This window comes from Gymnodraco acuticeps, unplaced genomic scaffold (genome assembly GCF_902827175.1).
Source record: "Gymnodraco acuticeps unplaced genomic scaffold, fGymAcu1.1, whole genome shotgun sequence".
In the NCBI taxonomy this organism is placed as follows: domain Eukaryota; kingdom Metazoa; phylum Chordata; class Actinopteri; order Perciformes; family Bathydraconidae; genus Gymnodraco; species Gymnodraco acuticeps.
Genome location: NW_022989810.1, coordinates 3,549,674 through 3,621,762, shown reverse-complemented (window position 1 = coordinate 3,621,762; position 72,089 = coordinate 3,549,674). Strand labels below are relative to the sequence as shown.

The 72,089-nt window shown below is 40.3% G+C and overlaps 2 protein-coding genes across 2 annotated transcripts; one reads left to right on the top strand and one right to left on the bottom strand.

Annotated features, from left to right (window-relative positions):
* Positions 1–17,250: 17,250 nt before the first annotated feature.
* On the bottom strand, positions 17,251–55,682 carry ibtk (inhibitor of Bruton agammaglobulinemia tyrosine kinase). The gene is given in 30 exon segments (XM_034229445.1): positions 17,251–18,278; positions 19,355–19,453; positions 19,455–19,488; positions 23,740–23,952; positions 26,060–26,218; positions 26,703–26,801; positions 26,900–27,012; positions 27,280–27,425; positions 27,500–27,612; positions 28,460–28,587; positions 29,375–29,435; positions 29,956–30,073; positions 31,080–31,181; positions 31,295–31,391; positions 34,230–34,267; positions 34,480–34,562; positions 34,664–34,750; positions 34,840–35,087; positions 35,872–36,256; positions 37,214–37,367; positions 37,570–37,747; positions 38,394–38,517; positions 39,131–39,311; positions 41,174–41,291; positions 43,837–44,007; positions 48,391–48,501; positions 51,677–51,801; positions 53,447–53,543; positions 53,745–54,649; positions 55,483–55,682. Coding segments are annotated over 29 exon segments (4,032 nt in total). The 5' UTR covers positions 54,069–54,649; positions 55,483–55,682; the 3' UTR covers positions 17,251–18,152.
* Positions 55,683–58,590: 2,908 nt separating this feature from the next.
* Positions 58,591–61,206, top strand: tpbgb (trophoblast glycoprotein b). Its single transcript, XM_034227884.1, has one exon. It carries the CDS (start codon positions 59,023–59,025, stop codon positions 60,160–60,162), a length of 1,140 nt encoding a protein of 379 aa, XP_034083775.1. The 5' UTR covers positions 58,591–59,022; the 3' UTR covers positions 60,163–61,206.
* The last annotated feature ends 10,883 nt before the right edge of the window (positions 61,207–72,089 follow it).

Sequence of the window (72,089 nt, the reverse complement as noted above, 5' to 3'; positions counted from 1 at the left end):
GAATGACTTGTTTCTACCTGTCATACTACACCGTTTCTGAGTAAAGGATATGTGCATTTCTTTGTGGATTGAGGAATTGGATTAAGTTACAGTATTACAAATTCAAGTAAAAACGAATCTTGCTTTTTACCATATATTACCCATTTCAGGGGTCGTTAAGGTTATTTGATTGATTGATGTTATACAAATCAGTTAGAGCTTTTTTATCAACCAAGGTTTGTCAGAATAAAAATTTAACTTTAATTGACTGAATCTATTTGAAAATTAGGATTATTAACACTGACAAAACAACAACAATGAATATTGTGTAATATATTTGTACATATATATTTAAGAAGTACAATATAAGACAAGCACTATCTTCATGTGTTGGCCATACCCCATTATACTTTTAGAATTTTCTGCAGGCCAATTAAAAATGGACCACGGGCCGCAGTTGGCCCCTGGGCCGTAGTTTGGACACCCCTGCTATACACTATTAAAATACGCTTTTTTTTGTTTAGGATCAGTTTTTCTTTTTTCTTATTTGAATTTCTTTTTTAAATGCAGGATATTTAATGTTTGCTAACATATGACGTTGTTCACATTTAGTGCATAGTAATTTGACAATGTTTGTACATTTAAAAGGGAACACAAATAGTAAAAGAAAGATATAAAGAAAATAATAATACAAATATGGAAAGCATTGAGAATCAAACAACTTTAAGTAGACCAGAGTGGTGAAGCACCTACTGATAAATGTACCACATAAATACACACACACACACACACACACACGCGCACACACACACACACACACACACACACACACACACACACACACACACACACACACACACACACATTTGCACATATCCACACACCAGAATGCTTTTAAATAATGTGCAGTAAACTGACACTGTGAATGATTATGCAACCTGTGTTAAATGAGGCCTGTTTCAATACCTTAAATTGGTTGTTTTTCTTTATTGCATTTGTTTTATTATATTGAATCTTGTTCAGTTCTTCTTAGGTAAATATATTTATAAAATACACTCCTATTATTTACAGCTCACATTTTCTGGAGCATTTTCTAAGGGCCGGATGAAAGTGGCGGCCCAGGGTCAGTAAGGTTAAGGGACAGGCAGTGGCAATGTGAGGGCGGAGCCTCTGTCACAGGTGCTCCATTTGGCAGCGCAAAGCCCTGCGTCACCACGGCCACCAAGACCTGTAAACCCTGATTATCCCATTTACTCTATTGCACTTTCTCTTAAGCCACGGCCCACACAGGAGCTCTGCCTCTGCGCAGTGTCACTCCCACACAGGCAGTTTAATTCAAGCTTACAATCACATTGTGCAGATTTTCATTGCAAACAGCTCAAACATAAGCTCATATATCACCAAAATGACATGAAGAGCTGAGAAGGAAAATGTAAGGATGGTTTTTGGATTAGTAGTCTTGAAGATTGGATCACCGGTTTATTTGCTAAACATATATTTTGTTTTATTTTCATGCTTTGTTTTCGCACATGTCAGACAGGTTTATCGCAGGTCTCTGAAATTGAATCCCACATCTGGAAATGTATGTGGAACTGCAATGGACAATGTGTTTCCCAGGTGTAGAGGGATGGTTGCTATGGACCGGGCCCGGTCTCTTTTGCCCGTACACGGTGCGAAGCTAAATCAAAGGCGCTGTCAGAGGCTAACAGCAGCCTATACGCTTCCAAACCAGAGCCCTTTGTGTTAATGCAACCTGGCATGTCAATACTCAATTTAAATGGATGATTCACGGGGTGGAGGTTATTGAAAGGCATGAATGACATTATGCTGTCAGAAAATTCAAAGGCAGCAAGTATTCAAAAACACAACCTTTAAGTAGTTTTCCATGTCTCTTCCTGTCTCCTCGTCTTTTTAAAAACATTCAGCAACTAACAGTAAAATATGGATTGTAAAAATAAAATAAAACTCAAAACAGAATGTTGTTTCCTTCTTTTGCTATTCCCCGTAAATCAATGTTTAACAAGCGCAGTGTTTTTCTCTGGACGTCTATGAACACATTTCTGCCAAATTCAGCGCAATAAAAGAAAAAAATAGAGATTTTGTTGTTTTCCTGAGCCATATTTCTGCCTGCATGAGTTGGATTTATTTACCATTAATGTTACATCCCAGTGGCCTTTGAGCATCTTCCTTCAGATCAGGAATGTTAGCAGATCCAAAATGTAACATCAAGCACTCTTGTTACATAATGGCTAGATCTTCTCAACTAAGAATTGTGCTCACATTAGTAGGGTACAGATATTAAACATCTACATATCATTTTATTCCTCTAAAGGTATGGAGCCCCAAAGTCTTTAATATTTAAAAACATAAAAGTTAAATAATAGAAAATGTGAAATTATAAAAACCTTTTTTGAACAAGCTTTTCTGTAAAATAGACTGTATACAGAAGCATACTTAAGATCAAAGCGAAAAGGTGCAGCCACCTACTTGTTTGATATAGCATAGTGACAATATGTAACACTTGCACTTATATTAGCTAGCTCCAACACATTGTATGTGCTAGGCTTAGGGCCATACATCTCTAAGCGGTTGACCAATCACAACAGAGCTGGGACTGGGCTCTGGTTTCAGACAGAGGGTGAAAAGACGCGCTGCAGCACAGGCAGTATGAGACAAATAAAGAGCTTTTTGAACATTAAAGCATAAAAACATGTCACAGGAGAGACACTACATACAAATATGAAACCTGAACATTAGCATAATTTGTCACCTTTATTATGAGTTTCTTTGCTGTTTAAAATGTGTGGGGGAAATTCTAGGGACTGTCCAAGTATTTCTTCCATAAGATGAACATTGAGAAGGAAATACTAAATTCCGGCAACAGTGTGACAAATTAAATAAGAATTATTCTACCAATAGCCTAAAAACATAAAACGATTTAGGGGCCTATTGGTAGAACCCTAAATTCTAAGGATTATATTATGGTCCTGCAACAAGGGCTATTTAAATCTCCTCGCACTTTCATGTCATACCTATATTCTAATTACAATAATTCTAAAGGAAAGATTTTTGTGGAATTTAGTTTGTTTCCAAAATCAGCAAAAAGAGATGCTGACGTTCAGGTCCCTGCACTGTAATTATTAGAATGCTGTCTCATTTGGAGCAATCCAGAAAAACGTGACCTTTTTCAAACCAACCTCACATTCAGCAGAGGAAAAACAGGCTAATGAGCCGCGACGAGCGATGAGACAATGCATGCAAGGTGCAAGCTGTAGTGATGACAGCAAGGGTTTTAAATCCAATGTTAAATTAGATATTTTCTTTCTTGAACTCCAACAGAACTCTTTTTTTTTTCTGTTGGTGTCACGCAAGAGGAATAAAAAAGATGGAATAACAGTGTCAAATTCAATCCGAAACACTTGACCTCAGAAACTATGCGGCGTGACAATGGCTTCACATATGGGCGAGCACTTTGCAAGTTCCTTGAGAAAACGTGAGCGATGACATAACGTAGAAAACAAAGTCCCAGTCATTTGGCAAATCCCCTCTGTGTCTCCTCGCCCATCTTTCAAAGGGATAACTGGATTTCCAGCAGGGGCTCATTAGTTTGTCATCACAGAGATATTCCCAGAGCTGACGGCAGACTTAGCTTTGGTTGTGGATCAGAGGCACGAGGACAGAAAGTGGGATTTCCAATCCTTTTCAATCCAAATGCTTCTGACCTCTAGTGACAAAAAAAAGCTGGAGAATCGCTCCGCGGTCAAGAGAAAATAGCGTGGGTTATTCAGGTTCTGTACAGAGGATTATTTTATTTCTTTTTGATCCCAAAGAGCTGGCGTGTGTGGTGAGCCTCCTTTCAAATGATCCTGGCAGATTAATGCTGAAGGTTACAAAAGGGGGTCTTGTTTCACGGGGAGATAAAGCAACCCATCTCTATAATCTGCTCTATTATATGTCTTCGAGATCTAACAGCTTAAAAGAAGCTGAATGCTGCTGCTGAAGCACTTGAGAGAGATGCTACAGACACGCTGTGATCTCTGTGCTGTATGTGCTCTCTCTGGTGGCTTTCAGTAAATTCACCTTAATGGTATGACAGCCTACTGGATGCTGAAAGTACGCTGGAAAACATCCACATCAAACAGCTACACCTTTAACGAAAGCATGGTTTTCTAATCTTTGTCATTTTAGCAGCACGCTTAAGATCACTCTACTTCTTTCACACGTGTGTACACTTCAAAAAGCATTTTTGGCAATGAAACAAAAGACAGGACGATCAGCAAACATGCTCATCTTTGTTCAGTGGAGGGATAGTTTGACATTCTGAGGAAATAACAACCGTCAAACTCAGAATTTAGAAATTGAGACGAATGCGTAAAAGCCTTAAACGTGAATGCTTTCCAATGAGCCGCAAGGGACGACAGCCCGAGTTGTATAGAAGTCTATGGAAATAATTGTTTTCAGTCTTACTTGATGTGTTACTACCTCAGTAAACATTTTTCTAATGAATCAATTGCTAGTTTCAAGATTCAAGGTTTGTATTGTCATTTGTGCATAGCTACAGTGTAGTTATAACAATCTGAGGTCACAGCAACTCAAGTCGCACTTTGGCACTATCCTCCCTCCGTCGATATCAACCCCTCTCAGGAATCTTGTGGATTTTCTTACGCACATTTCTCCTCTTCTTCTTGACAATAAATAATCCCGTTAAAGCAGTTTGCAACACAATAAAACTGATAAAGTAGTGCAAGTAAATCAAATAAAAAAGAATATAGTAGAAATAGTGCAGAATAGTCTAAGTAATTGGAATATTGATATTTCTAAGTAGCAGCCAGATGAATGTTATGGATGTCGATTCAAAGTTCAGGTGTTTAATAGTCTTCTGGCCTGTGGGATGAAACTGTCCCTGAGTCTGGTGGTTTTAGTCCTGATGCTGCGGCACCGCCTGCCAGACGGCAGCAGACAGAACAGTTTGTGGCTGGGGTGATGGGGGTCTTTGATAATCCTGAGGGCTTTCTTCCTGAGCCGCTGGGAGTGGAGATCCTCCATGGATGGCAGCTCCGTCCTGGTTCAATACTGTTCATTTTGTAAACTAATGTCCTATTTCGAGAATACACAGAAAAGCAAGGTATGCTTTAGGGCAGCGGTTCCCAACCTTTTTCAACTCAGGGCCCACTTAAGAATCTAAAAAATGGTCGAGGCCTACATTCAACCATAAACATTACGGATGCTAAATAAAGTTCTGATTGGTCAATTCAGTGACAGGTTGTTAATCCAGTAGTACAGGCCGCTGTCAAGGACTGTAATGACCGTTGCTAAAGAGAATCAAGAAAGAGAAAGGAAAGGAGGTTCAAATATAATGTTTTGCAAATTATTTGGCAGCCCACTTGCAATGCCTTCACGTCCTACTAGGGGTCCGCGGCCCACAGGTTGGAAACCGCTGCTTTAGGGCATGGCTAGCTTGTGATTGACAGGGCTACCACAGTGTAGTAATTATCCTAAATAACGCAAAACATCACTATGTTTTCTGTTCATGGAAGTTAATATTTCTATTTTGATTGCCACAAATTGCCTTTAAGACTTGTAAGTACAATCAAACTTCTGGATCGCATACATTTGGCAACGACCAAGAACCATAGCCCACAAACCAATGGGTTACTGTGACTATGTCCACTTCTTAAATATTCTCTGAGATATAGGATCACCTTCTACAGAGTGAGTAAAAACAATTGATACCATCTCATGCAGCAGATATGAAGCTACAGCTAGCAGGCAGTGTAGTAGCAATTTCTTATATTACTTTATATGGTATAAACCAAATGCAGCGCTTATATGATGAAAAGTGAACTCAGTAAAGTTTTCATTGCTCGACTTGTTGTTCACCCAGATGCTCCCTGCCAAGGTCACACTCGAACAATACAGTTCTTGTTTCTCAAAAGAGCATTGCAAGATGACAGTCAGCAAAAAGTGTTATCTCTCTTTGTCTGCACAGCAACAGTTACAGCAGAACCGCCAAGGTCCACACACACACACACACACACACACACACACACACACACACACACACACACACACACACACACACACACACACACACACACACACACACACACACACACACACACACACACACACACACACACACACACACACACACACACACACACACACACACACACACACACACACACACACACACACACACACACACACACACACACACACACACACACACACACACACACACACACACACACACACACACACACACACACACACACACACACACACACACACAACACACACAACACACCTCTGTGTGCACTCCTGCAGACTACTGTATGACATGTACCTTTGAAGCACTTTAAATAAAGAACCAACAAGTAAACTCTGTTTGCATCGGACCAGTTTTATTATTATTATTATTACTACTAGTACATCTCCAGATTGTTGACGAGTGAAAGTTTCCACAACAGCAGTTAGCTAAAATTAGCATATGGACTTCAACACAATACAGCAGTTAGTCTGGCTCTTTCTAAAGGTTATATGGGGGCAATGTCCTGGTATATATCTTGGTGCAGGATTAGGAAGTTGTTAACGTTGTGTCTCCATTGTGCAGTAAGCAGCAGCAATGCTTCGACAACCACTGATATTTTTACACTTCAGACTTTGTAAAAAAGATAAATATGACTAAGCATTGAGACTTTTTCAACCTGTTTCCCGTCTGTATGCCTACTAAAGTGGCTGCTAGCTGTAGCTTCACTGTGCAGACATGAGAGTAGTATGAAGTCCTGGACAACCACCAAGGCAGCAGGTGGTTGGTCACGTTCTGGTCACACTGAGAGTGAAACACTTCCTGAGGCCCTGATGATCTCTGTAAAGCTGCCAGCAGAGTGACGGCTGTGGAGAGGACAGGTAATCCAGGGCTAACTGGCTCCATGTCAACTAAATAGGATTGAAAGGGCTAGTCAAACCCCCTCTCTGAGCCACAGCTCAGCATTCAAGCCAAAAGAGGAATATGAATAACTCTTAAGTAACTCTGAAGGTATTAAAGGGCACAGGCAGTACGGTTCCTTAATGACCTACTATTCCAGATCTGAACTTCCTCTTCCATATCTTATTTTAGGTGCCATCTAAGCATCTTTAAAAAGTATTGATTTTAAACTATAAGAAGTGCAAGTATTTCATGCTAATTCCTCTCAAGCATCTGACGAAATAAATTGTCATGTTTCCCCACAAATGGCTGCATGTGGTGCTTTTGTATTTAGTGGGGGAACAAATCATTTCTCAACTTAATGGGGAATCAAAGTTTTCAATTGCAAATGAGGGTTTCCATTATGGGACTCTCAATCAAAACAATAACAAAATATTTTAGGATTACGGGAGTAATTGTCTTCACCACCATGGCCAAGCTGCAGTCAGCTTTTTCTAATTAGGGCTCCTTTAGTTTTCATTACATTACATTACATTGCATTTAGCTGACGCTTTTATCCAAAGCGACTTACAATAAGTGCGTTCGACCAACAAAATACAACTTGAAGAAAACAGAATCATATAAGTACATCAGGCTTCATAGAGCAAAAACATTTCAAGTGCTACTCAACTGGCTTTAGATAAGCCAGCCCTTTATTAGTATATAAGTGCTTCGTTAATAGTTCTATCGCTCGAAGTGGAGTCGAAAGAGATGAGTTTTCAGTCTGCGCCGGAAGGTGTGTAAGCTATCTGCTGTCCTGATGTCAATGGGGAGCTCATTCCACTATTTTGGAGCCAGGATAGCAAACCCACGTGTTTTTGCTGATGGGAACTTGGGTCCCCCTCGCAGCGAGGGTGCAGCGAGTCGTTTGGTTGATGCAGAGCGGAGTGCTGGGGTGTACGGTTTAACCATGTCCTGGATGTAGGAAGGGCCAGATCCATTCACAGCATGGTACGCAAGTACCATTGTCTTGAAGTGGATTGTAGCAGTTATCGGAAGCCAGTGAAGGGAGCGGAGGAGCGGCGTGGTGTGGGAGAATTTAGGAAGGTTGAAGAACAGGCGAGCAGCTGCATTCTGGATGAGCTGCAGAGGTCGGATGGCACATGCAGGTAGACCAGCCAGGAGGGAGTTGCAGTAGTCTAGGCGTGAGATGACGAGAGCCTGGACCAGAACCTGAGTCGCTTTCTGGGTCAGCTGGGGACGCATCCTCCTGATGTTGTAAAGCGTGTATCTGCAGCAGCGGGTTGTAGCAGCGATGTTTGCAGTGAAGGACAGGTTGTTATCTAGGGTCACACCCAGATTCCTTGCAGTCTGAGTCGGGGAAACAACAGAGGTGCCGATGTTGATTGCTAGGTCAAGAGTGGGACAATCTTTTCCCGGAAGGAAAAGCAGTTCAGTCTTGTCAAGGTTGAGCTTGAGGTGATGATCAGACATCCACTGAGAGATGTCAGCTAGACAAGCAGAGATGCGTGCGACGACCTGGGTCTCTGAGCGGGGAAAGGACAGAATTAATTGGGTGTCGTCAGCGTAGCAGTGGTATGAAAAACCATGCGGGCTAATGACTGATCCGAGCGAGTTTGTGTACAAGGAGAAGAGGAGGGGACCAAGAACAGAGCCCTGAGGGACCCCTGTAGTTAATTGACAAGGGTCGGACTCGGACCCTCTCCAAGTAACCCTGTAGGTGCGGTCTTTGAGGTATGAGGTGAGGAGGGAAAGTGCAGAGCCTGAAACTCCAAGTTCTTGGAGAGTGCGAAGGAGGATCTGATGATTCACCGTGTCGAATGCAGCAGACAGGTCCAAAAGGATGATGACAGAGGAGAGGGAGGCTGCTTTAGCAGTGTGCAGTTCCTCAGTGACAGCAAGGAGGGCAGTTTCTGTGGAGTGACCTGCCTTGAAACCAGACTGGTGCGGATCCAGAAGGTTGTTCTGATGGAGATAGCAGGAGAGTTGTTTAAAGACAGCGCGTTCAAGTGTTTTAGACAGGAACGGGAGGAGAGAGACAGGCCTGTAGTTTATAACATCAGACGGGTTGAGAGTGGGTTTCTTTAGGAGAGGGTTTACTCTTGCCTCCTTGAGACTGTTTGGAAAGTGACCAGAAGTTAGAGAAGTGTTGATGAAATGGGTGAGAAACGGTAGAATATCAGGAGCGATAGTCTGAAGGAGGTTTGAAGGGATAGGGTCCAGAGGACAGGTGGTAGGGCGGGCAGAGGTAATGAGGGTAAGAACCTCACTTGGAGAGAGAGGGGAAAAGGAGGTCAGTGTGTGGGTGAAAGGAGGGTCTGGTGACCCAGCGGTGAGTAGAGGTGAGTCAGAAAAAGAAGAGCGAATATCATCAACCTTTTTTTCAAAGTGGTTAACAAAGTCGCTTGACAGAAGGGAGGAGGGGGAAGGGGCTTTGGGGGGTCCAGGAGGGAGGAGAAGATGGAAAATTGTTTTTTGGGATTGGAATAGGAAGATTGGATCTTATCTTGAAAGAAAGTGCTTTTTGCCTGAGAGATCGAAGCAGAGAAAGAGGAGAGGAGAGCCTGATAGGTTAGGAGGTCGTCACGGTGTTTGGATTTCCACCATTTCCGCTCTGCTGCCCGAAGGACGGTTCTATTAGCACGCAGTGCATCATTTAGCCAGGGAGCAGGAGGGGACTGACGAGCCTGCCGAGATGTGAGAGGACAGAGAGAGTCCAGAGAGGATGAGAGAGTAGAGAGGAGAGTTTCTGCAGCAGAGTTTGGAGGTAGTAGTTGGAACGAGTCCGAGGAAGGGAGGGCTGAGAGCACCGATGAGGCAAAGGTAGAGGGGGAGAGGGAACAGAGGTTACGGCGGACAGGTGCAGGATGAGAAGAGATTAGTTTGTTATGTTTGGAAAGGGGTAGAGAGAATGAAATGAAGAAGTGATCGGATGTGTGGAGCGGGTTTCCAGAGAGGTTAGAAGCAGTGTTGGGACTAACGCGTTACAAAGTAACGCGTTACTGTAACGCCGTTATTATTGGCAGTAACTAGTACTCTAACGCATTACTTTTTAAATTCAGTAACTCCGTTACCGTTACTACATGGTGCGTTACTCCGTTAGTTTTTTTTATATAGTCAACAGCCAGGCGAACAGAGATGAGAACTGTACTTAAGTACAGTACTGAGTAAATGTACTTAGATACTTCCTGTGTCACATGCGGAGACGGGCTGTGGGCGTGTTTGTGTTGTTTACTAACAAGACTATCATGGCGGCGGCGGAGCTCAAGTCTAGTTTCTCCACCTGGAGATATTCTCACTATTTCACTTTTGTCGAGCACAAAGAAATCAAGTTGATCAACAGATTGTATTATTCTCCAATGCAATAACAGTACTGAAATGAAGGCTATAAGGGCATTAATGGGAGCCCTTTTTTGTAAGTAACGGAAACGTTACTTTTCACAGTAACGCATTACTTTTTTGTGTAAGTAACTAGTAAAGTAACTGAGTTACTTTTGAAATGAAGTAACTAGTAATGGTAACTAGTTACTGGTTTTCAGTAACTAGCACAACACTGGTTAGAAGTAGTACAGTTCCTTGAGAATATGAGATCAAGGACATTGCCAGCTTTATGAGTTGGTGGGGACGGAGACAGTGAGAAAGCAAAGGCGGTTAACAGAGATGTTAGTTCGTCTATCTTCCCTGTCTGGAGGTTGAAGTCTCCGAGAAGTACAGCGGGAGGGCCAGTTTCAGGGATGTGTGAGAGGAGATTATCTTATTCCTCCAAGAAGTCCCCCAAGGCGCCTGGTGGACGGTAGAGAACAACAATGGTTAATTGTATAGGATGGGTTACTGTGACGGCATGGAATTCAAAGGGTGAAGGAGTGAAGTTAGGTAGCTTGAAGAGGGAAAAGCTCAATTTGGGAGAGAGCAGGAGGCCAGTGCCACCTCCTCTGCCAGTGGGTCTGGGTGTATGGGAGAAGGAATATGCTGTGGAGAGAGCTGCTGGGGTGGATGTGTTGGATGGAGTAATCCAGGTCTCAGTGAGAGCAAGGAAATCCAGGGTCTGCAGGGAAGCGTAGCCAGAGATGAATTCAGCCTTAGGAACAGCTGACTGGCAGTTCCACAGGCCACCTGAAACTAGATGTTGGATCTCAGTGGAGCATGTGGGATAGACGAGAGCAGGCCGGTTATATCGATTACGAGATACACGGGGCCAGTGATAATTGCGAGAAGACACATGAACAGGAATGGAGAAAATACACATGATTATAGCATGAGGGGCTAAACAACCAAATAAAATAAAACACCAGCGATACTTTAGCTCAATCAAAGTAGGATTTGCCTCCTCTTTGCCTCCCTCGTGACTCCCGCAGGACTCCAATGTCTTTGTCCGTCTTAGCCTGTCTGACGCTCCAGGAAAGTGCTACCTAAAATGGACACCTGATTGCTGAGTTCTCACAGATGTGGGGCCACGTCCCTTTAATTAGTTAACTCTCTGCAGCTGGTGGCCCTCAAAAGGAAATCTAGACTGGCTCCCTCCTGACTTGTTATTGTATTTTAAGTGGCCCAATGGTTTTACAATTACATTAAACCCTAAGTTATAAAGTTATGAGTTTAACCCTTAATACAGTTACACCTACTCAATAAAGCTCTTAGTATTCTACAAATGTTTAAATCAAAGTTAACCCTAGCAGTCAATTAGTTCAGTTTTAAGGTTTCAGTCAAATGACTTGTCCCAAGTTTCTGCCTAACAGATACTGTAGCGGTTTTGAGATTTAAAATCACAATTTCAGTCAGATCAACTACAGAGCATTGATACAGAGTACACACACTGAAACAGAGAAGTCTAAAAACAGAATGTTACTCACACAATTCTAGAAGTCTCCAGTAGCTTTCCTGTCAAAATCGAGTTTTCATCCTTCAGATTTATTTTTATACCAGGCGCTGAATATCTACTCTGCAAAATGTACCCGCTAAATGAAATTGCTAAAAACAACTATGTTCAAGTCATTACCTATAGTGATCCCTAAATCTATTTTTAAATTACAGGACAAAATAATATCAAAATTCCTGTGGCAAAATAAAAAACCGAGAATTAAATATAAGACACTTCTATGTACAAAAGAGAATGGAGGGTTGAATCTACCTAATTAAAATAATTACTATTGAGCAGCACAAATTAGAGCAATAATCATGTGGATAACTGAAGACACGGAAACTATTTGGGATGATATGGAACAAAAATCATGTAATAATGTACATGTGGGAGCACTTCCATGTTTGACAGAAAAGGCAAAGAAAGGGTTGGGGACTTTCTGGATCAGGGCTACGATGAAAATATGGTCAGAGGTACGAAAGGAATCAAAACTGTAAAACTCTATTAGCAGGGCCACTAAAATAGCTACAAACCCAGACTTTTTACCATCTACACTGAACAAAAATATAAATGCAACACTTTTGTTTTTGCTCCCATTTTTCATGAGATGAACTCAAAGATCTAAAACGTTTTCTATATACACAAAATAACCATTTCTCTCAAATATTGTTCACAAATCTGAAAAAATCTGTGATAGTGAGCACTTCTCCTTTGCCGAGATAATCCATCCCACCTCACAGGTGTGGCATATCAAGATGCTGATTAGACAGCATGATTATTGCACAGGTGTGCCTTAGGCTGGCCACAATAAAAGGCCACTCTAAAATGTTCAGTTTTATCACACAGCACAATGCCACAGATGTCGCAAGTTTTGAGGGAGCGTGCAATTGGCATGCTGACTGCAGGAATGTCCACCAGAGCTGTTGCCCGTGAATTGAATGTTCATTTCTCTACCATAAGCCGTCTCCAAAGGCGTTTCAGAGAATTTGACAGTACATCCAACCGGCCTCACAACCACAGACCACGTGTAACCACACCAGCCCAGGACCTCCACATCCAGCATGTTCACCTCCAAGATCGTCTGAGACCAGCCACTCGGACAGCTGCTGCAACAATCGGTTTGCATAACCAAAGAACTTCTGCACAAACTGTCAGAAACCGTCTCAGGGAAGCTCATCTGCATGCTCGTCGTCCTCATCGGGGTCTCGACCTGACTCCGGTTCGTCGTCGTAACCGACTTGAGTGGGCAAATGCTCACATTCGATGGCGTCTGGCACGTTGGAGAGGTGTTCTCTTCACGGATGAATCCCGATTTTCACTGTTCAGGGCAGATGGCAGACAGCGTGTGTGGCGTTGTGTGGGTGAGCGGTTTTCTGATGTCAATGTTGTGAATCGAGTGGCCCATGGTGGTGGTGGGGTTATGGTATGGGCAGGCGTATGGTATGGACGACGAACACAGGTGCATTTTATTGATGGCATTGTGAATGCACAGAGATACCGTGACGAGATCCTGAGGCCCATTGTTGTGCCATTCATCCACGACCATCACCTCATGTTGCAGCATGATAATGCACGGCCCCATGTTGCAAGGATCTGTACACAATTCCTGGAGGCTGAAAACATCCCAGTTCTTGCATGGCCAGCATACTCACCGGACATGTCACCCATTGAGCATGTTTGGGATGCTCTGGATCGGCGTATACGACAGCGTGTTCCAGTTCCTGCCAATATCCAGCAACTTGGCACAGCCATTGAAGAGGAGTGGACCAACATTCCACAGGCCACAATCAACAACCTGATCAACTCTATGTGAAGGAGATGTGTTGCACTGCGTGAGGCAAATGGTGGTCACACCAGATACTGACTGGTTTTCGGAAGCAAAAGGAATGGGAAAACATTCGCAAAGCCCCATCTAAACTAGAGGAACTGTTAATGACATATACAGGGGACGAGACAAAAAAAGGGGCTATATCAATACTTTACAAGGTACTACATTATGAATGTAACAGCAACAATAAGGATGTCAAAGAAAAATGGGAGTTAGAAGCGAATATTATAATATGTGACGAGGATTGGGAAGAAACATTCAAGGTGGGACATACAGTACAATAATAAACAGTCCAATACGGAGGGAATTTGATTGGAAGGTGAAAATGAGATATTTGAACACCCCATCTATCACTTCAAAATATAGCAATACCTCTGATTTGTGCAGGAGGGGCTGTGGACGGGTGGGAGACTTCACACATATATTTTGGGACTGTCCAAACATTCAGGGCTTCTGGAAGGATGTTCAAAAGGAGATTAAACGGGTGCTGGGCATTACCTTTACTTTGGACCCAGCCCTTTATATACTGAGTATACTGCTGCCCAGTGATATGGACAGAAATGTAGTTTTCTTACTAAGAATTCTTCTAATTGCGAAAAAAAATGATAACGGTCTCGTGGCTGAAGCCGCAGCCCCCCAGCATAGTCCATTGGAGAAACAGGGTAAAACATGTTTATTTAATGGAGAAAATCACAGCAAGACTACAGCTGAAAACACATTAAAAAAAAAAACAACAACAAAAAAACAATTTTCTGAGGGATTCAAACATCTGATTATAATAAAGGTGCGTAATGTAAAATGCAGGCATACAACTGGATATAACAAGGACTATTTATGAAAGACCTTGTGTATTTGTCTTGATTAAAATTACAGATTTCTGTTGGTTAGAAAAACGTTGGAAACATTTGGGGAAATGTCAACAAAATACTATACTATATATATATATACTATAAAGGTATAGTTTTTATAATGTTACATCATATTATATTATTCAACATACAGTATTTGACATTGAGAGTTTAATTGCTTCTTGCATCTTTAAAATACAATTGTGTTTTATCATTTATTCATGCTTTTGTGAATTATACAAATAATTTGGACTTTTTACATTTATTTTTAGAGTCACAGTTTTAATGATTTCATTCTTACAGAACCTGAGAGGTTTCATAGAGGGAGACAATTAAGTTGCTAATTTATTAATTTGTATAGAATGAACTTTAAATTGTGCAAAACAATATGTGTTCTTCTCTATGACATCTCCCACACTCCATAGCCTACAATCAACTCTTTGAATATTTAGTACAGATACAGTTACATTCATATAATGTTGTTCAAGCACATCCTTGAAGATGTTTAACTTAGGACAATATTTAAACCAAATTCATTTTTGTTTTCTTCTTTGTATGGTGCCAGTGCATCAAAAGGAAAAACGTGTTGTGCATCATTTTCAAAACGTTTAACCGACAGCCTGTGTGGTTTTAAATCAAGTGTGGCTGCACAGCATGAGAGAAAGACTCATTTTCATATATTTATGTGTCCTTGAAAACACTAACACACAAATTGCATTTACTGATCTGTCATTGGTTATTTCGCATTTTACTACAGGGCAGGGAAGGTCACACTCATGTTGCTGAAAGATGTGTGTTGTTACTTTCGTCAACTTCCTCTTTTTTTATCTTGACTTTATACTTACTTCCTATTAAGATATACAAAAGTGATTGTGCAGTGTTTTCTGTTTCCTAAAAAAAGTTACCTTAAAGAAAATCCCTTGCAAAGCAAATGTCAACTAACGTACAAGAAGTTGGAAAACTACTTATGAGTCATTCTCAACCCAAACTGATGACGTTGACATAGATACATGTGGATTTGTATCTCACTCGCTTCACTTAGATCTGGCATTATCCAGGCAAAGCAGGTTGGGAATGTAGGAAGTATTCCATGGAGTGTCTAACCTAGCTTTCCTCTATAAACAAATTAATCCTGAAGGTATCCTCGCTGTCTGGAGTGCGGCCCTATGGCTTTCCCATCTGCCTGGCAGGAAGACTCTTGGCTAGGGCCTATCCTCCTCCAGCGCTCCACATGAAGAGTGAACCGGCCCAAACACTATGCTACAATATATGATCTGACACGGGTTCTCTGCAAAATGATATGCTTTGCAATAGTGAAAAAAAGGTGAATTACAATAACTATTTCCTTTTAAAGTCCACATAGGCTACTGAGTTAGCTAACACCTATATGTGTCCTAATAAAAACTAGCAAGCTGTTAAAGGTCCCATGTCATGCTTTTCCGGTTATTACCCGTCCCCTTGTGTGTTATGAAGGTTTTTATGCATGTAAACGGTCTGCAGAGTCACAAACCCTCAAAGTAGTACACCCTGCAGCGAGTAAAGCACAGAAAATACCTGTTTATGCTGCCCCAAAATGCCTCGTTGGAGATGACTCTTTTTCCATTGTTTTCTTCCTGTGTATGATGACGTGCCCATACCCGAATGGACCAATCCGTGGAGCTACACACACACACACACACACACACACACACACACACACACACACACACACACACACACACACACACACACACACACACACACACACACACACACACACACACACACACACACACACACACACACACACACACACACACACACACACACACACACACACACACACACACACACACACACACACACACACACACACACACACACACACACACACACACACACACACACACACACACACACACACACACCACACACACCACACACACACACACACCACACACACACACTTTTAGCGGCGAAAATGTGACGCGCTGTGGGGGTGCGGGTGCTAGTGGAGCCTCGCAGATGGGGCTGCCCCATTTAACGGACAGTGCACATTAATTAACATTGCTGTAAATGTGCCAGAGTTAGCCAGGAGGCTATTTTTCGTCTGTAGTCCCTGGAATTGAGGAATGGTTGAAATAAGTAGCTCTAAAAAGTGGATACAGGGGTGAAATAGCTAATAGCTAAATTGTTGTAGCTAACAGTTAGCTAATGGCTAAATGGTTATAACTAAATGGGTAGGTCTATGTTTAACAGATTAGTGGTTAAATAGCTAAAATACATAATTATAGCCTACAGATATATGTTTGAAATAATTATTTTAAAAAAGAATAAATGGAAAAGAAGCTAAGAAATGGTTATCTCTCATTGTATCAACCCAGCTCATTTCGGAGTGATGTAAAGCGGCAGTCTTTTCCTCCAAGGTTTTGATACACGAGTCATCTCTGCCCCGACTAATAGATCCTAATGTGTAATTACTATTTCTCCCATGAGCCGTCTCTCTCTGACTTCCGATGTGATGCTCTACCTGTAATTACAGCCAATAACACGCCTAAATCTCCACACTTGCTGTTCAGATCAGGGTCATCACAGTTAATCACAGGCTGAGACTTGATAATGTTCGGTTGCTCATGCAGGGCAGCTAAAGTGTCAGGCACATTACATCTTTATTAGATGCAGTAAGAGCCATATTTATGAGTTAAGGATCGAGTTTCTGATATATTAGAAGACAGGAAAAGGCAAAGAAAATAATCAAGAAAATGTAATCTTGCCCATCATTCTGTCCGCTGCAATTTATAAATTAAAATAGAGACTGGAGACGGTATAATTGCACAGTTGAGTTATTTTATTACATGCCATTTTCTCTTTGCGTCCGTATGTCTCACAAACACAAATGGCATCTGAAGACGAGATAACATGGTGCAGATCAGATGCACCTACCCAGCTGGAGAAAAAAAACTGCTGAATTATTGAAGCAGGAAAACAATGAGGTGTTTTAGCTGCTGTATTATTATCTTTTATTTGATAAAAAGGCACACCATCTTCTCTAGAGAAAACTAGTGATAACTTCAAAGGCTAGAAAGACAGTTTCAGACGATCACCATTCACTAACTGCATCAGATCATGTATTTTACCAGGTCCAGCAAGATTAGCATGTCACTGCAATATAGCTGAAGTCAAAGAAATAAGAACTATTTAAACAGACTAAACATACTGCCTTGGTAAATAGCTCCCTTGACCTCCTCTTTAGTACAAATGATGCTCTGCCATGGCTGATAATTGGCACTCTCAAACTCATTGAGAGCTTTTAATGAAACACTCAACACTCTCAAGCTTGGTCCCATTTCGTGGCTTGAGCATCTCCATTTTCTTTTCTTTGGCAACTTTGACTTCACATATTTATTTTGGGAAGTCGTTTACTTATTTTATCATTGGTTGCCGGTAAAGAACCTCAAAAAAGAAAGAAAAAACAACATGCATGAGGTCTAAAGACATCTTCGGGACGACATTCAGTTATGAAAAACATTCTCTCTCATTCATGCAAAATAAACGTTGAGCAGCAAAACTGTCTAACTGCGGAGACAAGCAGACATTTGCATCACACCCATCACCACACTGGGCTGGAGTCCTAGGTACAACACGGAGCGATGGATCTGAGGAGGAATCGGTGAAAACTGCATGGGATGTTCTCACTTCCTCGGTATGTAGCGGCTGTGCTGTTAAACATTAGTGTTTGTTCCAGGTCGGGATTGCCATGGGACCTCTGGAAGACCTCTCCACCACTATCAGCTCATCGGGGTTGTCACTGGCTTTATAGTGGAACAGAAGGTCTTGGATTGCCCGCTCTTCAATCTAAAATTACAGAAAGAGACAAGAAAAGAGGGTAGTTTCCGAGATTTTGAAAGGGAACAAAACCACACTTGATTTGAGGCTTAAAGAGAAAAGGCTGACACTGGGAGCTTAGTAATAATAATGGGGGTTTTAGATAATGGCAACCAGAAAGCCATAGGGGGGAAAAATGAATTGTTGGAGGCGCTGACAGAAGGCTGGCAGATAAATAAAAGCAGGGAGGGTTGTCGAAAAATACAGTAAAACTGGAGGCACCTCATTTCTAACCAGCACTGATCACAAGGTGGAGTTCATTAGATAGACTGCCAGATATGGTCAGAAAGGAAACGCATGCTTTGGTCATACCACCCTGAAACACCACCACAATGTTTTCCTCTTGGATGCCTAGAGTCCATGTTATAATTCAAATCTTATTCACGACTGAAGTCCAACCTAACGTCTTTGCCATCATGCAACAAAAAAAGAAATTAAGAAAACAATAGTCCTTTCCCACCCCCTTTTAGAATAGTCTTTTTCTTCAATATCATATAAAATATTAGAGAGCCCAAAATAAGGTAATTGTTCAAACATTCTGCGTGGGGCCATCTGTATACAGTATAGCTCAGTTCGTAGAGCTGTCGGCCCATGAACTGTTGCCTGGTCCCCAAGCGGTTGACCAGGGTTCGAATCCGACCTGGGACAATGTGCTTTTCAAATAAAAAAGGAAAATAAAACACTGCGTTTTTCTTTACATTTTTGTTCGTGTTTGGGAAATTGGCGAGCCTCATCAGTGGAAGAGAAATAAAAATGCACTGTACGTAAGTATTAATCTTTTACTTGAATTTGTGATCAGCGTCTGATAGCATAATGGTTACATAATGAGGGAGGGAATGATGATGCTGTAAATGCACCTTAATATTGTTCACAAGTCCTAGATCTCACGTCGAGTCCCACCTCACCTTCTGTGCTATTTACGTGCGTCTTGAGTCCCCATCTCTGCTACACACACAAGCTTCACCTTCAATCGTGAGAGAGTGTGTACTACCTGTGTGTGTGTGTGTGGGTGTGAGCACTAATGCACAACGACATGACCTAGTTACCTGGATGAGCGCCAGCGGCTTCTCCCGGCTGCGGATCAGCGCGGCTTCCTGCTCCTTCTCCTCCTCCACGATGGTGGCAAAGGTCACCAGGGAGGAGAGGGGGGGGGCTGCCCACTGCTCCGAGCACCCAAGGTCTGAAGGGAGAGACGGGTGACACAGATAAAGAGAGAGCAACAGGAGTTTAGAGCACGGACACGGGTGGAGTTGACCACTGTTGACAAGCTCCAGTGTGTGAAAGGCCAGCTGTCCACCTGGCTCTCACTGAGCGCCAGTAGGACGGTGGAACGGGACTGAAGTAAAAAAACATCTGTCACATACAGTCGGCTCGGTAAGAATCACAGAACTGAGGCTAAGTCTAAAATGACTTTTGCATGAGCCCTTTATTCTTCTTCTTCTATTATACCTTGTGTTGCATTTGATACAGTCCAGCATCAGTCTAGACTGGTTCTGGTAAACAACAAATGTATTATTTTTGTATTATATATATATATATGTTATAAATCACATCATTATTATTGTTATTATTATTTTTAATATTGTTTTGTCAAAAATATAATATTGGTTTATTATATTTGTGTTATTTATTTATTTTTTATTTAATCGTTTATTTAGCAGGGACAATGCACAGTAATGAACACTTGAAACATTCAAATGTGTCAAGCGTCACAGTGCCAGATTTAGCTTTGAGCTCATTTCCATCCGCAGTCCCTATCCCTTATACCACAGATAGGGCTGCAAATGATTTTACATCTCTATTAGTTACTTGATCATTTTGTAGATGATTAAATAGGTCGATACAATGTACATGCCAGTTTCTCTACATCCACGGTTTATGTTTTTTCTAATTTTGTCAGACAAAAGATACTCCTTTTTTAAAATCGGTTTATTTGGGCGACCAGGAGGGGACAACAGGCGGTAAAGGGTCAGGCCGGTTAGAATCCAGGTCGTCAGCCCCTGGGCTGTATAGCTCCACCAACTGAGCTATACAGCCCATACAGCGGCCCATAAAAGAGGGGACAGTAATCCAATATCTACATTTTTGATGATTATTGTCTTTCCATAGAACAGCCGACTTTGCGTTGCAGCTCTCCACTAAACATCTTAGCCCTGTCATTTATTTCTGACCTGCAATATGAAGCAGCCTCTCAGATCCTCTGCAAAACATTTGCTTGTTTGCATAGAACAAAAATCGGAGCAGTGCAAAGCATGTGGAACAAATCAAAAATGTTCTGCTGCCTTAAGTTGTGTTTAAAGCTTTTGTTTGGTTTTATAACCACAGGTTTGTGTTGGAGATGGTATAATCACTCATGTTTTTATAATCCTATACCTTAAATGTTGTTGCCATTTCCTTCAAAGCTGAAAGGCAATTTGAATCTACCAATAAGTTTGCGTTCGCAGAATATACTATTCAGGGTTCATACAGTTTTTCACCAATGATTTTCAATGGCCTAAGTTTCCATGACCAAAGAAATGACTCTTTCTCAGCGGTACCACTGAAATGGTTTATTTGAACATGGAACAGGAAAATAAGGTCTGCATATGAAACATGTTGTGCCTATCTAAAACAAATCAAATAGGCTTACTAGCTTCTAGAGGCTAAAGCAACTAAAATCTCTCACCAGCAAAACACCTCGACAGTTAAATGCCATTTTACGTTTCATTACTACACGATAAAGTATGTATTATCATTATAGTATTACTATTTCGGCGATAAGCTAAAATATAAATTATATTTGATGCAACTTTAGTTAACTTTCCATGACTTTTCCAAAACTTTGGGAAGTATTTTTTGGGGAAAATATTGTTTTCAAAAACCTTTCCATGGCCTGGAATTAGCATTTTGAATTTCCATGACTTTTCCAGGTTTTTAATGACCGTAAGAACCCTGATTATTTATTGTCTTATCTATATTCTTGAGAGTACAACACCGGGCTTATTTTTCCCTGTGACACGTCACAGAAGACAGTATCTCTGATTGGTGTGCGCTTTATATGATTTCTTACTCCATATCCACCTTGCGTTGCTTTGAAACCGACTGCATTCATACTTTGTCATGAATGTGGCCAAACATTCCTTATCACTCAATATGATACATGCACACTCTATGGAAAGTCTGTGTGCTTATTAATCTGGCCTAGAGACACCGCTGGAAATATTCATAGAAAGAAGAAGCATCTCTAATCCTTCTGACTGGTAATATGGAAAAAGTGTCCCAGAAGGCAGTGAGGAGAGTTTACGAGGTTGCTTCCTGATCCTTGAAGCCTTCAGTCTCTCGTCTGGTCCAATTAGAGAGCTGCTCCCTGTTCTGTATGATGCGATGTGATATGAGGGGCTGCCCTTATCAAAAATGATTAACATCAGTTGTTTCCCCAGAGTGACTCGCACAGCTGTTCAATATCTGCAAGTCTGCTTTAAAGATTCCCCACGCTGCATGCTGCTAAGATTAAGCAAAGGAAGTATGATATCAGATGAAGAGAGACGCGCTTATGAAAGGTAGGGAAGTTCACTTTTAAAGAGGCCCCTATTATGCTCTGCAAAGGCTCAAACCCTGAGTCATTATCAGTAATATCTTGCACTATAATCACTGTTTCCTTATGATTTCTGTTGTTCTTTTGCTTTATGTCACTTAGAGGCGTTAAACAATGGGACGGAGATTGGGGGGAATGGTTTTAGTTGAGTTTGTTTAGTCGTTTGTTCAAAAAAGTACATTGTTTTCCTTTTAAAGAAGAACACGTTAATTCTGCTTTTGTTCAAAATGCATAAAAAACAAATATATTTTCCAAATGTATATACCGGTACATAGATGTGTGTTGTGAGAGGGCAACACTGCATGTCATTACGGTCAAGCCAGTAAAGCTATTTGAATATGATCTGCACCCTGTGTGTGTGTGTGTGTGTGTGTGTGTGTGTGTGTGTGTGTGTGTGTGTGTGTGTGTGTGTGTGTCCAGCTGTTGCAAAGGTCAGGGTGACTGGGTGTGTGCAGGCAGGTCAGCCCAGCCGTACCGGGTCATTCAGAGCAGTTCACCTCGCTCAGACCAGAGCATCACGCCGCTCTCTCAGTCGGTCCAGCTAGAGGGCATCCTGTCAGTCAGCACGATCCTTCAACAAGTTCTCCATTCACACTCACATCCTGTCCCCCCCCCCCCCCCCACCCCCGGGCATTAAGTCTTAGAAAAACACTCATCGTCACTTCCCCTTTTCATTTCTTTCAGTCAAAGCTGGGGTTTTTGTGTCATCTCGATCGTCCGCAACCCTATGGCACAATATAAACAGCTAGAGCGGAGATTTTTGAAATGTTTATTTTACTGTAAAAAAAATAATATATATGTGACCTGCTCCATTGAAATCAGTCACATTGACCCAAAGACACATTTTGAGTTAAACTGTTGGAAAGAGGATATTCCTAGCTTTCTAATGATATCAGGATTGTTTTTGTACTATATTAAGCAAAATAGGTCACATTATATAATGACTGTCACCGAGTCATCATTTTGAGAAAAAGGCCTTCAAAGTGTTCTCTTCTCTGGAATCCATCGATCTGATTGATCATTTGCTCCGCTAATAATCAAAGTAGTACAGAGTGAAGATATTTTCATTTGGATTACTGGTCTGGGGGAAGCTCGCGAGTGTGTGTGCGTATGTGTGTATATACGTGTTTGTGTATTTTTGCGTTTGTGTGTATTGTGTTTGTTTCCCGGGGAAAACCCTCACGAGAAACACCGGCTGTTGTTATGCCTGCTGTGACGTCAAGTTACTCCGTTCTCCGCTTGTAATTATGCCGTCACAAGCTTCAAAGCTGTATTTATCATCTGAATTTGCCGAAACAAGTTTCATATTCTGAAAGCCAAGACTTTGTTTATTTGAAATCAAACAAAACACCCGAACAACTATTTTTTTACGCAAAACCACATTTATTTTTGAAATGAGCCGTTGCGACTTCCAACTGATTTCGATAGAGCGGGTCACATATATAAATACAATACATCAAATAATAACAATTATTATTAATATATTTGTATTTGAAATATTATGATTATTTAATTGATTTCTTCATATGTTTTAAATTGGTTCATAGTGATATAAAACACTTAAATAAAAAATGATACTTATGAGAAAAGAATCTGAATGGATATCGTTTGAATATCACTTTTGTTTTGTTTTATTAAAGCTTAGATTAGGTTTTATTAAAAGGTTTGTAAGTATTAAAGTACTAGGGTATCCTGTGTCTTGAGTTTCAGGGCTTTTCCCTTGAAAAAAAGAAACAAACTAATATCAGTTTTCTGCAGACACTTCAACAGTGCCATCAAGTGGACACTGCCGAACATAACAGAAACACATTTCTCTCCTGTGTGTTTACTCTCTAGTGTTAATGTATGGATGCTCACCGCGTGGGGCGCTCCGGCTCGCTGCTGTCGGCACATTTGAACGTGACTCTCCTGGTGGCAGGCGGAGCAGTGGTGACGGGGGAGATGGGGGAGACGGGGGCCCCTTGGCCTCCCTTTGCTCCCGTTTGACCCACTCTGACCAAGCGGTTCTGCTCTTCCTCCAGCAACGCTCGAAATGAGCACGAGGAGGGAGGAGACTGGGCTGCTGTTGCCCTGCAGATGGGAATAAATGAAACACATGAATTCAGGATTGTTGAGGCTTGAATTTGCCAAACGCTGTACCTCTACAAATCATTAACAATGTTCTTAAAACATGATGCATCAAGATCTCCGTTTTGAATTCCTAAATCAGAATCAATATCAGAAACAGGTTTATTACGAGGTAGGTTTACACGTACGAGGAATTTGACTTGGTATCGTGGTGCATAAAAACAAGAATTAAAAACACAGGAAGAGAACTAGAAAAATATTTTAAAATATATAGTAAAATATAACAGTATTTACATTGCAATGGAATTAAATAGAGGAATGAAATATGGAATAGAAATCAGCTGTAATAAGCAGGTATGTGGGTAGGGAAGATTATCCGTCATCAAAAAGTAATATTTTGTAGCCAGGACTGACTTTTTAAGAGGGGTTTGATGTTTTATAACTCTATAGGGTGCAGCTTTTTACACCAACATTGACAGTATCGGACAACAACATTATAAATGGTACACCTTGGCTCTAATAGAAACATTATATATGGACTTAGGAATCCTGAGGAAATCCAACCCTTACTGGTTTTGCAGATCAGATGACATCCTGGTTGCAGTGTTTGCTCTGAGTAAACAATCTAAAAACAGTTTGCTGTTTGTGTGATGTCAAATAATGTTGATGTGACATCAAGGCTCAAATCACTTAAAAACACAACACATGTACATTTTAGCTCATGCCCTGCTTCTTCTTCCTATTTGTAAGTAATTGAGTTATGTTTAATGTCTTCCTTAGACCCTCCAGAAAAACGCGATTCTGCGATCGCAGAATTTACCGCATAATCAGCAAAATGGCACAGATTTTTTAAAAGGCCGCATATTTATCAAAAGGCCGCATAATCCCCGCATTTTTCCACACAAAATTGAGAAAAAAAAAAGTTAACTCGTCTTGACGCGAAGTAGTGATGATGATGATGATGATGATGATGATGATGATGATGATGATGATGATGATGATGATGATGATGATGATGATGATGATGATGATGATGATGATGATGATGATAACGCGACGTCATCAGCTCGCGCATCACAGAAGGTAAACAACACCGTAGAGTGAACGTGTGGAGCTCACACGAGAGAGAAAACACCAAGATGAACAAATCAAATCCATCTCATTTACCGACGAACATTTCTGCTAAAGACCGGGCAAAGCAGTACCCCGATGTCTTGCACGGAAGTGGGGGGAAACTATTCTGCACCCCGTGCAACTGTGTGTTGGAGCATAAGAGAACATCGACGGTGACGACCCACTTTGATTCATTCAAACATTCGAAAATGCTTTCTGCTGCTGCGGACAAGAAAGCCAAACAACTCACGTTCACCGAGGCATCAACCTCCAAAACCCTTTCGAGGGTTACAAGAAACGAGGTGAGAAGCCTACAAGATTGAAGCTGGTCAGATAACGAACAAGTAAATGAAAACAGAATGAGGCGGAGAAGTGTGTGTGTGTGTGTGTGTGTGTGTGTGTGTGTGTGTGTGTGTGTGTGTGTGTGTGTGTGTGTGTGTGTGTGTGTGTGTGTGTGTGTGTGTGTGTGTGTGTGTGTGTGTGTGTGTGTGTGTGTGTGTGTGTGTGTGTGTGTGTGTGTGTGTGTGTGTGTGTGTGTGTGTGAGAGAGAGAGAGAGTGTGATTAAAATAGCCCAATTGCTTTTACAATAAATAAACATTGAATGTGTTTAATTGAATAGTAAAGGGGTTTAACGTTAGTGGCAGGTTGTGTGTGAGAGAGATAAAATAAGACAGCCCAATATTTAAAAAAAAATATTTAGCATATTTCGCAACTTTCCGCATATTTCGCAACTTCACCACATAGAATCACATAAAAACCCCGCATGTTTAATCGCATAATCAAGGGTTTTTGCCCGCGTTTTTCTGGAGGGTCTACTTACTGTTCGTTCAGTGTGTTCTCACATGGTGATTACTAAGAATAAAAACAATGCTTTGAAAGACTCTAAAACCCTTGGGATAACTGCATTTAGGTTATAAAAGATAAATCACACCAGTACAGGTTTACAAACTAATCAAAAGTAACCAGGAAGTGGTGTTCATGTTTAGGCTCACTCACCAGGCCTTCACACTGCTCTTGGGGGGGGTGACTGTGGGGGTGGGTTGGGATGTGGTGGGCTCCACACTGGCCTCCTTGTTGGCCATGGCTAACATCTTCCTCTGCTTCTGGGACAGTTTAGCAGGAACAGGAGAGTGCTTAAGGCTGGAGCTGACACTGCTGTGGGAAGGGAAAATATGTGTCAGCTGAAGTGAATAACAGTCATGAAATAATGTTTACTCTTGTGGTGGTCCGCAATGACGGATGAGAAGATAAATGGCGCCCAATCCTCCGACTTAACAACAAGAGCTACAAATTCAAAGAGAATATTGTTGTCCCTTAGCAGCTTACGTTCCGTCTCCTCATTTCTCTTTTTTGTGTCTCCGTTTAGTCTTTATACAGTGTATACAAACTAAACGGAGACAGTAGTTGGTAGTTTTGAATCTTTTTGTGGATGTTTTGCGTATCTTTGTGGACATATTCTGTACCTTTTTTGATTTTTGTATCTCCTTGTTCTTGTAAAGTTTCATTCAAAATTGCTAAAAGAATATATGGATAAATCAACAGTTAACTGTACTGTACTAATGGAAATGTGTCATTATTTGTTAATATGTGCTTGTAGATAATGTCCTCAGTCAGAATAAATACAGCAGATGTCCCGAACCTTCCAGGGCTTTTCGGAGTTGCTCCTGATGGCTGCACAGAATTGGCCTGCATGTCCATGATGGTTCTCAGATCCAAGACTGGGGCTGGACGAGTGGGACTGCAGATTGTAAAAGCAGAGTCACACTTCAACACTTAGGAACGGACGAGGGATGAAAACAATTCCTCAAGAATACAGGATCATTGGATCCATCTTACCATGGAAGGCCCTTAGGGATGGTTTGTGGAGCAGAGGGTGGCGGAGTTAGGAGGCCGTCCATCAAGGAGGTAGGGGTGCTGGGTGGGGTCTTTAGCCTGAGAGCCTTATCATCCTGCAGAAAACAAATGACAATCAAGTCATCTTTTGTATTATATACACCTTTCCATGTGATGAAGCCACATTCCTTCATTTATATAAAGAATAATGTATACATAATGATTAGAAGTTAGCTATAACAATGTGTAGTGTGTTTGTGAAGCATCACAGTATGCTGCAAAATGACTAGTGGTATTAAGAGATGTACAAAAAAAACTCATCTGTTTTATTAAGTTTGCCAAAGAATGACTTATTGTGTTTGTTTTTGTGGTCGGACATTAACCTCAGTTCTGTCCCTGAAGACCGGTGAGTGAATGTCTCGGGGGCTGCCCACCCCCACGTAGCTGCCCTCCGAGTCGGATGTGAGCATCTCCTGCAGGGAATCTGTGGAGTTGGCCGTGCCTGACTTCACCGGGCACGGGGAAACCACTAAAAAGGAGAAATAGGGTGTTAGAAATGAATACTATTAACAAAGACTACCTGATGCGTTACAAAGGAGTTACCTGCAGCGGGGGGGCTGTGGATGATATTAGAGAGGGTGTAGCCTCCGGAGCTGTCAGAGCGTCTCCTTGGTTTCTTTTTAGCCTTAATCTTGGCTTTCTTTAACAGGATTTCCCTGCAGGGGGGACAAAGTAGTACAATAATTAGCTATTTGAGGCTGTGCATTTAAGATGTTTAAAGGGGATCGCAAGGGCTTACAGACTGGTTAGCTCCTGCTTCACTTAACTTTAAGTGTATACTAGGGCTGAACGATTAATCGATTTTAAATCGAAATCGCGATTTTAAATGATGCGATTATCAAATCGCAAAGCCTGCGATTTAAAAAAAAAAAAATTTTTTAATTTTTTTTTTTTTTTTTTAATTGTGTGTCAGTCATCCACACCAATCAGAAGTGCTGTGCTCCACATGTACCAGCCATTGTTAATCAATCAGAAGTAGCCCATGATAGAAGGTGATAGACAGATTGATCCAATCACCTGCCAAGTGCTTCCAATGGAGCTTTCCTAGATGGTTTCTGAGTCAGGTCAGTAATGCTCCATCACGTGTTTCTATTACAGGGTGAACCTTAAACTGAAGCTTGACTTTAAAGCAACCCAACGGAAGTTTCATTTAAGTTTAGTTTTTTCACTCGTAGCTCGGGCTGTGGGGGTGCTAGAGACGGGAGCACGTTGATACGACCTTCCTAGCCGGAGATATGGCCGCATTTTACAATAAACTTCCGTTGGGTCGCTTAAAAACAAATATCGCAATTCGAATCGCAATATTTGTCAGAAAAATCGCAATTAGATTTTTTCCTAAAATCGTGCAGCCCTAGTGTATACATTAAAGTATTCACAATGGAATGTTTTTTCTGGTAGTCAACAGCATGATGAGAGGTGATGTGTTTTTTGAACAGATGTGAAAATAAAAAAGGGACAAAGGGCATATATAGTTAAAGTAAAGATATGTTTTTGTTTGTTTACCTGCACGAGTGATCCAGTTCTGCTTCTGGTTTGGGGCTAAATGCTGAGTCCAAATCCTCAGCCTCATACACACTGAGGTCCGGGGCGTCAGGGTACGGAGTGATAACCCTTCTTTCCATGGCTGGGATCTGAAATGGAGAGAAAAATACAAACAATTGATCATTAATTACAAAGTTACATTTAGGATATTGGGAACAATTACTTTTGCACATTCTGGAAAAAAAGGGAATATACTGAAATATACACATTTTACAATACATCCCATATTGCATCGTCAAGGACATAAAAAGGTTTCAAAAGGGAAAATTCCCCCAAAGTCCGCTTGTGGTGCTTCAAATGCCATAAAAACACATTTGAAAAACTCAACAGCAATACTGTATATCCTTTCAGAATTCATGACCCAGTTACTGAAGATAATCGGCAAAACTTGTTGATTGTCGATTGTTTTTTTCGTTCTACCAGAGTGCAGCCCCAGACCAAATCACAGCACAACGAAAATGGGCTAGAGGTTCTCATGAGCTAGCTAACTTTGCAGCTCAGCAGAGGAGGATGTTAACATCTCTCGCCATCACAAGCACCTACGAGTGCAATCTCGTTAAATCATATTCGAGAAATATGAATATTTGATTTTTAGAGCGAGCCATCCCTTTACAGCACCAGAGGTTGATGCATTCAGGTGCGAGTTATACAGAAACAGTCCCGATAGTTTTGCTAATTCCCCTACAACTGAACCACTATTGGTAATTGGATTTTTTTATATGTCAAAGCAAAAAGATGACAAACATTTGACACTTGCTACTGTAAGATTCAACTCGATGTCTTAAATAAAAGGCAACAAACAAACTATAAGCACACATTGAAATAATGTAAAAGAGGATGCAGTTTGGGGTGTTTCTATGGGTGGACGTGACTCACCATCCTCCTGTAGGCTGCAGAAAGCTCCAACAGCACTTCATCACTGAGAATATCCAGAGCTCTGACACACACACACACACACACACACACACACACACACACACACACACACACACACACACACACACACACACACACACACACACACACACACACACACACACACACACACACACACACACACACACACACCACACACACACACATACACACACACACACACACACACACACACACACACACACACACACACACACACACACACACACACACACACACACACACACACACACACACACACACACACACACACACACACACACACACACACACACACACACACACACACACACACACACACACACACACACACACACACACACACACACACACACACACACACACACACACACACACACACACACACACACACACACACACACACACACACAGGGATCATCTTGTTTGCACCACTCAGATTAATTGTAGCACTGTGTTTTAATTGTTCTAAATAACATGCTGAAATGTTCATAATCTAATCATCTTCAAGTCTAATTGAGGTTCTCTCTTGTGATTCTCACCGTGCCTCCAGCAGGGCAGCCATGTTGAGCACAATGAACTGAAGACAGGAGAGTTTGAGCTGCTCTGCGTTGTACATGGTGGCAAACTCCAGCAGCTCCGCACCATTCTTCAGAGTCACTAAGAAGAGAAAAGCAAAAAGCATCAATCCGATTCATAGGAAATCACTTCAAAAACTGTGTCTGGTGATGTTTTCAAAAGCTGCCACTACAAGTCAACTTTTATATAAGTAGATACAGATAAGAGACCCTATTATGCTTTTTTTTCTCCTACCCACACTTCTATTTGCTAGCCCTCCAACACATTGTACGTGATATGATCAAGGGTCGGACATTTTTAAACAGTTGACCAATCACAACAGAGCCGGCCAGCTAACCAATCAGAGCAGACTGGGCTCTGGTTTCAGACAGAGGGTGAAAAGAGGTGCTGCAGCACACGCAGTATGAGAAGCATGGAGTCATGTCACAGGAGGGACACTAAAATAGGACCCTTTGATCAAGAAAAATGATCAGCAACTATTTTGACAAACAATAAATCATTTTTCACTCAAAGGGCAAAAAATGCCGGTCAGCCTCTTATATCTTTGGCTGTCCTATTTTCCCTGTTTTTATAATATTAAAGTACATATTGTTGGCTTTTAAACTCACCCAACTGAAAGACATTTCACATTGATTAACTGGGATGAACTTTTAACACTTTTTTTCTAACATTTTATTGACCAAACAATGATTGGTTAATCTAGCAAAACACTGCAAATTATTCTGTAATAGAATGATTGTTAGTTGCTGACCTTAATGTTTGCGTAACACACATTTGTAAACATGTGCTGCTTTTACATCATATACAACTTATTGTGAGCCCAACACAACATTGTTGACATTTAAGAGAACATGTGATCCAATATCTCCAGAAATGAATAAGATAAAAAAAGGGTCAGCAGTCAGGAAATAACCCCAAGAATGCATGATGATGAAACTAACAACTAATCGTTGCTTCTGAACTTAACATCCATCATATTTTAATTTCATAAGACTTTAAAACTGGATTATTTCAACATGATAAAAAGAAGCTGGAAAAAGCTAGAGGCAAGGGCAATGACGCTAGAAGAAAAGACAAACCGACTCACAGTTCTCGGTGATGACGACCTCGCACATCTCCTTCAGTCGTGTGATGAGCAGCTGGTCGGCCACAACCAGCACACTGCAGATAAACTCTACATTCAAACCCTCTGTCGAGCAAAGAGAGGTCCTGTTAATATGAGCGTCTTTACTGCGAATATATAGCAAAACAACATCATTAAAATTCGAAATGTGCCGTCACAATAAATGATGGTAAAGCTACCTTTGATGGTGGGAGACTCGTCTGTGTAGATATACTCCAGAATGACCTGCAGAATCTCAGAGCTGGTAGTCAACTCCAGTGCTGTGCAGGACGTGGCCTGAGGGAGGCAGGACATCATTATAGAAAGTATACAAAAGTGGACAAAGTCACTGTGATGTCATTCATCGGTTTGTTTAGCATTTTGGCCATTGTGTTATTTAAGGAAGCAGAAGTGATAAGAAGGTTAAGCTAACTATAATAGGGCATGCTTGAATTCACTTTTGTAAACTCTAAAATAACTGAGAAATGATTAAAGTTATACGTTGAAAAACGCTTTCAACATCCACACCTCAGTGGTTATGATCAGTCAATCATAAGTAGCCACATCCTAAAGCGTTCGCTGCTTTACCAACTAATTATCTATAAAAGGTGACCAACGTTTTCAAATCCTTCTGTATTTTATACGACTTAAAACAAGTGATGAGACTACGGCTGCATGACTTCTAATAAAACTATCACTTTAAATATTGTTTCCTTTGGGAATATACAGTATTGCATTATGAAGAAATACAATGCTGCATCATTTTTTCTGTAGCTAAAATATTTACATAAAATTGATGTTGGGTTTCTTTTTCAACCAAATCAGCCTGCTGTGGTTGATTGTGATTGGTGGTTGGCTATGCAAGCAGAGCTGGCATATTACTCACTATCAACACATTCTGTGTATCTAAGATCTGAATGATGTAATCAGACAGACGTCTCGTGCAGGTAAGTCATGAAAAATGACAAGCAGCTAAAAACTTGAAGCATCACGTTTGAATAAATATGCCTTAATTGACTGCAATGTCACTGCTGTGCACGGGCACATTGTGATGGTAATGGTAAACATATATATTGTGCAGGCCTGATCGAGAGCATACATTAATTAGGACACTAAGAAAATAAATAAAGGGAGAAGTGGGGACACTTTCGTATAGACTTCTATACAATCTGACTTCTTTGTAACCAGTTAAAGGTCAAATGCAAAGCTTCCAAATATGCTACATTTTTATAGAAATTTTGTTTTTAAGACTGCCTGTATTTTTTATTTAATTTAAATCGAGATAATACACCCGAAAAAAAGCTTTTTATTGATACAAAACTCGACCCAAAGCCGTCTGAATTTCTGACATGTCATTCCCAGCAGCCTCCGCGCGCGTGACGTCATTGTGGCCAAACAGTCTCTGGGCCAAATATCCCGACTCGGCAGTCTCGTGCGCTGTTCACATGTCAGCGGTGTTTTTCGCTCATGACTGGTGCAGAAAACTCTGAATTATATCCGCGAAATCACGCAAAACATGTGTTATTGTTGTGCTTTCGGATGTACGAACGGTGCGGGATCTGGGAGAATTTTTCATTCATTTCCCCAAGACAAAATCATCCGCCGAAACTGGATTATTTTAGTGAATCGTGTTGGCTGGCAGCCGACAAAATGGAGCAAGTTGTGCTCTGACCACTTCGCGTCTGATGCATACGATGTTGATCCTGCCATCGTCAAGTCTGTTGGTGGAGAAGCATTTAAAGTACATCGGAGGCTGAAACCCGGAGCCGTCCCCTCCATATTTGAGCACAAAAAACAACCGAAAGAACGAAAGAGCCGGGCAATGCAGAAATGCCAAAGAATTGAGGTAAACAAATTTTGATTTGATTTCAGAGCGCACGGAGCACAGAGCGGACAGCAGATAACGGAATTGCAGTTTTATTGCTTATAGATTATCAGAACATTTCAAAGGGGACACAGCCCCATTGGATATTAACCTATGGATTAACTACATCACCGTTTTTATCGTTTTAATGCCATTTTAGACCGGACAAAGAGGAAGGTAAGCCTAGCTCATGTTAGTACCTAGCGCCACTTGTTTTGATGTACGTTTTTGTTGATAACCTCGCGAGTTTGTATCTTTCAGTGTTGAGGTGGTCACCGTTAGATTCTGTGTCTTTACGATCATAAACAATGTGTTGGATGTGGAGCTAGGATAAGTAATAAGGGAGCTAGGAGTGATTTTCGGTGCAGTAATAGGTTAGCATTTTTCGCTCGGGGCTAATTCAGAGGCTCACTGTTAGCATTGTGTTTTTGTTTTTTTAAATAAATGAAAAAGATCAGTTAAATTAGTTTTTCCCCGTTATATGGATATAAAATATTCATAGTTTATTAAATATTAAGGTTCCTTAGACGTCGTTTCCTGCAAATGACGCGATTTCGGGTTCGTGGGGCTAAGAGGATAACAGAGTATGTTTTATTTTTTTTTCACAACAGTTGTATTTGGATGGAATGAATACCTATAGTGATAATTCAAAGTAATAAAATGATTTTTACAGTGAAAAAGTTCAAATGGAACTGATGGTTCCCAAATTACCCAGAGGTCGCCTGGACTTTATTTTTCTAAATCTCTCTAAAAAGGTCAAATTGCACTTGTTTTGCATCAATCTTGATACAGGGTACTTATTATATGTTATAGTTTGGATTCCTAAAGCTTTTAGTCTATAGTCTACTCAGAATCAGACATGATAACAAAACTAAATTGTACTATCGGCGGAAGCAGCTGTGAGCGATAAGCCAGGTGGAAATATGTTTGGCCACTCTGACGTCACGCGACGCCATCTTGCGGAGACGAGCGGCTGAGAAATAAATCGTCGGACTTGGTGTTGGGGGTTGAACAAAATAAATATTGCGCATTGCCAGACGCATATTATCTCCGATTTTAATACTGCAATATCTTAGATAGTGTTGTAGCTATATGATTTCGATTTTACTGGCAATTATAAAAAAATCTTTGCATTTGATCTTTAAGCAGATTTAAGCCACTTCTACACTGGCCTATTATTACTGGTACCAGTATGTCTTATGAAAGTGCATCGTAAGCATTAAGACCACTTGTTAATGAATGAGGCAGTATGAAATACAAGTATGGCATACCTCAATCCAGGGGTTTCCCAGCATACTGTTGAAGTACTCTGCAGAAAAGATGGACACAACAGTTAAAAGAAAATGTGCCACTCACAAATTACAGCTATAAAAAGTTATCGTCATTCTAACACAAAGGATGCTCTTATTTAAGAGGCCCCAATTTAGGACTCGTGCAAAATAACAACTGTGCGCTCCTTATCAAAACGAATGAATAAAAACGTCTGTGCATTGTGTTCCTTCTTCTGATGGTTGACCTTACCTAGTCTTGCACAGAGGACACTTTTGTGGCACGGAAACTCTTTACCATCTTCAGATTTCAGAGTGACATCACAGAGATAGGAGCTGTGCAGACACAGAAATACAGATATCAGAAAATCTACATTTCATGTCAAATTCAATACAATCTGATCTATATAGCTCAACCGTTAGATATAAATGCGTACCACTTTTTCTGGTAGAATTTAGGTTTGTTGGCAGTTTTCTTCTTTGTAATCTTGATCTTTCCACTTTCGTACTTGACTCCGTCCAGTCTGTTGAGGAATAAAGAGTTATTATTCTGAATGGACAATGACAGCACATGTGATTTAGCCTTAGGGTTAGTGCATGTTGGGTCGCTCACCGTGCAGAAAGGCTACCCAGGCCAAGCTTTTTTGCAACACCCTGTAAGGTTTTCACCGGGTTGGCCCCTCCCTCGTTGGCTCCGGCCTTGCCTCCTTTCCCCTTCTTGCCAGGCTTGGCCGACTTGCTCTTGGCCTTGTCTCCGTCTCCAATGGTTGTGGGGGGGAGGGAGCGGTACACGTCGAGAGCAGCGCGACCTCTCAGGCCCAGGTCCTGCAGGCTGCTGATAAGCCTCTCCTGCTCCGAGTCCTGCGCAGACAGGCAGCGAGAAAAAACACAGCTGAGTCAGAGGCTCAGTTATTTAAGGCTAATGCAAATGTTTTTTACAGATTCAAGTAATACACAACAAACTCAAGTAGTGAAAAGGTGACATGATATAAAACCAAAAATAAAGTAAGTTTGTAAAAACAATTTTCTGTTAATTAAATATGATAATAAACAATTTTGTTGAGTTTAAAAACAATATCTTTTTGAGAAACAAAAGCATTTTATTGCATAGTAATATATATTATAGGATGATGATTATTGATGCTTAATGACTTTATTGCTTTAATGGTACGGCTGGTAAATGCAAAGCTAGTTTTATGCATTTATTTTTTATAAATAAATATATATACTGCTGGGTAGTTTGTACATTTTTTAATTATTTGAACAAAAATCACATTGATCAAATCGTTACTTATTCATTAATAATTTTGGTTTTGTAATTGTTAATCTGCAAGGCATCTAGTTATTAAGCTGTCAAATGTATTTAGTAGGGTAAAAAGTCGAATTTTATTTGTATTAGAAGTTATAAAATAATAATGAAAAAATATATATAAATCAGAATTAGATTAAAATATTCTATTCAAAAAGGCGTTCTTGAGTAAATGTTTTTAATGAGTAACTTTTCCCCACAAGTAAAATTGAGTAACATCAGGAAGATAACTTACATTCTCCTCACTTACTCGGCACCCTCCCTCATTTAAAAAAAGAATAATCTTAGTATCTAAACAATTCACATATGTAGAGGTATTCTTTCTCTTTTCCTCACTTGGTGTTGTCCCATCAGGACCCCTGAGACCCTCGGCCGGGCCCCGTGCACCAGCAGCTCACAGGAGTCCATGTAGATAAAGTGCAGGACGTACTCCAACATGTCCGCTGGGATCTTCTCCAAAATGATTAAATCACAGCCCACAGCATCTTCGCTCTTCCTCACTTCTCCGTCAAGCACATCATCTTCATCGCAATTCTCGGACATGAACAGCTTCCGGAAGAACTCTGACCTCATGGACAGGATGTACTTGTGGGCGGCGAAGGTGCGGTCATCGGCCTGAAGCGTCACATCGTGGATGCTGTCCATTTCGTCTGCCTCATCAAGGAGGCTCCGGAAGTGTTGGGAGAAGGAGGACGGAGAGACGCTGGGAATCTCGTACAAGCTGGATAAAAGACAGAGGGGGGGCATCAGTGTACAGCAAACACTTGGAAGATAACTATTTGGAAGATAGAAATCTACATCAAAATCACAAAGGGTACACTTTTTCAGTGATAATTGTAATATCTTGCCTATTTAAATAAGAGGAATAAATGTAAATAGAGCACAAAACTTTTCAAAAACAAGATTAAACTAATAAAATCAGGCAGCAAATGCTTAAAGATATTCAAGCAATACTTTGTTGAGAGGACAGTCGTTAAGAGAAAGTATAATAAATAATTTAGTGGCATGCTGTTGTACTGGTTCCAATAAAGCAGTGTGTGCTTTAAGCATAGAAAATATCTAAAAATAAATACAATTAGCATCCACTAAATAAGATTTATAGACCCTTTTTTGCATTATGTCCAACTGGCTACATTTAGCAACATTACATTTAATGAGTGGTAAGTCATTACTTAGTCTGTGGGAAGACAATGCTTTAAAAAGCATTGCATCTATTAGTAATTATTATTATAAGTTATCTCCAAATGCTCTTTAGCCATTTACTATTATTATTATTATTATTATTACCGTTTAACTTAAAAAGGTTTTTCCCTCATTGTGGAAAATAAAAAGCATTTTTCATGTTGCAATGATATTGCACATAAGGAACCACATGGGGAATGCTAAAAGATAATCATCAATAATTATTTAATAATCAACAAGTTCAAAGAGGAGGAAGAAAAAGCACATTTTCCATGAATGACTTCACCACTTTTAGCCACTTTATAGATTTCATAACTTCAATCTTTCTTTTTTTTTTTTAATTAGTTACTAGAGTTAGAACACCATGTTTACACAAAATGTATTTAAGATTTTGCTGGAGTGGAAAACTGTCCCCAAAGTGTATTTTTTACATTTTCTACAGACATCTACAGACAGAACATGAGGACAACATTAGTATTCAAGGGACATATCCCACCTTGTTTTTGGGTCTGACTGGAGCATTCCAAAGTTGCGGCCCTTAGAGTCCATGGTGATGCTGACAGCTCTGTGGACGTACGGGAGCTTCTCCAGGCGGATTCTCTCGAACCATGTCCCGGCATCAGAGTAGCCACAGACCTCCACACTGCCCTCTGAGATCACAAGAAATGACAAATAACATTTTTAAATTAACAATACTTTAAACTAATTTTTGTTTTACGATGACCTATAACTATTCCCTTTTTTAAAGGAGTCTATACACATCTAATGAAAAACGTTATCTATTTAAAACTGACATTTGCAAAACTTTGTCCAACTTTATGATATAACGTACTTTGTTCCTAAATTCCTCACCTTTTTTCTCCTCGTACTTTTTATATTCTCCAGCCCACACGCCACTGAAGCCCTCCCCCTCCTGAGTCACAAACATCATGCCGTTCTTGCTGAGAGAAATGTCCGACATGAAGACCTGACGCCCGTACGCCCACCGGCACTGTCTCACCGAGCTGCCCGACGACCGCCAGCAGAACACCTGGGAGGGAAAGGGAATTGGAGGGATTTAAGGAAGGTACACAGACAAGTCTTACTCACAATTGAAATCTATAGAACCCTGTATGGGCCAGGCTGCTTTGAGATTGTATAACTGTCTATGATGCACCATAGGTTAGATAACAGGGGAAGGTAAAAATAACAATGTTATACATCGTGCTGCAGTTTCTAAATGTTAGCACATGGGAGAAGTAAGATTTATTTTCCCATTATAAAAGTGACCTTCAAGTTATGTAATAGGCATCTTTTACATTAATTCAAAAAGTATGTCAATAATAATAAATTAAATACAGAGAATATGTTTTATGTTTTATAACTACTGCCTGCAAACTGTATTTAGAAAAATATATATCTCTTTTTAATTTGTAGTTAATATTATTATTAAAACTACATTTCAAAAGACTAATCTGTCACCATCTCACAGTTTCATTGAGAATGCTTCTGTTGCCCCGCACCAATATTAAGTGAGGGTGTTAGCAGACAAACTCAAAATGTCACTCCAAAATAGCAGGATTTTCTGTTGTGGAATCTCAAAATGAAAGCCCTCTAAATGTCAAAGACGAACTCTGTTCCCTCTCAGTCTAGATAAGTAAATGAATCACACTCCTTTACTATTTGAATGCTCTTACCCTCCCAGCTTCATCTAAAGCCAAGATGACCACCTTCTCTCCCCCTCCCTCGTTCAGGATCTGAGGAACCACACGGTGGTCCAGACTGCCGCCGCTGACCAGAACCTTCCTGATGTTCAGCTGTCTGAAGAGACACACCGAAATCAATGATTAGAAAAAGAAGTGTCACATTTGAAGCATATGTTTAATATAGTATATATATATATTGATTTGTCTTTCTGTGGACCAAGATCTACTTTTCTTTTTGGAAGATGCCTATTTAATTATAAGGGCTGATTTCCTAAACATCTGCCTTTAGGTCAATTCAATGTTGTGTCATCATTCTTTAACAGACCTGTATGCACTTAAACAAACACTATGCAAATCAACGTTAAAGATAACATAACAGTTTCCAGTTTAGCATCTGCTGCCATTCAAACGAGATCTGATTAGAATAATGGGGGTGATGCAGAAAAGGACAGTTCCTCCGGTGGCTTACAAAGGCTGCACATATCAGATCTTTGAGCATGGAAAAAGAGAGCTGACAACAAGAGAGCTGACAACAAGGGAAACAGAATATGCACTCTTTTGTAAGTAAGGAATAAATACTGAACATCAATTAAGTATGTTTAATTTGGATCAGTTTTAACCATCTTTTGCTTGGATTCAATTTGTAAAATATTTAAAAACCTTTAAAGCAAATGCAATCTTCAAGGCCACTTGAGTCTCAGTGTAATAAAGGGTTGTTTAATGAATACCTGGAAGCCATTTTCTTGCACTGGTAGTCAGCCAACAGGTAGACATCGCCCTTCTCAGTCACAACTACTGTTGCTCCATCACTGGCTGCTGCCATCGCTATGGTGACATCCTTGTGATGCAGAGCTGATACCTGCCGGGGGGCTGTCACACACTTCTCTCCGTTAGGATCCAGCAAGTAACCTGGAGATCAACATACAAAAAATATATATATATTTGACTTTATCATTTCTTGGTGTCCTAAATGTATATGGTGTGCGTGTGTGTGTTCAAACAGGGCTTTTAACTAGGGGGACACTTAAATAGAAATGATAGCTACACATTTGGGAGAAAAAACAACTTGAATTATTCTCAAATCATAATTATTTCCCAATTGCTTAATCGGATTGCACAATATAGTATTTGATATGGTCGTCCACTGGGAGCATAACAGACGCAAGTGAAGTGTGCAGCGTGACGAGGTTAATCTGATCTGATAGTTAAGGGATGTTGTTCCTTAACAAAAAATGCTTTGTGTGTCTTTTATGTAAGAGCATTACAGAGGTTTTTTCTTACAAGTTTGTGAATTTTATCTCAAAAATATATGACTAAAATCTTAGAGAATATCAACGTTCTTTTCAACTTTAATCTGGGAAATCTGTTGTTTTTCTAAGAATATAATGTCCCTTTTTTACCTACAATGGCCATAATATAATAAGAAGAAAATCACTGAAGAGCATTTCGAGTCACCTCTGACATGATGGAGGATCTTTCTGTAAAGTAGTTATACATTTGCACAATTTTTCCCTTGTAACAATAACTATAGGGACGGGTGGCGCAGTGGTCTGTGCATTTCATCATCAGATCAAGGGGGCGTTGGGGAACTCCAGTTCGAAACCCGCTCCCGCCCCACTGCGTCAGGCCGTTGTGTCCTTGGGCAAGACACTTCACCCGAATTTGCTCCTGTGGGTATTGTCCACAGTAGATGACCATTACATATCTGTATGTGTAATGTGTATTTTGTAAAGCGCTTTGAGAGTCATTGATAAAGAACTATAATAAATATAAGGATTATTATTATTATTATTATTATAGACAAGCGTTTCTGTTCGCAGGCAACTTTACCGGACAAATGGGAAAATTACAGTTTATTATTATATTAGTTACTTATGTAGGCTTTATATAGAATGACGAACCCTGACGTCTGTTATCTCCCTTAAGGAAGGGGCTGCTTCAGCCATTTGTTGTCGTTACCAGTTTATGACCGGGCAACTCTCGGTCACAAATGGTTTATTGTTGTGGGTACACTGGAACACTTCCTTCTTGGGGTTTGTGGACTGGACTCCAAGGTGTGAAATCTTCGAGGCCATAGGCGTCAGACGCAAGTGATTCCGTGTTCCCAGCTGTTTAGTCTATCTCCCCAAATATGTTGATTACTCTCTCGGCACTAGTTAAAAGGTCTATCGAGAGAGAGGCTCTTCAGAATTGATGTGGCAACTCTACCGTGCAATCAGACCTCTGACTCTTGACTTGTTTTGTGAATCCTCCGTCCGAAGCTCCTAAAAAAAAACATTAGTGTTTGCCATCAAAGCTCCAGCTCTCCCCGTGTCTCATTTTGAGTCGGTGACTCCTCCTGCATTGCTACACAGAAGTTTCCCCCACACTCAAAATATAAAGTCCTGGAGTGCCGTTCCGGTGCGCTCGGGCCACATTATGAGCGCTGTTCTCACAGCGAGGGGGTCTCTTTGCAGGCTGTGGCATTGATGAGAGCGGCTGGTGCCTACAGAAAACATTTTTACCAGGAAATATGATTTAAAATGTGCCTTTTCTGGTCAAAGTCTGGTAAATTCCGGCTAATGGAAACACTGCTTTAGACATGATTGTATAATAAAAGATATTATCTTTTTATTTTTTTCTCTGGCAATGTTAGACTTTAGTCTGCCAGAGGATGTGGGTCTCGCCTTTATCTGCACAATTTTCCTTTTCAGTCACATTCAGTGTCTGACAGGCAGTGCCATTTTCTCTGCAAACACTGGCTTTGCTGACATTTCACTGTTGAGACTTACCCAGCTGGCCTCCATTGAGTCCCATTGTGTAGACAGCCTCCCTGGTCCACAGCACTGTGTGGAACCTTCCTGCTGCGACTCCAATCACGGTCCTGCCTCTCAGCGTCTTGGAGAACACCTACATGTACATACATAGCATATCACAGGCACATTTAAACTAGAGTATACACAATTTAGATAACTATCACGTGCTAGTTCAAAGGGTGGTGATTTATCGTAAATACTCAGTGCAAGTTATTCCACATTTCCACGTCTCAATATGTGTTATAATAACTTGAGGGAAGCCGGGAACAGAGATATTGAAGTGAGCAAAATAAGTGAAGCGGCAAAGAGTTTAATCATGGTACCAGTAATGGAAGATGCTAGCCTCATCTTGGAAAAAGACATGAAAATGTGTTGTTTTGCAGTTTGTGTCTATAGTAAGCTTTACGGTAAAAGAGAGGGTAAGCACTGACTTAAAAATAAAAGTGACTCTCTAGTGAAAGTGATTACTATTTCACATTTTAAAATAAATCACATAATAAATAAACAAAATATACAAAAATAAAACAATTAAATAACTTAAAAGACACAATCCTGCAAACTGTATTTTAGAGATAATTTGGATTACTTCTTTGCTAATAATTAGTCAAACTTAAGAAAAACAAAGACTCAATTTCAAAAGATCAAAATGAAAGAACACCATCTCCCAGTGTGATTAGAAAACGTCCCGTTTTCACACATCAATTTGACTAAGGGATGACAGCAGACAAACTAATCACTTATACAATATCAGGACATTCTCATATGGAATCTCAAAGTGAAAGCCCTCTAAGGGTCCGGACACACCAAACTGCCACCAAAGAACACGTCCCGAGCAGTGCTTGAATTGGAATAAAAAAGGTGCCAGTACTCTAAATCAGCAACTGTTTCAAGTACATTTATTTATACAGCCCAAAAACAAGAATTTGGCTCAAAGTCATATAGTAGGCTACATCCTATAATGCTGGTGGGTTTTTCTCTTTACTGTATATTTTAGAAAGGCTCACTGTACTTCAACAAAATGACTCAGGGTGCATCTGAGATTAGAGGGGGTGCAGGGGTAAAGTGCTATTTTTATAAGTGGGGAGTGGACCTGACACAAGATTTATTTTTAAATGTTGAAGTTAAAAGCATCAATCTGGTGCACTTTGAGAGCAACATTAAGAGATCTGTGGATACATCTCTCAACATCCATATGGAACAGAACTGTAAACAGATTTACTATTTCTTTATAGATATTTTACAAATCACTCTCCTTTTAAACTCTATTCTTGTTTTACTGTCATATAGTATTTCATTTTTAGTGAGTTACTCAGATGAGTACCAGGAGACAGCGTTTGGTACTCTGGTTCAATTGTGGTGAAGGCATCTGAGTTAGATGTATTTGAACCGAAATGTCTACAGGCATAGCAGAAGATGGCATCTTTTTTACAGGAATATTCCAGCCAATCTCTGTTTTTAAACCATGAGCTGCAAAATGAGCGCCTTGCCCCACTGTACAGGCGAGTTGGGAACTTGTTTGAATATACCTGGGCAGGCTCTGTTTTGCCGAGGTCCTCTGGAACTTGCGGGCCGCCGAGGGGTGGCGGTGTTTGGGGCGACGAAGACTGCTGCTCCGGGGGCGAGGCGGGCAAAGCGGCGGCGGCACCTCATGACGCATCTACTGAGTACCGCCGTACCGGCACCGTGCCGGTACTCAGTAAGAAGTAACGGTACCAGATGGGTAAAAATCAGAAGTCCTGGTACTGCGTACCGGTGAGTACCGGCCCAATTCAAGCACTGGTCCCGACGGACCCGACTGTTGTGTCGCCTCACGTCTCTTACGTCTTGGCCAAAAAGTCGCACTGGAACACACCGCAAAGACTTCAGCCGACGGCCAAGTAGCACGTACACACTGCGCATGCGTGAGTGGCAATAACTCTCCTTACCAGCAGGCGGCGGTAGTGTGTATTCGTCATTCAAAAGAGGCAACCCGAAGACAGACAGCATGATATATACAAACAACAAATAGCATGTGCGTTCCATTTTCACTCTCGTCCATCACAGACTGTTTCACATAACAACTTATAATCGAAAACATGTTTAGTGCGGTACTGGCGGTATCAGCCCTTGGACTGTTGCTTGTGGAAGCAGATAGCAAGAGGCGGAAGCTGAACAGCCAATCAGAGTGATTTCTTTTGCCGAGAGCCTCCGCTCCCGATTCAATGTTCAATCGGGAGTGGAAGGTGTCGGCACGGAAAAGACACACCAATCTGAGTAGGGCGACAGGACGCTCATCGACGGCCGAAATCGGCTTGGTGTCGGCCGGGCACAAACGAGCTGTGGTTCCCCACATTTAGATTGAGGATGCTGGTATGAGGTAAAGAAAAAAAAGTTTTTATTTTAGAGGAAATAGGTATAAGAGATAGAGATCCTTTTCAATAGGTATGTTGTGTACTGTGGCATAGCCTAAAAATATCATAATATTATTAATAAGCCATTGTGTTTTGGCCTTATCATTTCAAAAAGAAACCTGCATAATATAAAACAGAGAGCATACCGAAGAAGTTCTCATACATCAATCACAGACAATGCACGTGACATGCACACCAAAATTCCCTCCGCACCCTTCCTTACCCTCCCTGTTACCCTTAACCTCTCACCTGTTTGGGGACATGAGCTGAGGCAGGAGGGGGAGCCAGACCCAGCTGGTGGAAGGAGTTGAGGCCAAACGTGTAAACGTAGCCTTCCTCTGTCAGAACCACCGTGTGGTCTTTAGCTGCCGCCACCTGGGAGCAGTGGTGGGACATCAGACCCTCCACCATTCGAGGAATCTGTGGAAAGGATACAAGGAGAATATAATGAGAAATATAAGAAAAAAACTAAGTGTACATAAATCTAAAACAGCCCATGTTCAATGCTCCATTTGCGTTGAATAATTGAGGAGCACAGCGTTTCCTATGGAGGACGGAACATGACTTAAGTATAAATAAATAAATGTATGAAGAAATACAGGAATAAATAAATAAATACGTAAATAAATAAATAAATACAGGAATAAATAAATACAGGAATAAATAAATGACGAAATAAATACAGAAATAAATAAATGTTGAAATGAATACACAAATAAATAAATAAAAGAATAAATGCATAAATAAATGCATAAATAAATATGGAAATAAATACATCAATGTATAAATAAATAAATAAAAGTCGAAAATAAAACAGAACACACGTTATTATATATCTTTCATTTATTTCTACATTTACGCAACATACATTTATTTATTTATGTATTTATGTGTCCGTATGCTAATGAGGTGGGCGGTCCTAACCTCAGTCTGAAGCAGGATTGGTTACAGGAGTGTGTGATCATTTCTGGCAGAGGGCTCTACTACTAACGCCTGGATAACCGCGCTGATTCGAATGCAGGAGCTTTACTGTTTAGCCCTTATCTTTATACATCCATGGTTTATCCACAGTTGTAAGGTTTATTTATGGATATTGATTTAAGAGCCATTGGAGATCATTTACGATCATTAGCGGACCATTTAGAGAACGGAGAACCAAAAGACTATGTCCAGTTTCGTGTGGAACGATGTATAGAGGACTTGGCTCAGCTCGACATGATGTGACTTGCCACAAATCTATTGCTTCTGCCTGGCTCCAACAATTGGCGAATCCTGCTTCAGACTGAGGTTAGGACCGCCCACCTCATTAGCATACGGACACATAAATACATAAATAAATAAATGTATGTCGCGTAAATGTAGAAATAAATGAAAGATATATAATAATAACGTGTGTTCTGTTTTATTTTCGACATTTATTTATTTATACATTGATGTATTTATTTCCATATTTATTTATGCATTTATTCTTTTATTTATTTATTTGTGTATTCATTTCAACATTTATTTATTTCTGTATTTATTTCGTCATTTATTTATTCCTGTATTTATTTATTTATTTACGTATTTATTTATTTATTCCTGTATTTATGTACGTAATTTATTTATTCCTGTATTTCTTCATACATTTATTTATTTATACTTAAGTCATGTTCCGTCCTCCATAGTTTCCTCTACATTTACTTAAATGATCACATGCCTGACCTTTTAGCAGCAGGGAAATTCCCTGTGTATAACATTGCCTTATTAATAACAATGTGTGGCTCATTCTAACACTCCAATGGCACCCTGACAGCAGGAGCTCTGTTGTGTTCTGCTATGCTCAAGTATTTAGCTGGAAAGGCTAACATAATAGGACACGTCTGTATTTTTCTTACTGTTACAAAGTAACCAAGAATTGCCTTTGTATAAAAGCCTGGTTTATTCAATTCCTTTCTACCATAGTGCAGCTCCATTGTTATTGAAACTATAAAAATACATCAGTGAGCTCCCCTTTACACCAGGTGATATGCTCCTACATTAACATGGGCACAGTAGTTCACTTTTCACAAATTACCACATGTGCTCCATCTTAACTGATTAAGAGATTTCCACATAAATCCCAGCCACCCCTGCATGCCATGCCTGAAAAATGTCTAATACATGTAGAAACACCTTTTAGAATGTAAGTTCTAAGAGTAAATATGAATTTCACTTAATAATCATTGTTTCCTCTGCAAGACTAAGATCATTTTATTTGGTACACCTATATCAAAATCTTTTTTAGCTGTGCCACACAACTACTTGTTTATTATTGAGGTCCTTGTTAGTCATGGTGTTGTACTGAACAGCATTATATTAAGAAAGTATAATTCAAATGTTCAACCCCCTGCATCTTAAAGGTCCCAGGTCATGCTTTTCCGGTTATTACCCGTCCCCTTGTGTGTTATGTAACTTTTTCTACATGCAGGGTTTCCCACACATAGACTATACTTGGGCGGGCCGCCCAGGTATATTAACGGCCGCCCAAGTATATTTCGCAATCCATTTAGTTTTTTTTTTTTGTTTTTTTTTAGATTTTTTTTTTTTATTCGTCCGTGACCACGACGCCATCTGCGATCGATTAACTTGTCGACAATGATCCCTCGCTCTGATCTCGCCTCCTTCTGGCCTGTTAAGTGGCCTGCCTCACACAGGGTGACTGGCTGTCCACATGATGTGGCCTGCCGACATGGCCACTGTCATACAGATCATAAATCAAAGCCCTTGATTGGTCTCTGTGTGTCATTCAAGCTCGGGATAACCTCAGCTCAGGTGAGGTAAAGCACTCTGAGTGTTTAGATAGTTAACTTAGTCTAAGTTCTCAGTGGGTCTCAAACGGTGTGGTCACCATTTATGTAAACACATATTTCCATTTGAGAGGGTAGTGATTGATCTAATGAATAGTGCGGTGGGCTGAAGATCGGAAGGCTGTGAGTTCAAATCCCGCCAGGAACACCACCACTAGTGTGCCCTTGAGTAAGGCACTTAGCCCTTAGTTACTCCAGGGAGAATGTCCCTGTAATCAGTCATTATAAGTCGCTTTGGATAAAAGCGTCAGCTAAATGAAATGTAATGTGATTAGTAAAATATGCATGAATAAATAAATAAAAAGTTAACTAGGTGAAAAAAGGTAAGATACACTTTTAAAACTTGTTGAGAGAAAACTAGTCTTTGCTGCTGCCTCAAAGAGGAGGGGGGGAGAGGAGGGAGACAGGAGAGGCTGATTCAGGAGCACAGACACACTCACAACTATAAATGAACCAAAACTAAATTAATAAACAAGTTTCAGTGTTTTTTTCATATTGGAAATGGGATGTTGTTGGTTATGGCCTTGATTTTATGATTATTGAAATGTATACAGTTCTGTTTAATATAGGTGTTTCCATAGATCTAGTCTCTTTATTTTCCCCTCAAAATGCACCAGATTGATGCATTTAACTCCAAAATAAAAAATAAAATCTTACCGGGGGGGCATGCCCCCGGACCCCCCTAGAGGATTTGAGGTCGACCCCCACTAAAAATCACATGGATAGGTTCCTAAATACATTAATAAATACATTAATTTTTTTAAATAGTAACCATTTCCATATGTTCATGTGTGGGTGGTAGATTTAAACTATAGGGCTATCATTATGGGCCCTGCCTGTACCTGTTCGCTCTGCCATCGCGTGAAGGGTCTGCTAACAAGCGACCAACAGAAAGGTTAATGTTGTTGCACGTCACCTCAACCCCCCCCGCTACCACCACCCCCCAAAGTATATTTCAGATCTGTGGGAAACACTGGCAGTTAATGGACCAGCACCAGAGGCATTCCCATACACACAGGCGTTGGAGCTGTTCTTCATGAAATCCCAGAAGGATGAAGTGCTCTGACAAATAGTGCCATCTTTGCGCAAAATGATTATCCCGGAATGAAAAGTCAATAAATAATGTTGTTAAAACTTTTTTTTTCTTTTTCGCGCACCCCCCCCCCCTCTTCTCAGCCACGGTGCTCCGCACACACACACACACACACACACACACACACACACACACACTCACAGCCAGACTGAGTGAGTTCCGCGGTGTCTCTGTGTCTCGCTGTCTCGCAAACCCCACGCAGCAACCAGGAAACGACACCAGTAATCCAGCTCACACTGTCCGCTCCTCGAGCCTCAAAGGGCGGAGCAACGAGCCCCGCAACGTCCCGCCAACACGGCCCCCAGACCCCACGCAGCATTCTCATCTGTTTGTCATTACTGGTGTCATTTTCTGGTTGCTAACAAACGCCATTGTAACACATAATCACTGATGTTCCGCTGTAACGGTGGTGGACTCATCAGAACAGAGTGGGCGAGCTGACCAATCAGAGCACAGTGGGCTCACAGGGAGGGGGGGGGGGGGCAGGAGCTCCAACAAGCCGTTTAGGACAGAGAGTGAATACACATACTTTACAGAGATGCTGTATGAGAAACCAATGTGAGTTTATTCTAATCTATTCTAGTAGACCTCAACAATGGAATTATGATCAGTAGAAATGGCCATGTCATGGGACCTTTAAATGGGGTGGCCTAAATATTAGAAATATGAGAACAAGCTTGATAATAAATATAAAGCTACATTTGGTCACAATGAATGAAGAGAATCCAAGAGACAGAAAACAGGGTAAAGCAGAAATGTTCAGAGATGTCATTTGTTGAGGTTAAATATTATATATTTTAAATATGGACTAATTAACAGTATGCTAAAATACATGACAGATCTTGCTATACCAGCATAAAGCCTTGCTGCAACAGGTCTCACCAGATAAGTCTGTTCATCTCCATGTCCAAGTCGTCCTCCCAGCCCGTGGCCACAGGTGAACACCTGACCTTTCTGAGACAGGAACACTGAGTGGAACTTACACAGGACCACCTGCAGGGAGGAGAGGAGGGTAACATCAGCAAACATGTAATTTTTCCCAGTGGGGTGTTTCCTTATATATATATTTTATTTCATAGAACAAAACATTTAAGCTTCTGTTAACTAAAACACGTTCAAAAACTGTTGAATTTTAGACAAGGGAAGCAACGACTATTATTTGTTTTATTTGTTTGATTGTTAATGGGATCGAGTATTGGGTACTTTGTTCAATTAAAAGATATGTCTGTTTTCAGAGTTATTTTAATTGCACAACAGATACCTTGTATTTAAACTGCAAATCAAATATATCTACGGGAACAAATAAATAACCTGAAGGAAACCGAAAGTGGTCAAATGCTAACTAAACCCGGGTTTTAGGACTCATTCCTGCACCACTCTTTTGTATTTAATACCAATAACTCACCTATTCTAAGGGTAAAAAAAAAAAGAGTCTGAAGTTTGTGCGGTTTAAGGATCTTGTCTTCATAGTGTTGACCTGATAGTGAGCAGAGGCTGTGATGCATCTCTGTCCATGTCCTTTGGCCAAGCCCTCTTGTAACAATAGTAAAACACTATGCCAATAAAGGCCAAGTGGAAAAGCAAACATCATTATTAATACATTGCAACCCCTCAAGCTTTCAATAGGGCGCAGGGATGTTTCCCAAAGTATGACATTGATGTGGACACTCTGACTCACACACACTACGGTGTAGTTCATTTAATTAAAAACATGTCATTGTGGAATTAATATTTAACCTCTGGCACCTGCTGGGTTGGGATATGGAGACAAAGACTAAACGCAGAGCCACTGGGTCATTGTGTGGTCATGAAATCGGATCCATCTGTCCCCCACTAGGCTTTATGAAATTACACTGCAGGACAAGTCTTGAATGACATCTTCTGTAAATACCAATAATACAATGACATGAACCAAAGCTTAATCATTTCTTAACTAAATATACAAAATATATGCAAAAAACAATCTCTAAGAATGGATTAAAATTGCAACATATCTAACACAGTTGTTACTTAATCGACATTAACGAGCAGCTGGTGTTTGTGCACACTACTGGTGGGAGTCACAGCAGGTGCCATTAGCTTTATTAATCACACTAAGAGCATACAAAACGCATGTAATCGTAGCCATGCTGGCATAGCCTAGCTCGACAAAGTCACAAATGAAGACTACACATGAGACACACCAGATATGAACTCTGTTTGACTCAGGGAAAAAAAAGTAATTTAGTTTGACTGGTACTCCTAACTTTAGCAGAGCTCAAACCCATTTACCATTTCAAAACGCCATAATGTCACACACTCCGATTTCCAGAAATATCTGCTGATGATTCTGGTCATATTTCACTTTTGAGTATATATAGCTAGAAGTTTCTTATGCTAATAAAGGTTTATGTGATTAACTGTGCAGCCCTGTTTAGATCCAACTGTAAGCTTACACAGTTATGACTTGGGTCGGCTTTGGTCTCTCGTTGTGGTTGGGCCAACGTGAATCTAGGTGCTGATGATACTACAGAGTTTCTGACGTTGCATATAAATTACAATTGCTACCTTCACACAAAGTTTGCATCCAGCTCTCTTTTTCCAGTTGAACTCCTTAGCCAAACAGGCTTTATGTTTGGGTTTGTCGAGGCAGCCCTAGCATTGAACTATTGTGTCTGTTTATTCCATATTCCAACGCAAAAAATGTCTACTGTCAAAATGAATGCAAAAGATTGCTCTTGCCCACACTTTCTCAAACTGTGGTAAACGTTTTGGATGAGCTGGAAGTCTGTCCCATACGACATGAAAAACACACTGCTGGTATTTTTAGAAAGTCTGAATTTTATATTTTTTTGAAAACAGAACATGGATAGAAAAAGAGAATCAGTAATCAATCACTTTTCCATACTTTTACTTCTATACTTATCCTGATCAAGAATTACTCAATGGTAAATTGACTGCCTTATAAGAGCCGTCTCCATCTTTACTACACCTCAAAGCCCTTTTTACATATTCAAATTCACACATTTACACAGAGGCGGAGGCTGCCATACAAGGTGCCTCAGAGAGACTAATGTGCTGTTTACACGGGAACGAAAACGATTGTATCCGCTACTTTTCTCTTTCGTATAGCCCGTTCGTTCACACGAGGCCGTAACGGAAACGGACCCCTAAAACGATAACGGGTCCCAAGGTGGATAGATCTGTGGATGGAATGCTCTGGGGGACCTAACGTCTCCGTGTGTACGTCCTATACGATCATTTCCTGATAACGATGAAGCCATAGCCCCGCCTCTCCCCACCTCTGCTGCTCACTGCTGTAGATGTAACACTAACATCTGTAACATGGTCAGTAGCAGTAGCTACTGACCATGTTACAGATGTTAGTGCAAAATCTACAGCTCCTCTACCACAACCATCAGCAACAAGTGGACATGGAGAACTACATGTTGCTAAATCCACCACGGAGAATAAACAGAAGAGCAACCATAACAACCATGCTTGGGGGTCTTCTTCACTGCTTTTGGTGTATTTTGTGGCGGAAGTACAGCGCCACTTACAGGCCCGGCATATGTACTACAGCGTCTCCAGCGCTTTCGAGCGGTCTCGTGTGAACGGAAGACTTTTTTGATATCGTATTCGGTTTGTTTGCGTTCCCGTGTAAATGGGGTCTAACATCCACACACTCTCACAGACACTTGCATATGCCTTCGGGAGCAGTTTGGGTTAAGTATCTTGCCCGAGGACACGTCTAATTGTTGAATGCAGTGGCTAAAAATCCAACCACCGACCATCCGATTGGTAGACAACAACATTAACTCACAGCCACCCAATCAGATATTGTTATTTTCCATACTGCCTTATCGGTAAAAAATCCCAAGAAAGTAACCAATATTTCTACATCTGTGTTACAAATACAGATTAACCCTGAAAAGAAGGTTGTGTAATACAGGACTCTGGGGAGTGAGTATTTTGCTGGTTCACCCAGGTGGCGTGCCTTATCTCGAGCACCATGTGAGTTGGCCTTTTTTTTTTTGCAACACATGTTGGCTCAGAGTTAAAGCATGAGGCCATTACTGATGTGACACAAAGGGAGTGGGGTTCTCTGGGTAGGGAAGCCCTTGGCTGTAGGAAAACACTCTCTTACCCCCTGAGAGGGAGGACAACAACAGTGTGTTGTTAGGCCTACCTGCTTGATGTAAACCCCAGTCCGGGCAAACACATCCACCAGCTCAGGGTGCTGCCGGCTCTCCTGATTACCATGGCCCAGACTGAAGTTAGTATTGTTTCCCCATGTGTACACCTCAGTTGGATCTGTAATTAGGAAGAAAAGACACAATTACAGGCTCAGCCACAACATTGCCTCTACATGCAGCTCGATTAAACCAGTGGTCTTTTCTGCCATTAAAAAGTATGGCTATTTTGTTGACAACAAGGGAACTAAAAGTGCTCTTTATATCATACAAAAGAAAGAAATACACATATGGCATTTAAATAGGAATGTACAAAGTTAATATAAAATAGAAGGCATTAAAAACACAAAATACAATACAATTGATGAAATAGAAAGATGTCCAGTTAATCCTTAGTGGAGTGGGTACTTCATCCTTTTCTATAACGGAAAAAACCCAAATCATAGCAACTAGAAAGACTTGTGATGTAGCACAGGGAGAATCAAATCCCTTGCATTTAACAGTGACTGCCAGTTTAAATGAGCCTGGTGACTCTTGACTAACTAATAGTTTCATCAGCAATGTCTGAAAATTGAACCAAGGCAAGGCAAGTTTATTTATATAGCACTTTTCAACACAAGGCAATTCAAAGTGCTTTACAAAAAATGAAAGACATTAAGAAAATGGCATTTAAAATCAGTCATTAAAAAGAAAAGATAATAAAATAAACATTAAAAGAAAAAGTACATGGATAAAAGTTACAGTGCAGTCTAAGATATGAATAGTTCAATTAAAAGCAGCGACAAAAAGAAAAGTCTTCAGCCTGGATTTAAAAGTAGTCAGAGTTGCAGCGGACCTGCAGGTTTCTGGGAGTTTGTTCCAGATATTTGGAGCATAATAACTGAACGCTGCTTTACCGTGTTTAGTTCTGACTCTGGGGACAGAAAGCTGACCAGTCCCTGAAGACCTGAGAGATCTGGATGGTTCATCATTTAGCAGGAGGTCAGAAATGTATTTTGGGCCTAAACCATTCAAAGCTTTATAAACCAGCAGCAGTATTTTGAAATCTATTCTTTGACACACAGGAAGCCAGTGTAAAGACTTCAGAACAGGAGTGATGTGATCCACTTTCTTAGTGTTAGTGAGGACTCGAGCAGCGGCGTTCTGAACCAAAACATCTACAAACAAGCTTCTTTGATATGAGGTAAATGACTACGATAACAACCACAAGCCCAAATGTGTTGGTCTCACAACCAATGAGTTCTGTATTCAACAACTGAAACAGTGTAGTTTCCATTTCTTCACTTTATGCACCTTGGATATAGAAAAAGTTGTGCCAGATATTATTTTTCAACTTGAGTCAGCAACTTTCTGATACCCTTTAATTTACTATCCCTGTGACCTTAAAATATACAAATTGGAGGGCAGGAGAAAAAAGTATAATGAGGATTATAGGTTTATATTGAGGTTGGAAAAAATATGAATAAAACTGTGATTTTATCGGATGTGGCTTTAGGGCTCAGCACACCAACATTTGTATCTTCACCTGGGTACACTTTATTATTATTTTAATTCACTCAATATATGTTATTCAATTTTCATTCCGTGTTACTATGTGAATGTTTATTATATGCAAATGTATAATAGAAATCGGATAACCTTATGAAATGTTATCCGATTTCTTGTTGATATGTTATGCAATATTTCAGTAACTTGCAATTCAAAAAGGGGAAAAGGCAAAACAAAATTGTCACAGAAAGAAAAAATAAGTCATCAGCTTTTCTTACCGGTGTTTTTGAACACTACATGTGCTGGACGGTCCTTCATTGTAAGGTCCAGAACAGAGAGGCCCTCCTTGTCCTGTGTGGATAAAAGTCCTCCATGCTGGAGCAATGCAAAGAAAAGAAGATCATTGAAATTAAGTCGAAAATCTTAAATGAGCAAGGAATAATCTTATTTCATTTTTCATTCCATCTTTCCCATATTGTTGAGTTACATAAATGTTTACTACATGGGACTACTTAAATTGGAGCACCTTGCACAGATGAGAGCCCATTTTTTTGGTGATCCACGTTAATAACATACCTTGACCAAAGATATGAGACAGTGGATATGTCCGTAGAAGGCGCTGCGATGCACAGCTGTCCAGCCAGACTCCTTATCCTTCGCCATCGGGTCAGCACTCTTGCTCACCAGCAGCCACTCCAGCAGGATCTTCTTTCCCAGGGAGGATGCAAGGTGCAGGGCTGTGCGACCAAAGGCATCCCGCAAGGTGGCTGCATTGTAGCAGTGTGAGCTCAAGAACGCCCTCAGCTGCCCCTCAGAGCCGCCGGTCAGAGCCGCTACCACCTCTTCCGCATGCTGCTGTGAGCGGCATTTGGGGGTGCAGTCCTGCACTGCCATACTCATGATGACTGCCACCAAAATCCTCACCGTGAACCCTACTCTCTTCTGTCTAACAAAGTCCCCTTGACAGCCCACCACCCACAATTGCAAAACAACTTTAAAAACAAGACCATGCGATGTAACAAATCAAAAACACTGTCACTAAAAAAGTGAACTATAGCTGCTCTCCAAGAAGAAAAAATATATATAAGAAAAAAATACGTGTCAACAAAAGGTGGAAATGGTTTGGAGTGCTAGAATTGTGCTTGTGTTGGGGTTCCACCGCACCCTAGCGATCCCCAGAGCCCCCTTGCGACTTGTTTCAGTCGACCATCTCAACCAAGTGTTGAACACAAACTAAGGTGCTTCCTGCATTCAATGGCATCGAGAATTCAATAAATACAAAAACTCTTGTGCTTTTTATACAAAAATGTTTTCAAAAATAGTTTTTTCCTCTAAAGATACTTAATAATTTACAAAAGGCAATAATTTAAACAACCCTCTGACCTTCTCTTACAGCAGTCCATCAAACTTGAGGGGAAAGGCCTCCTTTCCCCCCAAAATTCTCACTTTCCTTTTCAAAACTCCATAATTGTAGAGTGCACCTGAAGAAGAAAATATGAGTCATCAGTGAGAAACAATGGCATACATTCACACTGCGCACAAGCAAACTGCTAAATAAGCGCAGCTTTGGGTGCAGGGCGCAAACAATAGATGATCCAAAACTGCGAGTGCAAAGGTCAAAGCTAGTTTAGCCTACAGAGTAGTATACCAAAGCACAGATCAGCTAAGTTGACATATTTTGCTAGATAGCTATTTGACAATGCTGTGCACATACGATTGGGACGAAATAGACAAAAAGGACCCATATGCAATTATTTTGCACATTGGTAATTTTATTGTGAAGAATGTGCATTAGCATTGATAAGAGGGGGCTCCTGATGTTGCCTAAAGGGCAGTATTATGTAACAGGCTACGTTATTCGAGTTAGCAATAGCTGGTTTGTTTCCATGTCGGCTGCATTCAACCCCCATGGTATCTGCGTAACACAACTGTGCTATTTAAGAAACTGTGACGCCTTTTCTCAATTAGAATAAGATCAAACGCTTATATTTCCCACTTAAATTACTTAACTGCAAGCAGGCTATGGCACGGACAGCTAAATACTTCAGCCAAGTATTAGCTCATAGTGCCCAAGCTGGATAACTATATGCATCACCTTAAAAGAGAATAGGTTGCAATACCTTTCAATATCTGACCAGTTACTACAGTTGAGATGGGCAAAAGCATCTATAAATAGGTAAAGTTAGGTTTGTCAAGTGTTGTTAGCTATCGCTAGCTGGTTATAGCTTGGCAGCTAGCTTGACTGACACATCACCGAAAGCTAGCGTCAGCGAGCTGTTTTGCTATGGAAAACTAATGTCGTATCATGTCTTACCTTCCGCTAGTTACGGAAAAAAGAGGACATGGAGAAAGTTGCATCAACGACGTCCATCCACTGTGTCATTACTAAGAATAGGAGAAGATAACGGGTTTTTTTTTCCACTGATGCTATATCTGACAGCACTGACTGCTACTAGCCTGAATCCCTGCAGGTTAGGTAAAAACCTTCTTTAATGTCGAGACTTCTGATTGGTCGGGAAGTGTGCATCCCAGTATTCTATTGGTTGATATGTTTAGGGTATTAGCTGATCAGTGTGCTGTTTCTGTAGCCATGATGTCCTGGGATATATTTATTTAGTATTTTTGTAATATAAATTGATTAATAATAAAAAGAAAAATGACAAAACATATTTGAAAAGTTATTTGTACGTATTTATTCATTTTTTGTGTGTGGGTTTCCTCAATTGTATTTTGTTGCTGAAGTTTTTCATACTTTACATTTATTGTTTGAAAAGAGAAATCAATAAAAAATATAAGAAAATACAAATAAAAGAACGTGATACAATTCTTAGAAACGAAACATGTTAATCAAAAATACTATACCTTTTCTTAAATATTAAATGGTACAAGAAGACAAGACTTCTTAGGATTAATTTACAATTTTACAATTAAATTCATTCATTAATAAACAGTCTCTTTTTTAATTAATCTTGCTTAGCTGCAAAACAGTGTAAGAGTTGTTTAATAATGTCTGCACAAGAAAGACACAATAATTGTGTGTTCCTTTTATAGAGAAAAAGATAACTTGATATTCCCCATAAAACCTATTTCATGAGCAAAAGTGGAGGTAAAACGTTTGCAGATTCTCTACAAGAGCATCACGTCAGTCATCAAAGTTCCAACAGAAAGACTTCAGGTGGAGTATCACTTACAGCCTTGATCCAGGTTTCATGGAATTACTCTAATGATTGTCTCATTCACCCTTGCTAAGAATAGGAAGGGGTCGAATGAGGGTAAAGCTAGGGTTACACTGGGATCTACACTGGGGGGCTTCCAAATATGAGATATTGATGAGCATGTCCTCCCTCACCATTCATGCATGAACATAGCCACAGTTCTTATCCAGCAGACAACTACAAGGTCACTGCCACTCAAGTAATTACCTAAAGAGATAAAGGACACTTCAAGGTTTACTAAAACAAATGTTATCATATTTAAGTAAATTTACTAAAGTAAAGTTACACATATGACAATATTGTTTTGTATTTTGTTCTGATGTCACTTTATACTACAAATACAATTCAAACTTTACAAAAATGATTTTTCAATGAATTGTTGAGTTGAGTTGAGTTAATTGTTTTTTCTGCTTTTGCATTATTGCGTAAGTAATAATCCATTGATACAACAGTCAGGAGAAATGTTCATTCTGACTTTAAATAATTAGGTCAATTTTCAGGAAGAAACCCGAAAAGATGATGTACCAAAATGGCTGTTTGCAGAAAACACATTAGACTCTTTGAGAAAGTTGTTAAAATAAGTTTAAGGGGCCCTATTATGCTTTTGGGGGGGGGGGGGTTGGGTCCATTTCCTGTAGTGTGTTATAGGTTGTTGTGCATGTAAATGGTCTGACAGGCTAAGGCTGAAATCCCGAGTTCCCAAACACTCCCCACTTCGCTGAAACGCCCCCATTGGATTATTTTGAGTACTTCTGTAACATAGCGACATCACTATGTAACACTCTCGCTTTATAGCGCTCCAACACATTATACGTATAGGGTAAGGGGCGGGACATCTCTAAGCGGTTTACAAATCACAACAGAGCCAGGCAGCTAACAGAGCATGTCACAGTAGAACTACAAAATACAAATATGAAATCTGAAAATGAGAATAAGCACCTTTATCCAAATTAGGGTTAGGGTTAGTTATTTTCCCTTTGCTGATTTTGGCCTTGCTGTCTGTGTTTCTGTGTTATATGGAGATACAAGTTGACATGTGATACATTTTTAAAAATCCTTCCCCCCTTTCATTGGGTATAGTGTGTAGATTCATATAATCCTCAAAAGGGACTCTGTCTTTCAGCAGTAAATTATGGGTCCAGCAAAGTGACATTAACAAAGGATCAGATGATAAATGTGATTCTTCTGAGTTTCTTTTTGGTTTCTTGAGTCCTTTAGGCCATGTGTTTACACAAAGTGTTGTGTACAACTAGATCCCGTATCAGATCTTATGATAGGCATAAATAATCAAACTGCAGTCCTCTCATGAATCACACAACTTTATAATCCTTTATATCAAACAACCAGTGGTTGGGAGTAGTTGGATTTAACTAAATTACACAATACATTTGATTCTGAAACAGTTACTCAAAAAGCATATACTTTTCAATTACAGTTACTATACTAATATTTATTTTCCGAAAAAGCTTCTTAAGCAGAATATGCCATAAATTATTTTTGATAGTAATCAGTGTTTAGCAATGTTGGCTGGTTTAACTCACAGACTGGATTTTACTTGATATGTTTTGGATTATCCCAAATATACAACCAAGTTTTATTTTTAACTAAACACTTGCAACCAGTAAGGTATTAAATCCAATAACGTACATTAAATTGATGAAGTGATTAAATTAGTCACTTGTTACATGTATAAAAGGCTAGTCATCTATTAAAAGTAAAAATACCCACACTGCAAACACCATTATGTAAACACATCTTATTTCCTCTGAACATTGGTATATGTTTGGTAATGATTAATATTGGATTGCAAAAAATCATGACGTTTTGTAAATGTCTAATGAGAACACATATATTTTCTTTCATTATATTATAGTCTGCACATAGTGAGGTTGAATTGTTCGTCACTGGAGCTCCCTCAGGGACCCCTAGAGGTCCCTGGTCCCCAAGACACCGGCTCACTTTCTGCAGCAGCAGAACTAATGCTACGGGTCATTTGAGGGAATTAGTTACCATGTTTACAATTATATCTTAAACTACCAAAGTAATTTACATATTTAAAAAAAACCTATGTGGCATAATCGTGAGTGGAAAATTAAATCTAAGTCAGAACGAAACTTGTAAGGGGTTCAGTTCACCCCCCTTTTCTGGAAAATGGTATGCTCCCTCCTTCCAATGGTTTGCACTGTGCTGCTGTGTGTGTTTGGTCTTTCCCTCTAGACTCCCGACGTTTAGGAGAGACGCGAGCTGGAAGTAGTAATACAAGGCACCTTTGGGAGACAAGGAGGAGGATTGTCTTTTTCAGAACCAGCTGTCCGAGTAAGTTATTTGTCGATACGATTTGTTTTTTGCCGGGACTAGAACAAATTACCTTGTCTTTAAGGTTTTGAAATACACAGGAAGAGGGAAAGCCTCGAAGTTTGCGAGCTTCGCCCACATCACCTTTATGGAAACGTAGACTTAACCCACACAAGGATGGTTTGGGGGTAGTTATATGGAGTCTGAGTTGGAACTGGGAGCCGTTTTCGAAAGGATAGAGCCGGGAGACACAGTCGAAAAACTTTCCCAGGGGGTGGCTGCGTTGGATTGTTGCAAAGTAATTTTTACGCACGGTCGGCGCACACTTATTTGTGCAATCCAATATGCGCCTGTTGAGCACGACGTATGGACGTGAGCGCGGAGAAATCCAGGGAAGCAAACACATGTCCGTGATGATGCATTTTCTCTTCCTCCTCGCAGCCGTGCTGTCCTGTCACGGCTGTCCTGACAAATGCTTGTGCTTTTCCCAAACTGTGAAGTGCCAAAACCAGGACTTGGACGCGATTCCGCATTCTTTACCGGCCAACACCAAATTCCTGTTCGTCACAGGAAACAACATTTCCCATATCGGTGTGGACTCTTTCCCAACGAGCCTCGAAATGTTAACAGATCTCTATCTCAGTGGGAATCAGATGGAGACTGTGGATGCTATGGTATTTGACAACTTGCCCAACCTTGTGCGGTTGGACCTGAGCAACAACGATATCCAGACTTTCAGTGGAAGAGCTTTCCTTCTTGAAAATAAAGTGCAGCTCTTGAACCTCAGCAGGTCTGTCCACAACCACTCCTCCATGGATGTGCTGCAAAGTGTCCTACAGAGTGGAAACCTCGTCCAGCTGACGGCGTTGGACCTGTCTAACAACGACCTCGTGATTCTTCCCGATGATATCTTCAACAGCCTCTCCAGCCTGGTGACCCTCAGCCTGCAGAACAGCTCCATCATCACCATTCAGAACGGGACGCTGAGGGCGCCCCCGCTTCTTGAACTTGACCTGAGGGACAACAGCCTGAGGGATCTTCCCGCCACCTCCATGGAGGAGTTCGACCTCAAGCCCGCTCTCCTCATCCGTCTGTCGGGGAACCCGTGGCGATGCGACTGCTTCATCGACGACATGCTGCTGTGGCTGAAGAACTCCACTCAGGTCGTTGACGTGCACAACCTGACCTGTTCCGACCCTGAGGCCCTGAGGCGCCAGCCACTCCTGCAGCTGGTTCCGGCCCGGCTGAAGTGTTTGGGCGACATGGAGGGCGTGCTGGAGACTTCTTATGTCTTCTTGGGGCTGGTGCTGGCCCTGATTGGTGTCATATTCCTGCTGGTGCTCTACCTGAACAGAAAAGGCATCAAGCGTTGGATGTACAACATCCGGGACGCTTGTAGGGACCACATGGAGGGGTACCATTACAGGTATGAGATAAACTCTGACCCTCGGTTGGCCAACCTGAGCATCAACTCGGATGTGTGAGCGAGGACGGGACACTGTCTGGGAGCCCTCAGTGAGATATTGAATGAATTTGCATGAAAGTCTTCCCCCCCTTCCCCCCTTTCCCCCCATGATGCTATTCAGATTTGACATCTGTGATAATTAACCCCAATCTCAACCTGCATTCTACCACTGCAGCATGTCCAAAACAAGTAGCTGGCAGCTGTGATGTCTACTCTTGTGTAAACATTGCATGGACAATGAATTCTGGCGAAAACATTTTTTTCAGAGTTATTTTAACTTTTTCCTAAAGGAGAAACAAATCCAGTACTTTTTTTAAGTGGAAGAAAACGCATATTGCATCCCTTTCTCATTATGCCTCTCTCGCTGCCGAGAAATGCTCTACTGCTTGTTTATGAGTTTGTTATTTTTAATACGTGACTTTGTGATATACAGTATGCCTACTTTTTGAATGATTATAGTGCACATTGCATAGTTTTTGGATTTAGTAGGTAGATATAATTGCTCTTTTTTTCTGTGAAGATATTCGGATAAATAAAATGCCTCTGGATTGCTGGCATCTGTCTCGACTAAGGACCTTCAATCAAAAAAGATAGGAGTGTTTTTCTAAGGGCTTTGACTTACTGTAGAGACACTCATTCCATCCTGAGGCAGTGCAACAGCTGACATGATCCAACCGTGGAGTCAACATCTGGGGGGACTAAAACTGACCCCCTGCTTCCCTAACCCAAGAAACATTGCCTGCCTTACAAACACCAGCGTTAATGTGACAAAAACATATTCTTACATTAAGCCCTTTTTGATCAGCCGTCTTAAGCAGGAAATTGTAAGAAACACATGGTAAATGTTTGCAATGGTAGGCAAGATCTTCAGGTAACCTCCCAATGTGGCAGACATATTTTCCTTATATTAAGAAATATAGATATAAAAAGCAATCTGTTGGTTAAAAATTGTCTCAGATTAATGGGATATTTTATATTTCTTCTGTGTTGAAGTAACCGTGTTTATTTTCACCTCCATGTCACTGCAGCATATACTGGACAAAATACACGCATTACAACTTAATAACAGAACCAGCATATTGATAACATTTTCTCCTTGTTTCATACTGCTGTTTGTGTTTGTTTTGTATCGCAGCACAGCAATTATTTCACAGTAAATCTTACTCCAGTTGTCAATGGCATTTATACTGTAGTATCCCTAATGCAACAATTAAGCAATTTGTCATTCATTACAACTTCCTGCAGCAGGAAAGTCAAATGTAAGAACTAGAATAGAGGGCATACTGTCTGCATTTAAATGAGCTTCCATCTGTTGGTCCATAGGTGATGAGGGTAGCAAACTTTTATCTCCGAACCAATTTGCTTCCTGCTGTGAGTCTGATCAAAAATCCTTGGCTCCCGGCTAATTCCCCCAAATATTGCGAGCTGCGATAAGTGGGCAGGTTTCACATTCAGCAGCTTCTACCAGTAGACTCCAGCATAGAGCAGTTTCAATGAAAACCAGCTGCAAAAAAACTTGGAGAAAAATGGTGTATGCCATTTCTTGGCACATGCAAATGAAGGCAAAGTGAACCCGTGGGGCGCGCCAGTATTATGGAAATGAGCTCAAGCAGCTTTTCATGTTACCCTGTTTTAGAGGAATTTGATTCTTTGGGGAAAAAAGTGTTTTCTATTAGCGGTTATACCAATTCAATGTCTATTTTCCAGTATAGAATGGATGAATAATGAATGTGTGGTATTTCTTTGAAGGGTATAGCATGCATGTTGCTCTCTAGCAGTCTAAATTAATGAAGATATTTGTTGTGTCTGCACAATGACCTTCCTTGGCCCTTTTGAAAAGCACCTGGAAAGATAATGATTTCCATCTCCTTTTAGTTCTCACTCTTTTGCACACAATCATCTCTAAAACTGGCCTCACATAGCCTGCAGCTTCTTGTCATTTGTGGTACGGCAGCATGTCTCCTGCAGGGTTCAAAGGCGTGCAGTAACATGGCATACCTTTGTATTTCAGTATGAGAATCCTTCATTCATCTTTCATCAGCGGATCTGTCTGATTACGTTGTTCGACGTGCGGAAGAGAAGCGCTGTGTAACACTCTGTGTCTGGTCTTCCGCTCTGGCTGGTTTTAATAATCCCACATTTCTCCCGGCAAACACAGCAGCCGCTCAACTGTCTCTGTGGGCTCTAGACGTGCCGTCACACCTTCAGCTTCACACTTCCCGCCTGGAAAATATCTTTGTCTAGAGACGTTTATTTTCAGAAACAGCATTTGCCAATCTGTGTGGATAGGAGGAGTGTGTGGTTGTCTGTTATATTCTGCAAGGTTTGTGTTTAATAGGATCATTATTTGTATTGGCAATAAAGCGAGTGCTCCCCTCTTAATCAAAAATATATACTTTTGCTTTTACCCGTAGTGCTACTTATCAATCTAGATTGTTTTGGTGAGTGTTGGGGATATGGGGTAAAGAGATGTCTGCCTTCTTTCTAATATAATGGAAATAGATTGTGGAGCTCAAAGTGACACAAATAATGTATTTGAAAAACGAAACATGAATGATGACCCGGTTACTCAAGTTAATACACAGTCCTTGTTGTGAGCAGTTTCATGAAGGAGCTATTTACTTTTCACCAAATTACATCCAGCAAGTTGGCACAAGAAGACATTTTATTGTTATAGCAGTAACACATTACTACAGACTGCTCAATTAACCCAATAATGAATGGAGGCTTCTTTTCGACACTAGCTAGTGATTCATTTATTAGTATAACTTATATTTGTTTAGTGTTGTTCTCACCGGAGCCACCGAATTTGCGGTTGGTTGTGCATTCCGATATTATGTAGCCAAGATGCCTAAGAGAGGGCTAAAAGTGTCCAGCACTCTTGAGCGCTGCATTATGCCAATTTTTTGCATTCAGAAAAAATAAAATGTAGTATTTTTGATTTTGGGATGAACTGTCCTTTCTTTAAGGTGTGTTTCTCAGACTTTTGATAGTCATACCTTAATATCTGGCTTTCATACAGCCTTGTAAGATTTAGATTTTGCAGGTAGATTTCAGCCTGTTAATCGGTTACAAGCAGTCGTTTCCTGAGTGGGGATTTTGTAATAGTTGCAGGTTCATTTTGGAAATGGATGGTCTCACTTCACACACTATTCCCCAAAGCAAGGCTTCCTTACCTCTTTGTCCCAGGAGGAGTGTACAGGTGCAGGTGGCTGCTTACAACCTAATGTATCCACAGAGACTGTCAGTGAGTCCTCCTCACACACTCTGCAGATTCATATTAAGGAATGATTTTGCCCAGCCACGCCTCGGGCCACGCTTGGCAGAGCAGGTGTAATTAGAGTGAGAAAAAAAGGGAAGCACGCAAGCTAGAGAGTGAATGGTTGAAGGGGAAGAAGAATGAGTGTTAGAGAGTGCTCTGTGTTCAAACACCTTCCCTGGATCACTCAGTGGCCTCTTTGTTCTTGTTAGTGCTCGTCTCCAAACAGCTTCGACGTCTAAATAGCCGGTCTTTGACTTGTGGTGTCAGCCAGCAAGGCAGCGGTGTGTCTCGGGCAGCTCCCTGGGATCTTTGCTGTCTATTATGGCAGAATCAAAACTGCTGTTAGTTTTGCCACAAACAGGCTTTGTCGCAGACACTGTAGTTGTCAATGTTTGTCCTCTTCAAGTTTGTTGTATGTCTTACACTGAGGCCGGACTATGATTTGATTATAGACACAAACATAGTTTTATTTCACGGTTACCCATTGTTGAACATCTTTTATGAAAGGGATAGTCAAGATGTTTTAAGTGGGGTTGTACAATACCTATTCAGTGTCAGCTATCTACCAACAGTAGATTCCGGTCAGCACACCCCTAGTTTAGATAGGAGTTATGCACTGACTGGATTTGATAAGAAATGCATATAGTATACTGATGGTCAATTGGAGGCATTAATAATCAAATGTGTGTGAATGCGCTTTATTATTTATACTCTGGGTTTAAAGACAGATTGAGAGTTTTTTAAATTCTATCTAAAACAATACTCAAATGCCTATTTACAATGAATGGCAGTGAACTGAGTGACTCCAATGAATAAGAGATGGGTCAAGAAAAGACGATACAGATCAGTTCTGTATCTTCAAGATTTAGAGCCTTTAATAAAAAATGTCCTTGTGTGACTATCTCTAAAGATATCCCTAAAAAGGGTATTTTTGTGTGGAAAAAAACCCCAGTGACCTTCTAAGATCTTCACTTTATTTCTGAAAACTCACAATTCTGAAGCCTCATTTTCCCTCTAGCTAAATACATATCACTGTCCATCTCACAGAGCAAATCTTCAGCCAATTATGTTTAAATCTTTCATGTTATCTGTGGCTCTAACTGGGACACTTTTGTCCCCCTGTCCTTGGACTTTAAAACGTTGCTTCCTTCAAGCAGTTTATGTACCACCCTGGGGAGGAGTGCTGTCTTCAGTATAAATACAAAAGGACAAAAGTATCATCCATTTGCTGCTGTTCCTTGACCCGAGGAGGCTCTTTTAGGGGTATGATATAGATGAGTATAGCTTAAGCATAAACATGATGAAACACGCAAAAGCTAATTAATAAACCTCAAGATTAAAATATATTTGGAGTTTAATCGATCAATATGACCAGAAGGAATGAACACAGCAAATAGCTATTTCAAGGTAGTGGCTAATAATATTAATTATATTAAAGTGGACCTATCATGCTATATTTGAATAATATATTGAAGGGCCATACCTATATAAAACATGTCTGTTTGGTATTTTGAAAAGAAAACTAACCGGTATCAGTATGTTGTTACTTCGGCATCATTTTGAAACGTGTATTACAATTAAATCACGGTAAAATATGTTCATTTTGTTGTAGTTGCCAGCGATTCTCTCACTAGTTTAGCATACTTGGCCCGGAAAGAACCTCAATTTTGGAGAGCCAGAAAAACTGTGAAAAAGCACCCGCTAGCTGGAACTACGCCTAGTGGAAACGCAACCAAAAACGGGCCGGGCACGGCACAGCACGCTTAAACCGCGCTGTAGTGGAAATGCGCCATTACAGAGCTAAATGCAAACAGACCATGATGCTAACAGACCAACAGAGCTACCAAAGCTAACAGACCCAGATGCTTACAAACCCAGATGCTAACAGAGCTACAGACTACAGAGTTTCAATCGACCAACACTGGCGATTTGAAACTTGGATATCGTAAAAATGTAGATGTAGATCACAAACTAAACTGCATCAATAGACCGAAAAATATTTGTTATGTGTCTGCTTACGAACACTCTCCACCTATGTAACAATGGATATTAATGACCGCCATTAAGTGTCCAAAACATTAATGCAAGATAAATCTAAATAAAATAAAGTATTACAAGAGTACTAAGTAAGATACCTAAATAATCGCACACCTGCCTTCAAAACCTGATTATCAGTGGGACCCTGTCCGACCCACACTGGCCCCATAATACTGCACACACAGCCACTGTTCCCTGCTCACAACCGTGTTTGTTGAGCCACATTTAATATGCCAGTGCACTTTCCTAGCGTGGAGAGACAGACTGGCAGGTTATCAGATTGCCAGAGTATCATAATTACATTCACCGCACCGCACTGGTCGGCTGCTCCACAAACACCTGGCGAGCTGCCCCGGCCACTGACCTTTCCCGTGGAAAAAAATCAGCCTATGTAAATGACATACGGACACGCTTTGTAGAATGGAATTATGACAACGATTTTTCTCTGAAGTGCCGTCATTGCTGCTGATCTTAGGCAGTAATGCTTATGCTTTCTGACGTTGACTACTTGTCATCAACATCACCTCTGCAGCCTCCCACCACATGAGATGCCTCTGCTTCTCTAATGTGGATTTATGATGCTGTACATGAGCCCGTTGTGGAAGCCTGCCTCCTGTTGAGCCATGTTGGACTTAATGAACATGCGCCTCCTAAACGAAGACGGATGTGAACTGACAGCGCTGCGGCCTCTCCAAGCGAGCATCTGCCACATGTACTCGAGGAACAGATGCAGGGATGGGAGGGATAAGGAGGCGAGTGCAGCATCGTGGATCAGGATAAGGTATCTGCTGGCTTTTGCTTGCTTTTTCAAAGATGGAACTCTACTTGGTACATGTAAAATGTCAAAATTCTCCAAAACTGACCTTTTATATGTAGTATTGTCGTCACTGAGGGTCAGGTAAGGCTGTTAGTTTGTTTTTTACCAACTGTTGATTAACTGCATGATAGCTAAGGATGTAAAATGTTAATAATATACTGACCTTTCCTGGGTGACCTTTACTCTCAGAAGACTTTAGAGATTTTACATCATTGTTCTTTTCTTAAAGTTCCAAGATTTCCCCTTGAAGAAAAATATGTGTCCCGGATAAAATGTAGCTAAAATATATCTCTATGGAACCCGTGAGAGGCAAAGTTAGAACAAAATAAATTGTGAAGATCAATTTTCCAAGTCAGATCTAAATGTTTTTCTCTCCTGTGTGTATGAATTAGGAAGCAGTACAAATAAATGAATACATTCCTTAAATGATCATTTCACTCTATCTGTGAAAACTGGAAAAAAGTATTTCCCCTGAGTGTTTCATGATCAGTATTTGAATACTCATTTCGGCCACAGATTAGTAAAGATTAGCACTGTCAATCGATAAAATATAGCCAACACAGATATAGATATTTGGATAATATTTCAGTTCTTCAGTTTTATGAATCCAGATGTCAGACTGTATAATAAATCTCCCACAACCTTTTATGCCCTAGAAGTCGGCCTTCACTCAGGATAGCAAATGTTAAAGTAGTAAAGATAAACTTCCTCTGAGCACTACACCCACAGATCTGGCACACATGGTAGGTTTTTGTTGATTTCATAGCAGTCTTTCCTATGCATTTTAAATCAGACACTAATAATGTGTGAACATGTATTTCTGGTGCTGGGCTCAACCATCAAGGGTTCTCTTGTGTTTTCCCTTAACAGAAGGGGAGAAGTGTTTTTTACATTCATTTGTTTCATTAACAAGCTGATGTCCTAACAGATGTGGTGAGAGGATGGCTGGCCTTTTAAAACTGGTCATGTTTTGGGTACAAACAACATCACCAATGAAAGCCAGCTTTGTGTACGTTTTTTTTGCCTTGCCTGACTGGTTTATGTACAAAATATTCAGCAACAATACAATAAAATAACAGAAAACTTGGTGTCTGGTGTTTTTTGTATCCTTGACTGATGTGCAATGAGGAGTGTTAAAGAGGCTGTGATTTTGCATGCCTAAATTATCTGTAGTTTTGCCCCTTATTCCTGAAAAGACAATATTCCTAAAATGTGATTTATGCTAAAACGCAGCTATGCATGCTGCAATTAAACAAGATGTTCTTCAAATATTTCCACCGGTGGCAGACTTTAACCTTATTGAAAAGGTTGGTGTTTTAATATTCGTGCCTTTCCAAAAACTGTTGATATCCAAGGCTTTCATGATGTTTAAGAGCATTTGTCTTCTCCTTACAGCCAGACATGTGGGCTTTCATGGCAGGCATCTCTCTACCCAATCCTTGCAAAGCTGCTGATGGTGTTGGTAAAGGCTCATTCATGCTACATTCACAAAAAGGCGAATATCTAAGCGAGAAATGCATATACCTGTATCAAATTTCGATTTCTGTTATATCAGAACTGGTGAAACAGTGTTTGTGTAAGCACAGTCACTGAGCTAGAAGACAAAGGAAGCCCAGATTAAATTATGAGACCATCTACTACTATCTGGATTTGGTAGTCTGGAAACCTAATCTGGATCAGATAACACATTCAACCCTGAGCTCATTGAAACATGGTACTCTACCGCTCAGTGACACCATCTTTATGTTTACACAGGGTCATGATCAGACCTGAGTAAACAGCTATTTACAATGTCTCAATACCTTTAATCACCTTTATACTCAATGTGTTCAGCTGAGAACTCACTATCTTTGCAAGTAATGGGTGTATAATCGATACAATAAAGGAGTCTGCATGAGTTTCTTGTCTGTTTTTTTGTATCTTAATATACGATTGAATATTTTCATGAAATGATTTAATTGAGATGTAAAATAACCTGAAATAACGTTTGATTGAAGTGATAAATGTCTCTAAGAATACAAATGATTTGACATTTACTTTTTCTGGTTTGATTTATTTGTGTACACTGTATGGTAAAGATAGAGATACTATTTATTTATTCTGAAGTGTGTATGTTGTACCTCAGAGGGAGAAATGAAACAGATAGAGAAAATAACAACTAGGAAAGTACAGTACCTTCAGATATGTACGGAAAACCAATCAATCAAACCTTAGTTGTTTTCTGTTTTTGGTGCAGGGTCATCCCTATTTTCGCAGGGTCTTATTGTAAGAGATTGGAAAGGGCTACCTTCACAGTTAATGGAATGAACAGAGATGGACACTTTAATTGCAGTTTCAGTGATTAAAAGTCAATTTCATCTAAAAATATCAGTGTCTATGGTTAAGAAAAAATGAATTGCCTATATTCCAGGGTAGATCATAAACCATAGAGATTGAAACACATTGCTTTTGAGAAACATTTATTCACTTAGGGAATAATGTGGTGGATGACAGTTGCAAATGTGCTACAACAGCCCAAAACACTTCCATTCCGAGGGATGTGCTTCACTTTCAAAAAACGTTCCAAAAATGTTCCAAAACACATGCAAATGAAGAAAAATCTACACCAACTGTCTCTGTTGGAAGAGTTAGTCCGTTTCATAATTGTAAGTGTTTTGTCCTTTTATTTGAAATGACTATATAAGCTCCATTAGCTAGCCAGCTTACAGAAGATCTGCAATAATATCGGAACAAATCATGCGATCACATTGTAAATATAAGTCAATAAAACATTGTTGGTAAGTTTCAAGTCACAGTTGGTCAACATTATAATCCCTGAAAGCCAACAAGTGCACTGTTTTTTGAGCTTCTTGCAGAGTATTGTATTTGCAGCAAAGAGTATAATGCACCGCTTATAGTAAACGCTGGGCTTGTTTCGTCAAGTTGGTAAATGTTTTCTAAATGCTGTGCATGTGTTGTCAAGTTGGTTAAATGTATGTTTCTTCATTTGCATGTGTGCCATATTTGTGTTTTTTTATTTGGATCATTTCTTTAACTGCACACGTTTTCCCAATGGAAATGTTTTGGGCTGTTGTAACGTGTTTGCACCTGTCGGCCACCGTAGAATTACATTGCTGAGAACAAAGAAGCTTTGAAAGGTCTCCTTAATGTGTCATATTAAGAAGATATTGAGTTGGGGCAAATATAACTCTTGTTCTTTGTCCAATTTCCTAGTATGAGGTGTACAGAATAATTAAAGTCTTTACTGTACCCAGCATTGTTTGTCACACAGAGCAATTTTTGCCTCAGGAGGTAAACTACAAAAAGATTTTCTCTTGCATAGTGTGTGGATTTTCTCACAGTAGTTCAGAGGAAATGATCAATAACTAATCAACCAGAATGTCAAACAAAGTTGCATAGCAAACATTACAAAGTTTTCCAAAAAGAAGTACAGCAGTGAATGGGGATTTGGTGAGGAAAGCACTTTAAACAATTATGATGCTGCGTTTCGTACAGCCTTGGTGGTTGTTTTGCAAGGCTGACGGTCAGCAGGGAACAACATTAAGCGCTGGGTAATATGATGTTGATCAGCAGAGTGTGTCACAGTGAGTAATGGTCTCAGCATCAGCAGCAAAGCACCGGGAGCGGAGACAGCCAGGAGGAGCTTGATCACGACTTCCTGCAACACTATTACAAGGTCATGTGGGGAAAACGTATTCAAATTAGAACACTCGGCAGGCCTTCAAGAAATGGTGTTACATGGTCCACACAGAAAACGAAAGCTGTGTTCCCGTCATTAATCTGTTGGTACAAGACACTGGTTAAACTCCTCCAGCTACACCACTTACAGAGAAAATAGGAAGTTGTTATTTTGCCTAAAATGAAATAATTGTTCACGGCTCTTTACACATCTCTGTTCTGGTTAAAGTTAAATGTTGGACAACTATTTATACTTCTCTCCTTGTTATAGCTGATACGGCAGAATATCTATCCTGATTTTTTCCATCCAACGTTAAGGTTTAGCTGGAGCCTGTTGAAACAACATTACTCAGCTTGTTATGGGGCCCCATTCTGAACAATTTAAGTATGTCTTGCATAATGTATTATTTTATATTTCTGACTTAATCTATGAATAAATGGAGTGTGAAGATAAATCCAATTGCTTTTCCCTATAACCTCAGAAAAAAAGCAATTGTTCCTTTTATGTGTTTAGATCTGACTTCTCTTCTTACAAAAAGAAGTCTGATTCTATAGATGTCTATGAGAAAATGACCATGCTTCTCACATTATTTATTACCTTAGTAAACATTTTCCTAATAAGTTTATGGTCTTTTAATAGTTTCAAGCCTTCTTCAATACAGCTGGATGTTAATTTTGTAAATTAAAGTTCCATGTACAGTAACACAGATAATAAAGTGTATGTTAACTGCTAAGTAGTGTAAGCTAGTTAGCTTTGTTTGAGTTAGCTTGCAGGATAATATACTGTAGCTACTATTAGCTATGCTGTATGTGATAGCTATTATTAAGAGTTAATATGTGAATGTATAGGAGAATGCCAAACTTAGGGAGTTAAAATAGAACATTTGCTATAATTGGTACTGGATTATTATTTGATTTGAAGTTTTATCCAACACAATTATTAATTGATGCACAGGTTTATCTCGAATTCTCTAATAACCTTTTACAAATGGTCACTTTTAGGCCTCTATACCTTTGTAAGCTTAGTGTATAATATCCAAGATCTCTAATACAGCCCTCTCTCTTGGGAGCTTCAGTGAATGTGACAATACTTACATTCACATATCTCCAGTTACAATCTCGGCCCCCAGTTGTCAAGTACGTTGTTCCGCCCCTTTGCGCTCCGTCTTGTCATTTTCTATTCTCCGTATGAAATGAGACGAGTTTCCATGCCAGCAAAACAGTCTGGCAGTAGCTCTGGAGAATAATGAAATAGGCTTCAGATACAGTACAAGCTCAGACAGCCTCCGGACAGATGAAATGCAATATTCTTCAAGTGCTACAGTATGTAACATGAGCACAATATGTAGATAATAGATAGTACTTGACGATACCTCTATTACCGTCCACAAGCCAACGCTTTGGGCAATTAGTATCTCTCCGGTTACCCTGTACATGAGCCAATGCCAGATGAGAAGGATAAAAACTCAATTAGCTTTTGTAAGTGGCTGCCCACCCTACATACCAGCCCACATATTCCATATTTTCTTTGTGAGATCAAGTTAAGGCCTTTCTCATTAGTATATTGTCACTACTTGGTATTTTGAGTTAAAAAGCTACTGATAAAACCAAATTCTTGCAATTCACTGGAAAAAGAGCAGCTCAAGTGGGATTAATCTATCATGCTCTTCTGCAAATCCCTTAAACAATGTGGGGATAAACATGACCAGAAAACTTGATCTGACAACTGGTCATGTGGTTTAGGGCAGCCAAAATGGTTGTCAAGTCAATGTGTTTTGCTTTCTCCCTCCTTTCATATTTTTCTCAACTTCAATCTTCTTCTCTCTTCCCGGAGAGACACCATTTGTCAATTTCATTTTTAAATGAATCCTATAAAATGATGTCTGTGGGGCATTGTTACTTCACCAATATGTCTTTGATTTATGAAGATTAAAGAAATGATGTGAGTTCTTTGTTAATGAGTATCCCTAATTCCGGTGGGATCTGCTAGATGCGCAGTCTCAAAACCATTTTTTATTTGGCCTGTGTGTTTGCATGCAATAAAGCTACTGTAAAAGCAAGCTTGGTTACTAATGTGTCCCAGTATACTCTTCTACAAGTATCACCATCACCTTATCACCATGGTTACATTTTTCATTCTCATATACTGTAA

Excerpts from the sequence above, each read along its gene's own strand:
- tpbgb (XM_034227884.1), top strand. The coding sequence starts at position 59,023 with ATGCGCCTGTTGAGCACGACGTATGGACGTGAGCGCGGAGAAATCCAG.